Consider the following 72,089-nt stretch of genomic DNA (forward strand, 5'->3'; position numbering starts at 1 on the left):
TCCTTTACTTTGCTCACTCAGGTTTTATTTGAACAAATGGGAGATCGTCTATTGGTTACGAATCACAACAATTTCGGCGTACTGTGTGCTTCTACTGAAGCTACTATGGCACATGTTTTCCAGGACTCACAGTACTGGCACAAGTTTATCCTTCCACAGCACTGTTTCTGTAAATACGCCTTTAAGTAATGTTCTTCCTTGCTCAAGAGTGGCACATGGAACACTAACTTAACTTCTGCTATAGTACCCTTACAAACATCTAGCTTAACAAATCACCATCTTGTCTCACAAACCCAGTAATGCTAATCTCATATAACTCTGCCATTCGACTCTTTGCGTTCACTTCAAGCCACATTTCACACAACAACAACTCATGTGTTACTTTATTACAATACTTGTTTGAGCCACTCTATGTAATCGAACCACTAATAAGCTGAACAAACCCATTTACACTTTCATGCACACACCACTTCAGTCATTGGCCCCTCTCTTTTCATTTTATAAGTACCTGAATGTCTCTTGTCATGGTACTTGAATTACAAATCATGTAAAAGTACATCTTTCACACACATATGGAAAATTTCTTTGTTTCAGACATAATATGATATATACTAATATCATACATTAATAAAATCGACAAACTGCAAAGGCAGATCCTCGACGGAAAACGGAGAAAAGACGTCATAGGAACATGTGTCCAGAAATGCACCATCGCCACGGTAGATGACACTGACGAACGGGAATTCCTCTGATAACGTGCTGCGTTTTCCTTGTATATAACAGGCCGTGTGATTGACGCAGCCTATTGTATACACAAAGCATTTCCTAACAATTTTAGTAAGTAGTCTCAGTGCATTAGAATAGGTAGACAGAGGCTACCACTCACAAATAAGCACACAGTTATAAATGAAGGAGACGTTAGGAAGGAGAAGTACTGGCTGTACGATATGAGATTTAATGACATTTAATATTGTCATACCAGGTAGAGTCCATTTTTATTGCTGGGCTTAATGCAGTGTAGTGTGGAGACAGTTACTTGCGAAAAATACTGAAGGAGGCTACAGCGAGGATTCTGAAAAGGGAGACTGTTCATTGTTTCTCCTGACCAGATTCCTCTCGGCTGCTGAACACAGCTCTACACCTGCAGGGATGTTGGTTGGGTTCCACCAAAGAAGTATCCTGTTCTTCAGTATGGGGAGCGTCGTTCCATTGCAAACAAAACAGACGAAGAGCACTGGTCCTTGCACCATCGTAGCTAGATGTATATAATACACAAACTGCGCTATTCCCTGAGCCTGGTGGAACCCAATTCTAATTAGAATACCTATTCCGCTTAAAATAACAGCCTTGACTGACATAAAAAGACATTGCTTCTTTGTGGCAAATTTCTTGTTATCAACAATTTTGAGTTGCCGCATGGAGCACCGATTACATAGGTACATGTATCCAAGCAGTCCGAGACAAACCAAGTTGAATGCCACAGACACTGAAATCCCTGCAAGGACTACTATACGACTGTGCATCAGGTGATATTTACTCGTCTTTTCCAAAGCAACAGCTGCCACACATACTATACTCCACGGTATAAACACACACAGCACCTCACGACGGAATAACTGGCTTACTTCAGCAGGTAGTAGCTGGTCAGGAAGCCTGAGATGGCGAACACAAGCATACATCTGGTAGCAGAATGAGTTCAGCCAGATACAGGTGAGAAGTGTGAGGGCGCTGTCTATCAGCACTGCTGTTGGTAAGTCAGGGACGCCTGCCATTCGATACACGACCTCAGAACACAGGATCTGGGTTATGCACGTGATCTGAAAGGACAAGAGTATCCTTCCAGGCAAGTTACGTAACTGGGGAAGGTACATGTATACTCCGGCAGTCGAAAAACGGAAAATGATATTTATCAGTATAAATGAGATTTCTAAAGGCTTCAAGCTGTCAATTTTGAAATCCTTGTATCTCAAGGTGGCGTTGGTTAAACTGTTTTTGTAGTTCAGTGTTTCTTCTGTTAGCTTTTGATCCAGTACACTGATCCTACTAGGGTAAAATCGAAATTCGAGACTAGCGAACGTACAATTATGGAAAGTCCTGATGGAGGAAAAGTCGCGACACTTTAGCAACAGAATAGCTCTGGAAACAGAGCAGATGGCGTCTGTAGCGTTCGACTGCAGACATGATTGATCGTCGGGACTATCGAAATAGCAGCGAGCATCGTGCACCGACTGTATCATACTAAACGGGACGTCCTGACAAATGCCGTACGAGTTGACCGCCATCCAGGCCAGCAGACAGAGGTTGACGTTCGCCCTCTGCGTGTAGGCCAGGTAGCTGGTGACGGGTATGTGGGGCGACCTCTGCACCACGTCGTCCCACAGCTGCTCGCGGCACTGCTCGCGCTGCTTCACGGCTTCCAGTGGCAGGTCTTCCAGCGGACACGTGGGGTGGTCCAGGGCGTTCACCAACAGCTGCACGCAGTCAGTGTCCACGGAGAGCGTATCGTGGCTTCTGTCCTCCAGCTGCCACTCCTCGTCTGCAAGAAAACGACAGCAAGTAGGTGGTGGCCGTACACTGCAGGCAGCTGAATCCAAAGTCTTCTCTGGAGGACGAGCCTGGGCGTTGTTTACCCACATTATCCAGGTTCAGTTACCCAGAAGTATGTAAGGCGGCATGTCACCACAAAGTAAGAGTATTAACAAAGACAGATATCATGTTACTATGCACGTCTATTTCATCTTCAGGGTGTCCAAGAAGTCCCTGTATCGCTCTTGACATAGTAAAAATGAGGAAGTAAATAGGTTTTATTGATAGTGCTGCAGTGAAGATGGCAATAAAACAATGTTATCAGAATTATATTTTTGTTTCAGCACTGCAGTCTTTGAGTTCCGAATCCATCTTGTAAAGTACAGTTTAGTGGCAGATTTGTGGGTGCATGAACATCCGCAGAGAGGAAAAACTATGTAACGCATGATGAGACCATTTGCCTCAGACCCCCTCGTAAAGAAGCCATGCCTGATTGAGATAAATGTCCTGTATTTTCAGTTTGTCTCAAAGACAGACCACATATTGGAAGCAATAAAAAGTGGCAGGAACGTGTGTCACCCACTCTTAATCAGATAAGCAGTCTCCAATGAAAATTATTTGCAAAAGAACAGTTGGACTTCAAGCATCTTGTTCAACAATGCACGACCATATTGAAAAAATATGAATACGAAAGGATTTAGGCCCATGTTTGTTACTGAATTATCTGACAGTAGTGTGGAGCAACGATTTGTAACCTACCATACTTTGTTGTGGCGACTTCTGCCATGTCTCGCTCAAGAGTGTTGTTTACGTATAAGTGTGCCATATACCACTATTTGCTGAGGAAAAATATTGTTTTCTTGTCTAAGGAAAGTACCCATTATCAGCAAGAGTTGGAAAGGAACCTACCTCACATTATGTGGGCTACTGTGTGAGCAGAATACCTGTTAGGACCACATTCTTTTGAAGCTTACATGAATGGGAACTTCGATTTCTCAGTACAACAGAAGTTTTCAGTATCTCAGCTCCATGACAAGGCAGTCACGGATCTAGTGTGGTTGTAGAAGGAAGGAGCTTGAGTCTCGTTTTGTTGTTCAGATGTGTGGGTTTCTTAATTGAACAACTTATTCTCGGATTGTATTTGGTTCTGCAGCATTTAAAGCCACATTAAAATGGTTACCACGAAATCCCAACATTACCACCTCAACAACCTTTTGAAATCGTCATTACAAACTTTCGATCTTACCACGCATACAACTGAATATGAAGAATAATAAAGCCTCATGTGGCTCAACGTTGAAAGATTAATGGAAAATTGACAGAAGTGTTGAGGAAGTCTTTCTAAGCAGAATTACTAGAACGATCCGCAATAAAGCAAGGGGGAAAGCGAGACACATAGATATCTGAGGAAGGTGTGATCGTCCACACACTGATCCGTTGGATACGTATTTTTTTTATATCTAACTACGTCCACATTGAATATACTCTTTTGACATAACTCCATAGGCGTGATGTACAAAGAAATAGGGTGGAGGCTGAATTCTCGTCTTTCTGATATTTCACTTTCCTCCGTGTAGTGACACCATCACACAGCGTAAAAAAAAGTAATGGAGCAGATTTGTCACCAGTTTGTTTCGTTAGCACGAGAATGTCGAGAAAAGGCACAAAAAATACAGTAGCTGTCGATTTTGGAAGTACCTTTATCAAAATGCACGATTTACAGTTAATATTGTGTAATGATAACAATGCAGCAATAAATGCAGTTGGCACATATATGCCTCTGCTGCTGAGTGGGTGAATTTGGGATTACAAAAAAAAAAAAATATGGTTCAAACGGCTCTGAGCACTATGGGACTTAACTTCTGAGGTCATCAGTACCCTAGAACTTAGAACTACATAAACCTAACTAACCTAAGGATATCACACACATCCATGCCCGAGGCACGTTTCGAACCTGCGACCATAGCAGTCGCGCGGTTCCGGACTGAAGCGCCTAGAACCGCTCGACCACCGCGGCCGGCTGTGGGATTACAACTCCAGAGATTTGGGACTCAGGCATTGTTCCAGAGATTCCTTCTGACACTTATGTCTTCTTTCACCTCTGACACTGATTTATGGAAATCGAAAATGATGGAACTGTAGAACTGTTCGGAGACCCAATAATTAACAGTGTCCCAAAATTATTAACTGGGTAAGTTAGGTCAAAAGTAGGAAGACGGCGAGTGACCACAACCTGCAGTAGGACAGCACTGTGATGACCAAACCAGGCCTCAGCTTGATGATGGCTTTACCTACTGCATTGTGAGAAGTCCTGATAGTCGTTTTCCTCGAGCACTATTTCTGTTCAGAGTACAAATCAAAGGAGAATGATACTGATATGCTATACATCATCCAATGTATATAGTTCATTGGCGTGTTGAGCGCAAATGTATACCTAGTAAGACGAATAAGTTCCGAAAGATTCTTATACACAGACAGATTCTGTGAAAGGCCGAATACACGACTTTGTCGTAAACACTCCATCTTCTTTGTTATTCATTCCACTCCCACCACATGTGTGGTGCGCAAGCTTCGGACACTTTGCTGCTCTTCAGCCTATCGAAGTTAGGCCAGTATAGCTTTCACGGGAGAATGAATAAGATGGAAGGTTTCAAAAAAATAAAAGCCATAGCGTCTCTACATAAACACACGTACATTGAAGTTGATGATGGTGCTATGGTGAAGATAAGTCTCGTGCTTCTGGCAAGTCACTGGCAGTCAGTTCCCAATAACTGCTACGAGGGTAATACAGTATGATGCAGGTGCCGGCCAGAAAGGGTGTATGTATTCAAGGTGTTGGAGTTGGTTGGGAAGTATGATTGACAAGTTGATGTGGGTAGAGGGAGATGTGAGGAAGGGATGACAGTGGTCAGGAGGCTGGAAGCGGGGTCATCTACATATTGAAGAGGCGTACACGCTAGGATTATAGCTGGCTGGAGTAGTAAGCGTCTACATACTATTCTGGAACAGGAAGAACCAGCCAGCTGAAGTTCCGCTCGAATAGGATACAGAAGGGGTGGGCAAGTGGAGGATGGGTATGACATGTTGGTATAGGCGCACCAGAAGCCTAGGTATCCAGAGGATGCGTTTATGGAACGTTTGCAATTTGTGACAAAGTTTGAGGAACCTCAGAAGAGAGGGCAATGAAATCAGCTGGTAGAGGTTGCGTCTGAGACGGGAAAGATGATACTGAGTGCAAGGTGTTCTAAGAATGTAAGGAATGGTAAATTTTTGAGACTGCTGAGATCCAAGCTATATTGGCGGAAGTAACACTGGGGCCACTAAGGCTTTTGGAAAGACGAAGGAAGAAACAAGATCAGGGGTTAACGTCCTGTTGGTGAAACTGCTATTAGAGCATAACCCAGAATAGGGAAGAACGGGGAAGCAGGACAGCTGCGTCCATCCATAGGAACCGTCGTGTCATTCACCTTACACTGTGTAGGGACATCACAGAGAAACTAAATTTGGTTGAAAATCAAGTTTGTAGCCACTAGCTTACTACAGCATCGCCTCGTTCAGTGGGTTTTTTCCAAGTACGGAGGATGGCTGGATGATGGAATCCCCACATTGTCGAGTTTGCTGTTTTCTTAACTTGAGTTTGTTGTAGGCTGGGGTTCCGTGATTATTCCAAGATATAAGAAAGTGAGAGTTCTTTTCCCATGTCAGCAGAGAGAAATGGTGCAAGAGATCCGCGGCCTTACTGTGAGCGCTTAGCTTACTGCACGTAATTGGGCACTGTCCTTGCATTGTGAGAGAACTGTGACTCGAAGTTGTCTGTTGAATGTACGTGACTGTAATGGATGCGTTAGGAACTTAACGTCCACATCCGACACACATGTTGTTGTCATGCTTTTAATAAATTTACAAGTACATAAATGAAACAGTCAATGAAAAGAACGCCTTGTTGTTTGGAAAGCGATAAACTTATTTTTAGCTCCTCGCGGCTGTGGCTGCGTGAGCACGTGTGGTATTAATTGGGGTCCAAATACACAGGATCTGCTGAAATCACAGTGCAAGTCTGCAGATGATGAGCACTGAACGTTTACTACAAATGTGCCAAATATGTGTCTGTTTTTGGCCCTCGACTCTCTGTACGTGCATGCTTGGCCTAGGCTTGACTGAGTGACGTTACGCCGACACTGCACTCTGAAGTCGCCTCTCTGCAGTCGTCATGGAACTGTTCATACCCTCGTGGACAGAACAGAACTCAGGCTGGACTCTGGCAGAACTCGTACCAGGCACTGACAGAGCTGGAAATACTTGTCGTGTGTGGCGCCTCGAAGCTACAGGAGGAGTGGCTTACTACTTCTTTCTCTTAGCCGGTGGCGATGCTACTTAGGTGTACAGCATCTCTGCGGTGGTCGATTGACGATTTGCTGCAGGCGATTATCGTCGACACCACATGTGTCACCTTCAACAGTGTCACAGGCGTCATGATACACTGAGGAGAGGTAATGTAATGTAGAACACTGACACCAGGTCTGGTGATGAGAAACTTTATGCTTCAATTCCCCCTCCCATTACTGGGGAAATACCAGCAATGCAAATTTCTTCCATCACCTGGATTCGAACCAGCTTACCTTTAAAGAGAGTACCACCACACAGTCATGTTTATGTGTGCCATGGTGGAAGTTAGGGAGAGAGAAATGATTGGTGGTATTTATTGTAATAATTCCTTGGGTTTTTAACAAAAGTGTTTTTGATGTAGCAGAGGCTACACCAGGAGGTTAAGTTATCGAGGCAGATGGAGATATGCTGTTGAGTAAGATTTACAGTAACAAAAGAAGAATGGTGTGCCAGACAAGGAGCTATACAGGAAACATAATTCATTGGGACACCTGGCACTTGCCAGTTTCCTCCCAGAGATCCAAATGTGCGACTAGTGCGGAATATTTCGCTAATGGAGGAGTCATCGTACCACTTTTCAGTTATAGGCCACATGTCCTGTGGACAGACACCAGTGGTTCCCATTACCTTCTGCATTCTCATGCCTTTGAGCCCTGCTGACTCTTCAGGGTTTTAGGAGCAGGGGAAAAAAGTGCCTTGAAGCTCTATTCGCCCATCCATCATTACTGACGATTTTTATTCTAAATTTAAGCAGTAGCGAGGTTCAAACCTGGGTTCCATGGCTTTTTGATTAGTATACAAAGACACTACCCTTAAATCATAGGTGAGCTGTGGGATATAAACTTGCATAGAATATGATATCACACAAATTGACTATAGGTAGTAGGAAATAAGAGCTTGCTTTCTTTTTTTTTTTTTTTGCTTTTTCTTTTTTTTTTTTAAGAAGGTCTAAAGTATTGGAGTCATGAGCAGCCTCTCATAAGAATATCCTGAAATTGTAAGACGTCGTGGTCTCCTTCATCGCTTACATATTCCACCCTCACAATCATATTCTGCACACCAAGACGCTTCATTCGAGCCCAAATTCGATAAGATAAAGTCAGTATTGTATGAATTCATGTAAACAATATGCAAATAACTAATAAATCGCAAGTGCGCACTGTGGTTGAAATACTCGAGGCTGGCGTACACACATACATTCCAGACACGACGGTCACAGGAGCTTTTAGCTCGAGAGAGGTAACTGCACCCCAGGAGGCCGGTCCCAAGCTATCTACGTCGGCCAGTGACCACCTGCAGAGCAGACAGCGTTAGCCCGAGTGAAAGGACGACCCCGTGTTCGGCTTAAAAGCAAATTCCGCTACATTGTGTGGGAGCGGCCAGCCTACGCATTCTTTACACATAGCACGCAGTTTCACAGGGAGACAGCAAACGCCAAACACCGATACTACAGATTTCCGGATTGGTCGCCTTAAACAAAACGTCATTCTTCCGTTTTAGAAGAGCAGTGCTGATTGGCAGACGATATTTCTGACGCCTTGAGCTGAAGGAGTAATGGAAGATATCGAAAGATATACCCCTTCACGTCAGGCATGCAGAGGGACCATTCCGTTGTCGCTCTTGGAGCAAGAACACGTAATGAGAGCGTGCGCGCTCGTACATGTACTCAAAGAGCGAGGAACAAGTCTCTCCTCAGTACTTCACCGGGAGAGCACCTCTGTCGCACGCCAATAGACTAGGGGCGAATAGGAGTCCTTGACTTCATCAAGGCGTAGGGAGACTTTGATTGGCGAAGGTCAATCCAGATAGAACGAGAGTTATCTTATTTGTTGGCAGCGAGCGGCGCAGACAGCAGTCATCACAGCTACAGCTCTTGCGACCCCCACATTTCCTCCACAACAGTACCCTTCACTGCATATCACACGTGACAGCCTCGACTGTACCTAGCAACATTCTAACCGATAATTATTCAAGTTGAGTAGGTGCGGCTCTCAGCCATTCTGCCAAGTCAATAACAATCTTAAACTTTGTATAAAAATTTCATTAGCGAATCCTATCCTTAAGATGTAACTTCGCATTCTGAAAAGAACCCGCAAATAACGTGTTCAATTCATAACTAAAAGTGCTATTGTGATTTCTCAGAATTTTTGCAAAATAAATAATAATTTTCGTTACTTTTATGTTTTTCTTACACTAACTAGCACTACTCCAGTACCCAAGTATCCCACTAGTTACGTAAGAAATTTTGTGAATTTTTGTGTCATTTCCTTACAGTGGACGACTCCAGAAGGTATTTATTGCTGAAAGTTTTTCAGGAATTTCTCTTTAGAACGTTAGGGTAGTAGTAGTAGAAGGGTTTGGTGGGGGCACGACAGTAAGGTCTTCAGCGCCCTAGAACGTTAGGAGTGTCTGTCTGACTTCTGTAGTAGTGTGGGGGTGGAAATTGCATCTCGCAGGGGCCAAAGGGTAAAGGGTACATCTCAGATTAATCTGTTGCTCAGAATGACAGAATAGCACCAACCCATACGCTCACAAAATGTGTGGCTGTATAGTCTTATGTTGTAAATGCTATATTTAATTCATTTTGTGGCGTTATAGACAGGTATTTTAAACCGGGCCCAAGAGATATGGTGGTCGTATTTGTGTGACATTGTATGTACCGAATTGGCGAGCAGTCATTAGATACAGTGAGTATATCTTTAAGATATGAAGCACTGAGTCTGCCTTGTTGAGGTTGTTTGGTAACGTGTGGTTGTTATGGATGAGAGGAGAATGAATCCTTTTTCAATAGATTGTTCGGTTTATGGAAAATGTGGCAGTGTTTTTGTTCATGTGTATCACCAATCCCAGGGTTCCTGATCTGCTGAATGAGGTGCTGGTATCAGGATATCTCACAAGCACCCATTGGCAATACCATCTGATTGTATGTCGTAGCAATTACCTGTGCTTTGTAGAGTGTAGAAAGACTGGGACTGTGTTACGTGACTGTAACAATTTTCATTAAAGCATAATTGTAGCATTGAGATAACATGTGAGTGATGAAGATCTCGTTGGAGCTGACGGAACAGACATGTGGATTGAATGCTATCCTGCTGCTTTGTCTTGATGTTTTATGTGGCGAAACAAGGTTAGGTATAGGTTTTAAGCTGATGTTTTGGTGTGGCTGAAGATAAAGTTGGATTGCTTTTTAGAATAGGTGACTTGGATGTTAAAATGGTAGGTGACTGTGGCTGTTATCGTCATCTGTTGGACGATATGTGGACGCTGAAAGAGAGTGAATGTTGTGGAAAACAGTGGTTCTGAACTGGATGTCTTTCATGTTAGGGATGCGACACAAGAAACTGTTGAGATGATGACGGTGAGCTCGACTGACGGTGTAGAAAACTGTGGATCTGAACTCAGTATCTTTGATGGTGAGGATGCAATGCATGTAGTTGTTGGGATGCGGAATGTAAGTTTAGTGTCGTGAATAATGCGTGTACCTTATACTTATGAGATAATTCGAGTTGAGGCTGTGTAGATGATGCAGTTGTGCAAGGATTGCACATTTGGGCACAGTTAACATGGGTGGTTTTACGAACTTCCAGTATGATGCAGTAGTTTGGGTCAGCAACTCCTGGTAATCAGTGAACGAAAAAATGTTGCAAGTTTTTGTTCATTCGATGAGTTATCTGTATGCGCTGTAAATATTCATTGCACGTTACTGACATCTTCGGAAATGCCATTTTCGACAATGTAATGGTGATTTGAAAATGGGTCTCGGTCCGATACAAGTCATCGAACGAATAAAAAATAAAAATTTGCAATTTCGACTGGTTTTCTGTCCTACTGATGGATGGTCTTGTTTGTAACTGGCATAGGTCAGGTGGTTCTGCGATACTGGGTCAGATAGTCGTCACACAGGAAGTATTTGTGACATCTGTAGGCTTGGATTTGGGATTTAGGTGATTTTACACAATGGCAGCGACAACAGATCAGGGCTCAGTTCTTGATACGTTGGTCTGTTGTGGGCAAGCATCTAGTTCTGCTGGACAGTGATGCGTAAAGAAGCCGGCGGAGAAGCGCCACGGTTTTAATAGTGGCGATGGCAACTCTTTCAGACAGGGGCTGGATGGTGCAAACCATTTCGAACATCGCCACGTGCTCAGAAGAGATTCGCACCAGTTTCTTCTTTCCCTCCCCCTCCCCCCCCCCCCTATCTCAACCGAACTGCCACGACCTCTCCGATCTCTCTGGATTATCACGACAACTTTCCCCTGAAGATATCTTCAATGTCGGGCGTAAAATTAGCTTCCAGACAAACGGCTAGTGGTCCACAACTCTGTAAGATCTTGTCGCTGCTCATTCTTTAATATGTTGTCGCGACTCGTGAGGAATTGAAATATCAACTACAGCTCACACGTTTGTTCTCGGTGTCCATTACAGTTTCAGTCATACTTATAGACATGCTGCAGAATGCAGCTCAGTGTAGCAACAGATGGGGTAAGAATCTGCTTGTTTGGTAACTTGCTAACAATGCGTATTTCCTTTTATGTGCCAGTATTATTCTTATGGTTGTCTGCAGTAAATTATCGGCGACAGCCGAAATTTTGGAAAGGCCTTTCTTCTCACTATTACAGTTCCTGGTTCTAATATACGGATATTCTTATGATAACTTACTTCCTTATCTGTTGTAACCCTTTTCGACCACCTTAGTTTCTTAATTTGTCGGCTTACTACCAATGAAAACCCTGCAAGTTCGATTGCCTGAAGCGGTCAAGAGTCACAACGGCAGGCATAAATAATTTTTTCGCTGGGAGAGCACAAGCCCACTGTCCTCCTTTCCTCTCATCTAAATGGAGTTACTCCCTGCCGAACAAGAAGCTATCAGGCAGTTACAAAGAGAGACATTAACGATTACAACTCGTTTCATGTCTGGTGCACGATAGATAGATGGTCGAGTAAGAGATAAAGTCCAGCAACGAGAATAAAATAATAAATTAAAAAAATATAGTGATTCGGACAAATAGAGTTGTTCAGCAGACAGGTGCGATAGCTGTGTTTCCTCAGTCCTACTACAGTTCATAGTATTAATACTTCTAAGGATAATATTAAAAGTGTATCTGATACAATTAACTGTTCACTTACAAATCGAAATATTATTCGTCAAAGAAAATTAGTAAATACGAACAGTATCGTGCTAGGATCACACATGAGAAATTTAGATCACTACACCAGTTACAGTATTGACAGAAAATTAGCTTCTCTGTAGCCGTTATGTTGCAGAGACCATTCGCCATTTTTAAAACAAGCCCTTGACTAGCTCTGAAAAAATCCTACATGTACGGAATTTTAGAGTGTTTATAGAAGATAAGAAGGAACACTTTTTTTATATGAGGCACGTGTCGCACACGTATGAAGGTCTTATCTGCACTGGCGTTCAGAGACGGTGTTCAAAGTGCTGTGGGATGGGCCCTGTTTTAGAGGTGCTGCGGGCCTCCTACGGGAGGGAGAGGAGTTGCTCAGTGTACCAGACACTGGCGGACACCCCAGGTGAGGTGGTTGCCTCTTAGGCTGAGGCTGCAAACATTATTTGTGAGACACCCACTTGTTCCGAGTGTGTTGCACAATCGTTAGCACCCAGCTGGCACTTGAGTAACGTCTCCAAAACATCACACAGCCTCTGTACATCGCTGGCGTCGAAACCTTCACGGGCCACGAGCAGGTGGGGGTACACCTTTGACCTTTGTGTCACATAAACTTTCTTATTTTTAATCTTCTCTAAACACTCCAAAATTTTGTGTACGTAGTCTTTTTTTAGTCCCTGCATAATGAAGAAGTCAATAATACATCGAAATGTAGTTAGCTTGTCATAGATCCAGACGGAGAGTTGCCGAGGAATCGAAAAACTGACTTTGGAAAGAGCACCAGAGATCATACGTGGCGTGCAAAATCACGCAAGATCTGAAACTACATATTCAGAAGGATATTTGAATCTCATTCCTCGAACAACTGAACAGTTGTCAGCGCATAACCATGAAGTGGCCGGGTCCCAGTATTAAACTTACCTACAATCTTGACGTCATCTTCGTAGAATGCATCGGTGTACTCAGCTGTAGTGTAGAAGTAGACACGATAGAAGGCGTACAGATCGTCAGCCAGACTGAACATTTGCGACGCCTCTGGCTGCCGCTCCTTGCACAGCGCACTGAAGTCGTCGTCAGAGGAGAGGCTCCACGGCTGATAGCGCAGCAGGCGTTCACTCAACAGCGGCCGCCTGTAGCACACAAGGTGCCAGGTTAAAAGTTAAAAACCTAGCATGTATAGTTTATGCAAGAACGTACAAATATCCATAAATGTGTGCGAAATTTTATGGGACTTAACTGCTAAGGTCATCAGTCCCTAAGCTTACACACTACTTCACCTACATTATCCTAAGGACACACACACACAAGCCCATGCCCGAGGGAGGGCTCGAACCTCCGCCGGGACCAGCCACACACCGCATGACTGCAGCACCCCAGACCGCTCGGCTAATACCGCGCGGCTAAAAGTATCCAGAACGGATTTCCACTCACCAGTGTATTAGAAACTTCCTGGCAGATGAGTACTGTGTGCCAGACTGGGACACAAACCTGGAACTTTTTCATTCTTTAAAGGATGCATAGTAACACAGCAAACAATCGCAAATCCATTGGTCTTTTTAGCATTTTAGCGCATCGAGATTTCATCTTTAGATTTCGGAGCACTTCAGTGAGACACCGATTATAACTATTTCTTGCAGGTCATCCACTCCGTTCTGTGCTGCTATATCGTTTTAAGTGGTTCCAGACACATCAAACAGCAGGACTGCAGCGCTTGCCGCAGAATACCTCTTTTCTTTATAGAAGAATTTCGTATGCATTGCAAGAGAGTGAACATGTGATATTTATGTTAAAGTAATGAATGACTTGTTCAGATTTGTTATAGATGATTTTAGACGCTGACATGTAGACATGTCTGTCATGAGCTGAAGCAAAATCTTCCACATTACCACTTGAAAATGGCTCAAAAGGCCGAAACTGCATTTGTAAAACAATTTTTAAAGTCAATGGCGAATATGACGTCCTTATAAAAATAGACATAGAGCTGGGCAGGCAGGAACCGAGAGCCGCCGTCGCAGCCTTACTTCCGCCAGTACCTCAGCCGCTGCCTTCCAGCCGTCACAGAAGCTCCCCTGCACGGCTGGCGGGACCAGCGCTCCCGGAAGGATGGGCACTGCAGTGACCAGAGGCCTCGGGAGTTGCTTCCTGGGCGAATCCTCACTCTGCAGTGGAAAGTGCAGTCACTTGAAACGTCGGGGATCCGACACACGGCTCTGACCTGCCAGGGAGTTTCCTATCTGCATTTGGTGATGTGACATCTGCGATAATTTTCCGTAAAGACTGTATGACACAGGAAGATGATTTCAATGGACAAACGTGAATGTACCGTCAAGCAGGTCCACTTATTCAGTCCCTTTCACCTAATCCAACTTCTAAGGACAGCGCGATACGATGACTAAAGCTATTTCAAATCCGTCTTTGCAAATACCGAACATCTGTTTTTATTTCACAATAGGTCTTTCGTTTTACTCATTATACCCTTATCAGTTGTGGCATTTTTATAATGTTTCTGCTTACATCCGGCAGTGTGCATCCCACCATCTCTCACTTGTATGCTTGACGTGCAGAAGTACATGTCTGCTGACGTAAAACTTGACAAAATGACACTTCACTATTGCATAAAAATGTTTGTTTACTTGGCTCTGAAGCTTTCTCTCGGTCTCGCTTCGTGAGTGGTTGGTGCGGGTCTCTAGTTTGGCAGTGAAAATTATCATACAGAAATTGTTGGCCGTAAAACTTTCTCCTAAGGTCAGTGTTCGTACATCGATTCGATACATATGTGTCAGGTACACGTTGTGATGAGAATGGAGCCCTCAGAATCGGGTATGTGACAATTTTTTCCTGATTAATCTACGACTACATTGCCTATAGCCCATCAACGATGGAAAGTTTCCATACTGCCAGATATAATGCAGAACAATCAGTACTCCCTGCACTCCTTGTAGTATGGTCCTTGGTTATCACTGTTACTTTACAACGACGTTGTCAATTAAAGCATGAAGCTGCATCATAACGAGTTCCGTGTGATGTCTGGGTCCCCAGTTTGACCGGAAAGCAGTCCCTCCCATAAGACATGTGGTGCCATGGTGCTAAGGCTCGCAAATCATTTCCACGCCACGTACACCAGCACGCTGTTCTGCTTGGAGGTACAGTACCACAACTACTCCACTGACAAGCTGGGACTCAGAATCCGCGCCGTGATAAAATTTATCGTTTGCATGCCACAGATCCAGGAAGTAGATGCATACTGACAATGATCTGAATAAACATTATGCGGAGATTTGGTTGGTTAAGAATTTCGGGAAAGGGCTCTTTTTAACATAATGGAGCCGTTCATTCCAAAAGGCAACGAAAGAACGGATTTAAATGCAGCAAGGAAGTGAACAAACAATATCCACTGAAACAAGCTCTAAAGAAAATCTCGAAACTTCTGGACAGTTGGGAATGTACTACACAGCTATAATGATACAACACTGACTGCCATATTCAGTTTAGGAGCAAGTGCGTTGTCACACAAAGTGGCAAATCAACAGAGGACGCAATAAATACTCGCCACATGGAGCTGGAGTGTCGACAAGCGGGGCAGACCGCTGCCACGGAAGTCAATCGTCGACAATTTGCGTGCAGAGGTAGGGGTCAGTGTGCGACCGATGGCTTTGGCCTGTAGTGCTGGAGCCATTACTGAAGGTACCATGCGAGTCCAGTAACGAAGTGATACGTGAACTGTAGAATAGACACGAAATGCCGCGCTGCCTAGACTACGAGGGCGGTACCGAAGTTCCTCCAGTGCCGCTATGAATAAACAAGAGAGAGCTCTTACGAGCAAAACATTCGAAGCCATAATCTGTGACGAGAGTGTTCCTTTTTCTCACTACCTCTGCTCCCTGCTGAGTTCTCGGTGTGTGTGGTCTGCCGTGTCCGGCACAGAAAGCACGCGCAGCGTCACGTGTCATTCAGCTCGCTCAAACGGGCGACATGTCTGGAACCGGCACCAGTGTGTTCAGGCAGAGTTGCACTACGTCTCATTTTGTTTATTTTATGTGCGGCAACAAATTACTAAGACAATTACGTGCAGCTTACGAAAAAGCATTTTCTGTAGATGTTACCGAATTTACAACATGCGGAAAACTTTTCAGTTATAGAACTTAGGCGAACATTATGCGAACGAAATCGTAAGATTACATGACTTTTTATCTACTCCAAGCCGGAAGTCTGTCAGAGTTCTCTAACACGAGATAATTGTGGTTAAATACGGCGCACAGTGTTCTGCTCGCGTGGCAAGCACGTAAGCGCTCCACCATGCGTTCGTTACGAGTAACAAGTCATTAGGTTTGCAATAAACCAGTTATTAATTTTTCTGGTAACCCTACTTATTTCTAACATCACACTATATAAGACATGATGGTGAACGTCTGGAAAAGTCAGCGACACGGTTGTTTGGTGCAGGCATACAGCTAAATGTTCTCGTACGTCAGTCTGAAAACTTGGGTCTACTAAATAGCAATAAAAATGTTTCAATTTTCACTTCTTTTGAGAGGTAGTCCGCAGATAATGTTCTTATTGTCAAAGCGATATAAACTTCTACAGCTCCTCAATTCAGCACTTCGTTCGGCTATATATTTCTTTTTCTGCCTCCCAAGCAATATGAATTCTGCCATCATGTAGGTAAAACTTAACAGAACTTACTCAGCCCGAAGACTGCTACAGATCTCGCTTCAATATTTTCCGGTTGTGAGAAGCTCCTCTAGTTTTGTTCACACGAAATCGGAGAACGTTCTTTGTTTTGAGCAACATCCCTCATCCTTTTACTCGCGATGAGCACATTCTCGGCTGGAGTATATTCTCTGACTCGCTTTACCTCAAAATGTCCTCCCAAAATTTCCGGTACGAAGTATATCCTCCGTTTTACTGACACGCCCCACTATACTTCGCCAGCACCTCAGCTCTCACCTGGACTCTCCCAGTGATTCTTCGCCAATCATCTCCCACCCTTCGTCGTCGTCTTCATTGCTTCGCCACTCACAGAGAGCCGTAGTCTGGCAGCTCCGTTTTACTGACACGCCCCACTATACTTCGCCAGCACCTCAGCTCTCACCTGGACTCTCCCAGTGGTTCTTCGCCGATCATCTCCCACCCTTCGTCGTCGTCTTCATTGCTTCGCCACTCACAGAGAGCCGTAGTCTGGCAGCTCCGTTTTATTGACACGCCCCACTATACTTCGCCAGCACCTCAGCTCTCACCTGGACTCTCCCAGTGGTGCTTCGCCGATCATCTCCAACCCTTCCTCGTCGTCTTCACTGCTTCACCACTCACAGAGAGCCGTAGTCTGGCAGCTCCTTCGCCACTGCCTCCGTCAAATGCTCCACCACCGTCGCCGCCACTCGCGCCACCGTCGACTCCCTGTCCAGCAGCGTCGCTGCCTCTGTCGCCAACACCGTCGCCAGCCCCAAACCGCGGCCCGCCCCATCGCCCGCACCACTGCCGGAGCCAGAAGTTCCAACCACATCCACCACCACTGTAGTTTCGTCACCGCCGTCATAAACTCCTGTCAGTGACCTCATCTACTCCCAACTGGGGCCACCTATTACACCACAACCCTCATGCATGCAGTCATAAGACCAAACAGATGAAATATAATAGATAAAACCTCACGATTCCAAATGATACCAAGCCAAAAATGATTTCACTAAATTTACGGACATGAAACCAATAATTCCTCTCAACTATCGTCTTTTGTATCTACATCTACATACGTAATCCGCAAGCCACCGTGCGGTGCGTGATGGAGGGTACCCTGTTCCACAACTAGTCGTTTCCTTTCCTGTTCCGCTCGCTGACAGAGCGAGGGACAGACGCCTGTCTATATGCCTCCTTAGGAGCCGTAATTCCTCGTATCTTGTCTTCGTGGTCCCTACCAGAAATGCATGCTGGCGTTGTTAGGATCGTTCTGCAGCCAGGTTCTCTACACTTTCTCTGTTGTTTTCTTCGAAATGAGTGTCTTCTTCCCTGCTGAGTTCCAGAAGCATACACGTAACACTTGCATGCTGATCGAAACTCCGGTAAGAAATCTACCTGCTCCCCCTGAATTGTTTCGATGCCTTCGTTCAATCCGACCTGGTGCAGATTCCAAACACTCGAGCAATGCTGAACAAGAAGTCGCTCTGGCGTCCTATACGGGGTCTCCCTCACACACGAACCACACTTTCACAAAACTCTCCCAATAAACTGAAGCCGACCGTTGGCCTTCCCTACCAGAATCCTCACATGTTTATTCCATTTCATCTCGCTTCGCAACATTGCGCCCAGATATTTAAACGAACGACTGTGGTAAGCAGGACACTTCGAATCCCGTATCCGGATATTACGGGTTCGTTTTTGCTACTCATCCGCTTTCTTCTACAGCAAGACCCACCTGCCATTCGTCACACCAACTACAAATTTTGTCGAGGTCATCTCGTGTCAACCTGCAGTCACTCAATTTCGACGCCTTACAGTACATCATGGCATCATCAGCCAGCAACTGCAGACTGCTGCCCACCTTCTCCGCCAAATCATTTATTATATGGAGGACAACTGAAGTCCTATCAACTTCCATGGGGAACTGCTGATGATACCTTTGTCTCTGATGAACACTCGCCGACGACGAAAACATACTATTACGTAAGAAATCTTTGAGCCACACATATCTCTGAACTTATTCCATATGCTCGTTCTTCCGTTAGCACCCCGCAATGGGACACCGTGTCAAATGCTTTCGAGAAATCTAGAAATACGGAATCTGCCTGTTGCCCTTCATCCATAGCTCTCAGTGCATCATGCGAGAAAAGGAAAAGGTGAGTTTCACAGAAGCGATGCTTACCAAAACCGCGTTGATTCGTGCACATAAGCTCCTTAGTCTGAAGAAAGTTGATTATGTTCGAACTGAGAATATGTTCAAGGATTCTGCAGGAAACAGGTGTTAGGGATATTGGTCTGTAATTTTGTGGGTCCGTTCTTTTACCTTTCTTATACACTAGAGTCACTTGCACTTTTTTCCATTCGCTTGGTTCTTAGCGCTGATCGCAAGATTCGCGGTAAATGCAAGCTAAGTAAGGGGCCAATGCCGTACACTACTCTTTGTAAAACCAAACTGGCATTCCATCTAGGCATTGCCACTTATTTATTTTCAGCTGTTTCAGCTGTTTCTCTACGCCAGCGGTACTCATTACTATGATTTCCATACGGGACTCTGTGCGATGGTCAAACGACGGCACGTTTGTACCATTCTCCTGCGTCAACGATTTCTTAAACGAGGAATTTTTAACTTCGGCCTTCCTTTTGGAATATTCTACCGCCAAAAGCAGACTGGTCAACGTGTGACTGAATAGAAGCGTTAGATCCGCTTAACGATTTTGCAGAGGACCAAAACTTTTTCCGCTTCTCCGGTGGTAGCTGTTGTATGCTTCGCGCACAGATCTTTTCACAGACGTACGAATCTCTACAAATCTTTCTGTCCTCATTTGCGCGTTCTCTTTTGAACCGAGAATGTAACAGCCTTTCTTTCCTCAGCATTTTCCGAATTTTGTTATTAAAGCACGATGAGTCTTTTCCGCCCTCGATCCGCTTAGTAGGCGCATACTTTCCGGATCACGATTTACAGTCTCTTTAAACTTTAGCCATAATTCCTCTATGGCCATAATTCTGGAATTAAATGATTGTATTTTATTGTCTAAGTGAGACGCTGACAACTGCATATCAACTCTCCTAGCCTTCTTGATTGATTTACTGACTTTCGTAACCATAGTCGCTATGATGACATCACGATCACTGATCCCCATCTCTATGCTGACGCCATCGATAAGGTCGTGCCTGTTTGTGCTGGCTGACGAACTAGCTGCTCAACACAGTTGTCGGAAAACGTGTTCAAAAGTCCTTCACAAGACTGTCTTTCTGCACGACCTGCAGTGAATCCATAGACGTCCCAGTCTATACTCGGTAGGTTAAGGTCACCGCCAGCTAGTGTCGCGTGATCTGGATATTTATGCAATGCTGACTATTTGCCTTCATTGAATGACTCCACATCTGTCCCAGCGGAGTCGGGTGGGTGGTAAAAACAGCCAACAACTAATATGGTTTCACCTAGTCCAGTTATGTGCGACCACGTAACCTCACTATTACACTCAAATTCAACCTCAGTAAAGAGAATATTTTTTGTCAACTGCAATGAACACTTCCCGTCCTACGGCGGCGAATATGTCTTTCCGATAAACATTCCAAGACTCGCTAAATGTCTCAGAGTTTTTTTACTTTGGGTCTTAGCCAGATCTCAATTCAAGAATAATTTGAGGCTGAGAACGTTCATGGAGGAGAGTAAATTTGGGAACTATGTTACAAATACTTCGACAGCTGACTGATAAAAGTTTCAGAGTCGAACTGACTTTACTCTGAAAGGTATCTGATTTCCCTAAATGTGTACCAACTGGCGAGTGTTCATGAGAGTACTTCAAACTACTGGCTAGTCTGAAACCCCCCATGTGCACTCCACAAGTACTCTGCTATCCGATTAGCTGCTTCCTTTGTGTAGTGCATCCCTGTCTGGAAATCTACCCATCTCCGATTTTCAGTTCACCTTCCCAACCACTGTTACCTTCATTCCCACTGCCTGACACAATATCGATAGTTTTATCCCGTCACACTATCTGCATGTGTCCGTACACAGTGAACCAGTAACAATCTCACAGTTCTGATGACAAATGTGGAGTAGCAAACCAAAAATCCCCACACAATAAACATTGTGGAGTAACAATACCGTTCCTCAAAAACAGCTCCAGTTGGCTACAAATCATGTTCAATCATCCTGCATAATACTTTATCCTGAGTGTGTATTTTACCACCCTGACCGTGGTCTGTGCTACTGCCTGTCTCTGTCATCATCCTATAGCACATAATTTCGTTCCTCACACTGACCACTGCCACTCCACAGCTGTTTACCCACATCAATTCTCATGATGAACTTAACTGTGGATGTCGGTTGATCACCTTCGTTTCAGAAGACCTAGTCCATTTCCCAGACACACTCATCCCAAAGTGACTCCCCTAGCGACCTCTTTAGATATAACTGCATAAGTCTTTCATCCTATTGATAGTAATCACGACTGAGTCTAATTGTCCATCCTAATCCACGTCTTCCACCTCCATATCTACCCCACAATAAGCCACATAAAAGAATCCAACAACACCGCCACAAAACCTGGGGTGTCTGCTGGGAGCTTGCCCATTCCCACACAGGAAGCCACCTGGTCACCCTCCATAGTGCCAACATATCTCCTACAATACTCCATTCCACGGCCCCATATGTCAACCACTCGAGAGACTATTCCGCTTTCCTCCCGCTCACAACCTCCAGTATTTACGCTCTATGCTACGGACTGATTTAAACACACAAACCACAGGACAAAATATAAGAACGATGGCTATCCGCTTCCTGCCCTCATCGCTGCTTAGATTTTTCCTCCATCTATTGAGATGAACATGACTTGTGGCCTCTTTTCCTCACCGACTGGATGCCAGTATCTGGACTAGAGTCGCAACTACACGGTATTACCGTAATTACTCCCGAAGTGGTTTTTTCCCCCGAATAAGACGAGGACACGCTAACTTATCGTGTCAGGTTCCACATCATTGTTTCCACAAATTATGAAAACTTCAGAAGTGTCTGTAACCATCAATACTTTCTCTAGTAAATGCAGTAACATCGTTTATTGTGTCAGTTTTCTCCGCTGGTCTGTTATGTAATACGTGGCACATTTTAAGACACAATACGAATCAAAAAATCGAAGGCTAAACGGAGTCAAAAACCTTTGTAAATCACGAGTTTCTTTAACCATGTCCTTCACTACTGTCTATTAGTGCTAGTTCTTTACTCCATTGTGAATTAAATGATCCCTGTGTTTTCTATAACTTTAATGAATACTTCCATGGATAAAAGTGAGATAAACTCCAATAAACCATAGTGAGTGCGACAGACATTTGAGTGTACACTGGTTTATACCTGATTGTCAAGTGCCCTGGCCCGTCCTTGTCTTCTTCCACCTCGTAGTGCTCCACCTGTTTGCTGACTAATTGCAAGTCCTGTACCCATCCGGTTAATTTCGTGCGCAGCATGTCTTTCACACGTTCCATGTCCTTAATCCAACCGTGGAGTTGCTGATCACTTGCGTGGTTACCCTGAGACACACAGAAAATAGTTCAAATTACTTTCGTAACATCCACAAGCAGCAGCCTGTCTTAATATACAGTTACATGTAGCACTATTACATGACACTGAAATTACTGCCAGCGCATGAGAATAGTACATTCAGTTTTGTACAGGCATAAAAACATTAACGCACAGCAGATGCCTAGTGGGGTTTTATTAAATAAATACATTTCTCAAACTGTGACATCAGATAAGAGAGGTGCAGATATTTCTTGGTAGTTGACATTACAGACGTCTGAATTTATGAATGTATACTCCCCTGCGGATGTATCCAACTGAAATGTTCTGGAGTTGCCAGCAGCGTCGACTTCCTACGTGTAAAGCCACATGGCGTGACTGGAACTCTGACGAAAATCTATTCAAACTTTTTAACGATTTTCGGAACTAGAATGGCCAGACTGTTGACAAATCCGTCAAAATCCTACTCGTTACCAACGCTGTGAGAAACTTGAACACATGTTATGACCTTCTACAAACGCAATGATAGACATCAGCCGCTCCATATCTAAAACATTATCTGAGTTAATTGTGCACACACGAAATGTCAGTTTGACTCAAAATTTTGTAGCGTTTGTCTGTTGCCTGGTTGATCGCTTTTGCCGAAAATTTGCGTTTGTTGGTCATCTAACACGATGTCGTCTGTATCTGAACACGGTTCGAATATTGCAGATTTGGAGGAATGTATTGACTGTCCGAGTGTTAAGATCATTTTTTCTGGTACGAAGTTCACATTTATGTCACATACTAAGGTCTATGCTCCTTTGACGTTGTTCACATTGTAGGCTTCTAAGTCACTGCAATAAAGATAAGGCCATTTAAATGACATATTATCATACTTGAAAAATCACTCACAAAAATCCATAAGGTGCTCCCTGTTGATTTAGAATCATGACATTTTGAAAGAAACCAGATTTCACAGTGCAAATAAAGGAAAAAATCTTAAAATCCATAATTGGTAACTATATAACTCTAGAAAATACTTTTCGTATTATTTTTTTATCAGTCTATTTATCTGTCCATCTGTTGGGAATCTTTTTCTCTGGATCAGTTCTGGGTATCATGTTCAAATTATGCCACATACAAAGGTATATGGACCCTTGGAGGCGTAAAAACTGTAAGCTTAGAACTCACTCCAGTCAACAGATACGGACGGCCGTTTATGTCTCGTGTTTTGATAATCGAAAACTCACTCATCGAAACCTATAGGGTGCTCTCCATTGACTTGGAATCATGAGATTTGGCAACAACTAAGTTTTCCGGTACAAGTAAAGCAAAAAATCTGAAACTTGTTAACTTTTAATTATATCACATAAAAATGTCGTTTTCGATTTGGACATACTTTGTATTCATGACCTCTTGAAAGTATAACATACGAACATTACTGCATCCAAACATAAAATGTATGTTGTATTCATGATTTAGTACGTAAACGGAAATGTGTTATTAAATCTACTCTCCCTACATACATAAACTAAAGTCCTCTGCTTGCTTGTTCTTGTTTGTTTGGGCTGGGCTGAGGAAATACCGTAGAATTTCTGAATCGATCTTGGTATTTCTGGGACCAGTATCTTGCCAGTAAAGCTACAAAGTGTCGATAACAGGAAAAAATTATTGGGAATCTCGATTCCCAGAATGGGTAGTTTGTACAGAACCCTTAGTGCGTGAGTTCCGCTGGCACTTTCCCATTCTGTTTTCGTTTTTTCTATCTACTCTAGCATCACCCAGTATGTTGTTCTGGAAGGTGAGTGCTCACCACAGACATGGGTGCCGTCGGGAGAGTCTGAGAGAAGTGGGACAGAACTGCTCTTGTTCTCTGTACGTGGGGTGCCCAATCCTTTTGGGTCACACTGAAACAGGTGACAGTGGTTCCACAATAGATTATATTGAGATAGGGATCCAATACTCGAAAGAGCATATTTATTGTGTTAAGGACATACACAGCATACACCACCTAACAACAATGTAGTCATAGCAATTCTTCAAAGCAACGACTGTCAGTCTGAATGAATGCATGTATTGCAATGAGGCCTGCAGTTCTTCACACCCTTGCAAAGATCTCGGGTGTCCGTTGTGCACTGGAACAGTAGCAGCTGATAAACAGTGTAGACACCTGACCACCAAACGGACCTACTGTACACAACTAGGCTCGTAGCACTCAAGCATCGCAGTGGCGCATTAACCTGTGCCGCAAGCACACCACTGACCCTGCTGTCAGCTGTCCATTGCATCAGATAGCTTATGTCGTGTTCATGGTGAGATGTGTTGCTGTGTACAGTGCACAATGAGTAATCAAAGACGAAATGTGCAAGCACTGGGACAAACGGATTTCGAGCCCTATGTCTGCTTGTGTCAATCCAGTATCGTTCACAGCGCTGTACTGTCCAACTTCATACAGTTTGTATTGTTTGTGGATGAGGCCGCATTCATCCGTAATGTTGTTTTCAAAAGCCAAACAGGCAGATCTAGAATGAGGACAACATCCACGCCACCCATATCGGAGGCCAACAGCAAAGATTCTCAGTCAAGGTATTTTAGGACATTATCCAAGATCATTTCACTTTGATGTTAATGTTTGCAAGCACCTGAAGAATACTCACACTCATTGTAGGACTGGAATGGGGGGTCATCTCTGATGGCCATTGCGATCGCTGCATCTTACAACCCTCGACTTCATTCTCTGAGGTTATGCCAAGATGTAGGTGTACGAAACCCCTGTAGATACAGCTGAAGACCTGCTTGCCAGGGTACAAGCTGCCTGTCTCCTGGTACAACATTGTTGCTCACGGGCGAGGCCTCCACGACGAGTGCGGCCGCTTCATGTTTAAATATGATTAAAGATGTAGCTGTTGTCACACGCATCGACTCAGTCTGTGTTTCGACAAGTTTCTACACAGTTGTCACTTCCGCCCAGCTGCTCAGAACAATAAAGTGTGACATGTCTTGGATGACAGTAGCGTGATTCCACTATCGCAGTAGCCGCCACGATACAGCAATGACCTGTGAGGATATGCTGACATCACTCCGAAACTGTGATCACAGAGAGAGCGTCATGCAGTCAAAGGTCGTGAGGTGGAGGTATGAATGTGGGATATTTTCAAGAACACTGCCATCCTGAATTTGGAATCATTCAACTGTATGTCAGTCAGACACCTTAGGCAAGTGTACGGTGGTGGAGACAATAACGGATTTACTTTTGTTGCAGATATGTGCAAATATTATTTTCTTATTAAAATTTTTGTACTTATTTAGATACTCCCGAGCTCATTTTTTACAGTTCTTTTGTCAGCTATGGTTATTTACCAGGCGACATCTACACTCTTTTTGGAGAACTGTCGAGATGATTTCCCAAGTCTCTACAATGTGTCACTCAAAACGTAACCGATCAGCAGCTACTTGCAGCCAGCATATTCCGTTTCGCGCATTTCTGTCGCAGCACAATCCCACTCGTTTAATATGTGGAAGTTCTTTTCTTACGAGAAATAAACCCGTTTCTGCTGCCTTGCGTCCACGCTTGGTAAGTAATGAGAGTAGTAGCAAGTTGTGAGGGGCATGTTCAAATGTGTACCAACACGCTAGGAACTGTCGCAATGGGCTATGTGTAAGTAATATTAGTGGTGAGAGAAGAAGCTTGATGAATTGCGACTTGAATTGATGATCAGCGCACGCTGCGTGGCTGAAGGGGTTTGTAAACAGCCCTGCGGAGGGCCACCCGAGTCTTACTCTCTCTCAGACTGCCAGCCAGCCCTGATATCGGAGTCAAGCGCTCGTGCGGTATCCGTGACGACGATGGTGACTGCAGTCATGGCCACGCACGTTGGATAACAATGATGACGCCGTACTGTTGTCACTGTTTACCGACGACGGCGTGATGTCATTCATCATGGTCACCTTGGCTGAGGATGAAAGCAAGTATACATATTTTCTACAGTGTTTTTGTTTATACACTACTGGCTATTAAAATTGCTACACCACGAAGATGACGTGCTACAGACGCGAAATGTAACCGATAGGAAGAAGATGCTGTGATATGCAAATGATTAGCTTTTCAGAGCATTCACACAATGTTGGCGCCTGTGGCGACACCTACAACGTGCTGACATGAGGAAAGTCTCCAACCGATTTCTCATACACAAACAGCAGTTGACCGGCGTTGCCTGGTGAAACGTTGTTATGATGCCTCGTGTAAGGAGGAGAAATGCATACCATAACGTTTCCGACTTTGATAAAGGTCCGATTGTAGCCTATCGCGATTGCAGTTTATCGTATCGCGACATTGCTGCTCGCGTTGGTCGAGATCCAATGACTGTTAGCAGAATATGGAATCGGTGGGTTCAGGAAGGTAATACGGAACGCCGTGCTGTATCCCAACGGCCTCGTATCACTAGCAGTCGAGATGACAGGCATCTTTTCCGCATGGCTGTAATGGATCGTGCAGCCATGTCCAGATGGGGACGTTTGCAAGACAACAATCATCTGCACGAACAGTTAGATGACGTTTGCAGCAGCATGGACTATCAGCTCTGAGACCGTGGCTGCGGTTACCCTTGACGCTGCATCACAGACAGGAGCGCCTGCTATGGTGTAGTCAACGACTAACCTGGGTGCACGACTGACAAAACGTCATTTTTCGGATGAATCCAGGTTCTGTTTACAGCATCATGATGATCACATCCATGTTTGGCGACATCCCGGTGAACGCACATTGTAAGCGTATATTCGTCATCGCCATACTGGCGTATCACCCAGTGTGATGTATGGGGTGCCATTGGTTACACGTCTCGGTCACCTCTTGTTCGCAATGACGGCACTTTGAACAGTGGATGTTACATTGCAGATGACTTACGACCCGTGGCTCTACCTTCATTCGATCCCTGCGAAATCCTACATTTCAACAGGACAATTCCTGACCGCATGTTGCAGGTCCTGTACGGGCCTTTCTGGATACAGAACCAATTGATAACGTCTGGTCAATGGTGGCCGAGCAACTGGCTCGTCACAATACGCAAGTCACTACTCTTGATGAACTGTGGTATCGTGTGGAGGCTGGATGGGCAGCTGTACCTGTACATGCCATCAAAGCTCCGTTTGACTCAATGCCCAGACGTATCAAGGCCGTTATTGCGGCCAGAGGTGGTTGTTCTGGGTACTGATTTCTCAGGATCTACGCACCGAAATTCCATGAAAATGTAATCACTGTCAGTTGGAGAATGATAAATTTGCCCAATGAATACCCGTTTATCATTTGCATTTCTTCTTGGTGTAGCAATTTTAATGGCCAGTAGTGTAAGTGATTCTTATGGGTTCTACTTCTTCTTTTCTAGCTGTGAGCGGGCGTTACTCGCTGTGGGATCTGAACCCAGCAGCTGATAATGATGATGACGATGATGATGATCTCTGGGGAACGACTTCGATTGTTCAGAGGCAGATATCGCTTATTCTACAGTATTAAATGTTTTGTTTGTTATTTTTGAGATGGTCTAGTTTGTATATGTTCTCAATGCGAATATCGTTGTTTAGACACGAGCGCCAGCTACTAGTTCTTTTGCACCTGTGTTTTCGTTTGGGTTTGTCCAAATTCTTTCAGACACATTCCCCTGCCGACGTCATACACCTCCTCTAGTACCCATGCTGGATATGCCCTTAATGACAAACATGCCCACTGATGATGAGCTGCTGGAAGTGTATTCCAGTAATGAACACAACAACAGTTTTATGTGTAAGTACTCAGAATTTATTATTATTATTATTATACGAATACGGATTTTTATTTCTCCTTCCTTAGATACTTATCAACTGCGTCTCTTTCTCCTTCCTGTGTGCAGAGTTATTAGAAGTTCGACGTGTTGTTGAGTGGAAGAGCATTGTCCAAGTTAGGGGGAGAGCTGTCGTGACATCATGGGGTGAGTCGATACCAGAGTGGTCATACTGAGTCACTTTTCTGAGGTGCAGGAAAGGGAGTCCTGTAAGACACTCAGCTGTATGCTCTACCTTGATTTATGTTCATAAGATTTTGATCAACTTATTGTGGGGTCCAGTTGCATCTCTCTTCAAAAGTATATACTGCTAACAAAAAGCATGTCCTAATGCCCAGAATCATGATGAGAGGAATTTAAATTGATTTCCATGGTTGTTTCTCGCTAGCGATAGAAATTACCCTAAAAATACAGGGCATACAGATACACAACAAACACCAGATGTCCACTGACGTCCTAATTTCTCGTTTATGGCCGAATGTAGGAAAGCCATAAGAAGAAGACAAACATTAACACGCTGTGTGGTACATCGACAAAGAAGTCGAGGGTAAATTAGGTGGTCCCTTCTTCTTGTCCATATTAGCCGAGAAACATCCAAAAAGTATAGACCGGCTGCTAATCTCTGAAGACGATAAGCAACACAACGTTTGGATAAAATGCATGTCCCACCTACGTTCCTTTGAAATGAAAACAAGAAAGGTGCAAGATATTTTTGCTGTAGATGTCTCAAGTCGTTTACCAGGAGCATGTATCTTGAAAGACACCTGATTGGCTGCTAGAGCCAGGAAACAATATGTGTGGAAATGCTTATCAAGGATAAACGGTTCTCGAAGTTTAAGAATGCCTCTCACCAACACTTCTGTCCCTTCGTTGTTTACGTCGATTTAGAGCGCCTCCTAGCTCCTGCGGTACAGTGTGAACGTGGTGCCTCTGCCTCCCATATCACTGCCACAAAATGATGCATACGATATGTGGCTACCCATCAAGTTCTGTACACGTATAACTCTAAAATTAAAATCTTATGTCAAGGGAATAGTGCGAGATGGTTTCTCACTGAGCTTGAAAGTCTTGTACGGGATGTTTATAATATTTATAGTGAAAACGTCCTCATGACCAACGTGAAGGAGAATGATGCACTGTACAAGCAGGCAGCTGATCGTTATATCTGGGGACTGTCTGGACAGAGGTGAGGAAGCTCCCTGTAGAGACTGTTGCCACTAACGGGGAAGTCCCAGAGTGCAGCTGACAACCCATGAAACTTTAAGTACTAACTGCCACAGCACACAGCCATCTTTTCCACAATTTAAGTGAGCATGATGCCCACTTTCTAGTTCAGCACTTTGACGAGTCTGGGTTGTAGGATAATAAGATCAGTGTCATTGCTGACACCGTTGACAAATACATGCCGCTTCAAAGAGGATCACACCAAGAATAATGCTCTACTTCCTGGATTCACAAGGCTTCATGCTCACGTCTCTTTAGAAATTTGCTGAACCAACGCCTCCTGAAGATATTCTTGGCAAAGGGAGCCACTTATCTCGATGATGTAGAATTTCAAGAGTTTTAACTTGTGACGCAGAAGGGGTCTTTCCATACGAATATCTGGATTCTCTAGTAAACTAAGAGGCATTTCCATAATGAATGGAAAGAACGGGCACTTGGTGAATGAACAGCAGGACTTCGGCATCTCTGATTTATCAGAACATGTAAAATGATGAACACCAATGTACATCTGACCGCCAACATCTTCGCGTTCTGTAGCATATGGCTGAGATTGGATTCCATGTTTAGAAAGACACAAGCCAGCAGCGAATTCTTGACCAACGTTGAGATGCATGTCTTCCTGGAACACGCAATTCACGATTGACTTTGCCAATGTGTGCGCAGGTATGCCAAGGCAAATAACTTGCAAATAATCGAGGGGGAGTACAGGTTGTCTGACGATTTCAGTTTCATCCTTTACCTGGATGTAAACTGTCTCTAAAGGCAAACCAGGCAACAAAGTCTCCCTTTTCAAGGGCTCCCATGGATGTCCAAAGGGGAAATCACCAGACTGGGGAAAGAGATCAAATATGTGGCTGCTGATGCTGTTGAGGGATATGTCCTAGAGGTAGAGCTGGACTATCCCACAAGTCTGCATGACAGACACGGTGATTTGCACAGCCTGAAAGACTTTCACGTTCAGGGACTTCAACAGGTGCCTCCTCTAGGGCATTGGCGCTGCACCACAAATGCTTATCAGGAGACCTTTCGACCGAGGTTATATACTGAGGTATATACTGAAATTCCAGCTGGAAGCAGGGGTGTCCTATCACGATCACAAGTGGTTCATCGAAGGGGCATAGGTGTGGAAATCTGCTGCACCTACACTATTTACTGATGTGTCTGGGTGGGTTTATTTGTTAGTAGAAAGGTGTTCCACGTGACTAGGTTTGTGTGGAATAGTTTGATGAACTGTTTGTCACAGTTCTGACTGCATGTTTGAGGTTATGAATGTTTCATTGCACATTGCGTGCGTCCATGTGTGTGTGTGCGTGTGTGTGTGTGTGTGTGTGTGTGTGTGTGTGTGTGTGAGAGAGAGAGAGAGAGAGAGAGAGAGAGTATATATTTCGTGTGGAACATGTAGAATATGCATCCATGTAAAGAAAGTATTTGATATGTTTATGGTGCGTGCGTGTGTGTGTGTGTGTGTGTGTGTGTGTGTGTGTGTGTGTGTGTGTGTGTGTGTATTGTTTTTGAGCTGCCATTGCTGTTGCTGTTCTAAGTATGTACACACTGAAAACTTCTCTCTCTCTCTCTCTCTCTCTCTCTGACTTACTAATAAGTGTTTAATAGACATTGGAAATTAAAACCTTATTACAAAACAATGTGTATATTGTAATGAATCAATTACGAAATAACAAAACTGTTACGTATATCACAAATACGAGAAAAAATGGAAATTAAAAGGCTTTCAGTTATTTTCACAACACAGTTGGTCTTCTTTTTCATATTTTTTGAATGAAATACCTCCTTTATCAGTTTTATATTGATGGCAGGTGCCAGAGAACAAAGAAACCCTCTTCCAATACAATATTTTTTAAATTTACATACACACATACATGGCCGACCGGTTCTAGAGGGTATCGCGATTTATCGCCTCAAAGTCGTATTTGCGTAAGTAGAGCTTTGCGGATGTGCGCCAGGAATACTGCACACTTTTACGTGTGTGTGTGTGTGTGTGTGTGCGTGTGTGGGACGTGCGTCACGTCCTCGCTGTGACAGCGTGCGGTTAGCGGTCAGCGGGCAGCTAACATCCCGTTTGCGGTCTGAGCCGCTTCGCGCTTCCGACAGCCCGGCTGTGGGCGTCACAGCAACACACGGCGAGGGAGGCCAGCCAGCGACACGGGCCGAGTCCACACAGTAGGGGGCCCGGGGTACGGACCGACCCAAAATCACTGTAATTGTGACATGTGGCTGCAGTCGACTCTTACCCGTACTTCGATAAGCAGTATAGAAAACGAAAAATAAAATTCAGAATTTCCATCGTGTTGCAGGAGCAGTGAATTGGAAGGTGGTGCACACTTTTGAATCGTCACCTTCCAATACGTTGAATCCGTCGTCCTTGCCATGGCGTCACTGCACTCTCTGCCATCTAGACCTAATCTATGCCGGCCGATGTGGACGAGCGGTTCTAAGCGCTTCAGTCTGGAACCGCGCGACTGCTACGGTCGCAGGGTCGAATCCTGCCTCTGGCATGGATGTGTGTGATGTCCTTAGGTTAGTTAGGTTTAAGTAGTTCTAAGTTCTAGGGGACTGATGACGTGATAAGTTAAGTCCCATAGTGCTCAAAGCCATTTGAACTATTCTAAACATACATACAAACATATCTGTACACAGCATTATGTGAGAGCCCAGTTACCAGAGGCACAGGGTCAAAATCGCGAGCTGCGTTGTTACCTGGGGCACAGCACGCTTTGCCGTACTACTCTGCAGGGCTGTAGTGAAGAATCACGAGAGGAATTATCTCGAATACGAATACCTCAAGACTGCTGCAGCTGTCTGGAGACTTAAGTTTCATTCAGAAAGCAAAGTGTGTCTTTAAATCGAAACTATCTGTACAACATTGGTTCACGGAATAACCTTTCGCAATTACACTTTTACTAAGCAGGTCCAGTGTATGATCAACGAAGAGTACCTGCGCCGCAAATGTAATAAGGAAGTCGTCCTTTAAACATTCTCGCAAGCTGTGAGGTACTAACTCTACAAAATATTGGATACGTATCAGGTAAATTGCCTTTGCTGCAGTGAAATGCATGGATGATGGTAACGAAAACAAGATGCAATGACAGGACATAATACGATGTCGGCAGAAACCATTCTTAAATACGGAACCCGCTACTATCAATCTTTGAAATTACCATCCAGCAAACATGCGTAATATTTATAGGAAAAAGATTTAATCTACTCAGAACCTTTTCAATTCACTAAAACAGGTATTGCCTATTTCTCTTCTCAAAGGATCCAAAATGAGGCTCACACGATACTGTAGGGACTGGCACGTTGCTACATACCCCACAATAAGTTACACAAAGACACAGATCATACTGCATCATTTTGCTTTCCATGTATACTACTGTCAGAATCCAAACAGTCATAATGCACAGTGGCCATTCTATATGTTAAGGTTGGGTTGTTTGGGGAAGGAGACCAGACAGCGAGGTCATCGATCTCATCGGATTAGGGAAGGATGGGGAAAGAAGTCGGCCGTGTCCTAAATCAGAATGGCCGGACACGGGATTGAACCGTCGTCCTCCCGAATGCGAGTCCAGTGTATGTGTTAAGACCACATAGCTGTTATTCTCGGTAGTGGGAAAATCACTGGTGATAGTGTTCATAAATCATAGACAGAGAATTCAGACTCGATAATGATTCGAGTTAGGCCACGAGACACGTGCAAAAGGCTAACGACTAAGATGAATGCTCTCAGAAAGCAGCATCCGGTTTCACGTTAGTCTGGCACAGATTTTCATTGGCCTTGACCCATTCACCAGATATTCCGCTTGTGACTGTAGTAGCACAGTGCCTTTAACAAAGCCACTCGCAGACGCAACACGCGCTAACTGGTGGACCTCAACTGCAGGTCCTCTGTGGCTGCGGCGGCTGGGGCATTGCCGTGTCACAGGGACAGTGCTGGCTTGCAGTGGTGAGCACAGGGGGCCACCAATGGCGTCGAGCCACAAGTGTCAGCTGCGCTATCGTCTTGTCATGGAGTCGTGGGAAATGGTCACGTGAATTTTAAGGTGGGAGGGGTTTGAGCAGTTGTAACGAACTGTATAAATTATGTGGTACGTATACGGGTTCATTACGAGATTTGAAGCTGACGAACCTCCATGTTGAGAGAAGTAATTTTATAGGCCTTCCATATGGAGTAGAGATTCTTAGGAAGAAAAGATGCTGATGGAGTCTTGAAATGCTACACTGAGACTCTAGACCACTCTCCACCAAGTATGAAGCTAACATGCTTCAGCTTGTAAAACAGGATTGGATGCAAAGTTATCTGAATGTGTTAAAGAAGTAGCTAGCAAATACGAGAAAAGAAAGATACAGACGATTTTCTACGATCTCTATTCCGAGCTTAGCCTCCCTGTATCATAGCCCCACAAGGCTCACAGAAGTAGAGGTTGGTTCAGAACTCTTCCAGATGGTTAGTATTAGAAATGGAGAGCCAAAGATAGCTACAGTGTGAAGAAGGTAAACTGGGAAACAGTCTCCAAGAACTGACCAGGTGGTGTGTGTCATTTTCTCACCCCCTGTACGTATAATACAGATTATAAGAGGAGGAAAAAACTCCACTTACCATACGTTCGAATGCGAGGGGAACCAACAGCTCCGAGGCGTGCGTCGCACCATGTGAGAGCAGCTGCGCCAAGTCCCGCCAGTAGCTGGAGAGTCGTTCCCAGAAAACAGCCGCCTGGGCCTGCAGTTCTGCACAAGACGGGAGACGACAGACTGGTGAACAATCCAGTGGATCAGACTTCTGTAGGAAGCACAGCTTTCACTTTCTGCCCCCACAATGTGTATGCAGGTAGCATTTACCTATTGAAACTAGATCAATATACAATGTCATTAATCGTATGAGTTACAGCATGGACACCTTGACTGGACTTTACAAAGCTCATATTCCAGCTACAAATTTAAAGGGCACATCAAGCAAAGAGAGAGGAGTACCACCACCTAAGGTAGATCCAGTAATAAAAATTAACCTAAGGGTAGAAGTATCAAAATACCTGAAGAAGTGGAAATATACAACTATTTCAAAAATCACCCACACGGCTTGCCCAACAATAAGACAGATTTAAGAAATAAGAGATCTTGAGATGAATTCCAGTCAGTTTTATGTGCTAATAATAGAAAGTAACATTAACGAGGATGTATAGTTTGGCTATTTGACTTTGACTTACTGACAAACATAGGACGTAACTATTTGCACAGGATCGTGTCTATGCTGGTTTTATAATATGAGTTGTCTTTACGACGTTTCCCGTGAGTTTTATGATATATATGGAAATGAGGAAGAATTATGTCCACTCATACACGTTTTTGTAATTAGGTTGTATTTATTTTAACATAAGTAATATATTTTAATAATTCAGCAAAAAAATTAATAAGGTGTTTTGCAAGCGTAGCTGAAAAAGCCATTCTCGGCCTAAACGTTCTAAGGACCATGGAAATGTATGACTACATTTGTACTGGTACAGTACCTTACATGTTAACAGTACATTTTACAATCACATTGTGATACACATAATGTTCTGTAATTCGTGACAAGTATCCCATCACATGTTTTTATCTCACTTTTTGTACTCATTTTTCTTTTTATTTGTCCAGTGGATCAATTCATGTACGAAAGTTGTTGTGAATGCGATTTATGCCTTTGTGATGTTAATATGGTACAAAGAATACATATATAAAATGATATATATATATACACGATTATTATTACCATGGTTTCATGACAGCCAAGCTACTGTAAACCTTTGACGATGGATACCATATGTACTATTACGCCCTATCATAATAAAGAAATGTCTTATCTTATTTATTTACATCAAATGATTGTATCGTAAACAGAATGGCAAATTCAGTTAACGAATGTAAACACGATTTTAAGATACTCTGATGTAAAACCTTTACTGTGGGATGTATAATCACTGCTAAGAACAAAGAAGAAACGACTTGTGAATATGTTCCCCACCAACCGCCTCAGTTGTCATATGAACAACATGAACAGTGATTTGAGGGGAATCATGTTAGTGAAGTTAACATCAGTAACAATAAATTTTTCTTATACCATAACTATGATCCTTACGCTCATCTAAAGTTGATGTACACTCTGAGTTCGGAGACTCAACATACAGAGACAACAGTGAGATATACACACGTCAGAAGATTCGTAAATTTTGACACCCCCAGTGGCCCAATGTAAGTGATGTGCTGTTTTTAGCATTTTTTGTAATATAACTGCCTCATGTATGGGAGGATAGTGGCGTTCTATACATGCCATCTGCCCTTCATTTTTCGGTTATTACTGTAGACCTGTATAAAGGGCATAGGATCGAACTGTGGCCGTGGAAACAAATAATGTTACAGTTAATGGCAGATACGACGTCTTTAAGAAAAATACTGCATTATTTTTATGCCTGTGCGAAATTTTTCGCATTTCATCCTTATGCGAGCTTATTTTCAGTACAGAAAAGACAGTCCCACAGGTGGAGAATGATGTGTGTACACGATGTTTATTGTGTTCCAAATGCTATTGGGATTACTCAGCGGCAAATCGCAAAAGAGAAAGTTCAAAATGGCTCTGAGCACTATGGGACTTAACATCTATGGTCATCAGTCCCCTAGAACTTAGAACTACTTAAACCTAACTAACCTAAGGCCATCACACAGCACCCAGCCATCACGAGGCAGAGAAAATCCCTGACCCCGCCGGGAATCGAACCCGGGAACCCGGGCGTGGGAAGCGAGAACGCTACCGCACGACCACGAGATGCGGGCAAAAGAGAAAGTCCAAGGAACGTGCATCTTTATGTCTCTGTAAAAAAACGAATCATCGGCATGAGGGACTTGAGAGCATCGTACCGACACATTACACTGGCATCTGGCTGTAGGGCAACGACTGCTGAATATATAGCCACGGGTTGGGGTGGAGACAACAGAGTGCTGAGAAGTTCACCAGCCATCACAGACAGACCGATGTAACCTGGGTTGAGATCTGTGGCTACCACTGGCACCACACCACAAGCAGCATAGTGTAGGGCGCTCTGTGGTGTTCAGCGGCGGGAGTCGCTTTTGCCTGTGGCTGTCAGGTCGACGCTGCTCTGTCCTCAGGTGGCCTCGTGAGACATCACGGGAAGCAGCGGCCGTCGAGATGCCTAGCTCTGCAGCCCACAGAAACAAACAGGGGTTAGGAAGACTCGCGATCAAGTCATGTGGAAGGCATATGGAACAGTTCTTAGGAATTTCGAAAATTCTTAAGAAATTTGGAAGCCAAATTATTATTCAAATTGGTTCTCGAGATAAACAATCAGTATCTCTTGAAAATATCATTCACATAGTTTTGTATGTTGCAAGGGCACATAAGTGCGAGGACATCTGCACAATTACCTAAAGTGCTCTCACACTCAAGTTGCTGACAAGAATATGTGTATAAGAGGAAAAAGATGATTGAGGAAGTGCTAGATTACGATCCATTTGGTTTTAGGAAAGGTAAAGGCATCAGAGAAGGACTTCTGGGTCGGCGATTGATGATTAAAGCGAGACTTAAGGACAAATCAAGAAACGTCCGTAGGATTTGTAGTTAGATAAAAATCCTACAATAATTTAAAATGATGCAGGATTTCCGAAACTCTCAGGAAAATGGGTGTAACCTCTAGCAAAAGAAGGGTTACGTGCAATATGTACATCGAACTAGAGGATAAAATAGGAAGACTAATAACAGCTCAAATTAGGAAAGGTGAAAGACATACATGTAATCGCCCCTACCATTCAATCTGTACATCGAAGAAGGAATGAGAGCTTCAGAAATGGAATTAAAATTCGCATTGAAAGGCTATCAATGACAGGAATAGCTGATGTCAGTGCTGTTCTCAGTGGATGAGAAAGGTAATTGTAGGAGGTGTTGAATAGAATGAACAATCTAATGGGTACACTCTATGAATTAACTCTAAACCGAAGAAAGACTAAATTAATGAAGTCTAGCAGAAATGGGATCAGTGTTCAACTTAAGGTCAGAACTGTAGACGAGGATCTAGACCAACTGAAAGAATTCTGCTACCTTGAGAATAAAGTAACTCGTAATGGACAAGTTAAAGAGAACATAAAAAGTAGAGAAGAACATTCAAAGAGGATGTTCCTGGCCGAACGAAGTCAACTAACATCAAATGTCAGTTTTGTAACATCGAAAACAAACAATTACTGATAAAATTATTTAATAGCATAGATAAAAGAATCTACTCACGAAGCAGCGGAAGAACACACATGAAAGACTGTTGTGATTGGCAAGCTTTCAGAACCAGTGGCTCCTCGTTCAGGCAGAAGGGTTGAAGGGGAAAGAAGAAGGGTGAAGGAAAAGGACTGAAGAAGTCTAGAAAAAGGGGTAGATTTTGGGAAAGTCACCCAGAACAGCGGGTCAGGGAGTCTTACCGAACAAGATGAGAAGGAAAGACTGATTGTTGGGGACTGCATCGGACGGGATTTGGAAACCTGAAAGCTTAAAGGTGGAACACAGCGTAACATGAAACACAGAGATTACTGCTAAAACAGTGATCACAAGTTAATAAGAGTGTGTCCTCTTATCACCACCTATAATAGCCCTGTAACTGGCAAAACATATTCTATCAAAGGGAGAGCCAGCTGCGAAACGACACAAGTCATATACCAGCTATTATAACACTGTTCAGCCTTATACATAGGCATGACTACCATCAGATTATCAGTTAGGATGAATGGGTATAGGGTGAGGGTATACACTGCCAACTCACAATATCCTGTGGCAGAGCGTGCTCTACAGCATGACATTCGTGACCTCGGTGCCTGTTTCACCATCTGGATCTTCCCCCAGACACCAGTTTCCCACAACTCCGTAGGTGGGAACTAGCTCTACAACATGTCCTTGGTTCTCGCCGCTCAGCTTTTTATCAGTGTAACTGCTCTTTGCTTCACTCCATTTCAGTTTCCTGCATCTTTCATTGTCTTTCCCATCTATTTTTCACCGCCCCATCCCACCTCTGTTATGTACAATGCACTTAGCTTCTTACTCTTTATAACTTATGATAAATGTCTTAGCAGTAATCTCTGTCGTACATAACCTCGTCTTCTGCCTTTAAGCTCTTAGGTTTTCAAATCTCGTCCGATGCAGTCCCCAACAATTAGTCTTCCCTTCTCATCTCGTACGGTAAGTCTCCCCTGACCTGCGGTTCTGGGTGACTTTCCCAAAATCTACCCCTTTTCGTAGACCTCTTCAGTCCTTTTCCATCACCCTTCTTCCTTCCCTTTCAACCCTCCCACCTAAAGAAGGAGCCACTGGCCAGAAAGCTTGTCAGTCACAACAGTCTTTTATGTGTGTGCTCTGCTGCCGCTTGGTGAGTAGTTTTTTTTTATCCATCCAATTAAATGTCGGATTTAGTTGGAATTCGAGTAACTCATAGTGTAAGTCTGGAGCACAGTATTCTATGAAAGTGAATCATGGACAGTGGGAAAACCGGAACAGAAGAGAACTGAAGCGTTTGATATGTGGTGCTAGAGAAGAATGTCGAAAATTAGATTGACTGATAAGAAAAGAAATGATGAGGTTCTCAGCAGAATCGGTGAAGAATGGAACATACCAAATACTTTGGTAGGACGATGGGACAGCATTTTGTTCTTGGTTATGCAACCTTATTGTTCCCTCTTGGTTCTTGTACGTATTACCCGTCTTTCTTTGCAACTTACTCTTATTTTGCTCAATATTTCGAACATTTTGCAGAATTTTACATTTCCGGATGCTTTGTCTAGTTCTACAGGGCCTGTGAATGTGTCCATTTTATTTTCCAAGTTTTGCTTCCCTCATCAGTTACAATGTCAGACGTGCCGCTCTCTTGTGCTATTAGCCTTCTGACAGTCAAAATGATCGTGATCTATCATATCCTCTATTATCTTTTCCATTCCGCTGTATATATTATTCCTGTCGACATGAGGTGTTAAGCTCATTGTGTGATAGGTCTCGCAAGTATCTGCTTATATCTTCAGCGTTGTATCTAATGGTATAGCGCCATTCTCGTATATTCTAGACGCCAACTTAAGTAGTTCTTGGTTGACACTTTCGCCAATGATTTCGGAAACTCCGAAGGTATGTTACCTATCGCTTCTGCCTTCAAAAGCTGTGTTAAGCTCTGACTCTTATGTGTGGTTGCCGAGCGAGGTGGCGCAGTGGTTAGACACTGGACTCGCATTCGGGAGGACGACGGTTCAATCCCGCGTCCGGCCATCCTGATTTAGGTTTTCCGTGATTTCCCTAAATCGCTCCAGGCAAACGCCGGGATGGTTCCTTTCAAAGGGCACGGCAGACTTCCTTCCCCATCCTTCCCTAATCCGATGAGACCGATGACCTCGCTGTCTGGTCTCCTTCCCCAAACAACTCAACTCAACTCTTATGTGGGATCTCCAGTGTCTTCCGTTGTGATTCTCATTTCTTCTTCTGTCAAGTCATCAGACGGGTCTTTCCCCTCGTAGATGCCTTCAGTTTACTCTCTCCACCTACCTGCACTCTCCTTTGCATTTGACAGTGGAATTCCTGATGCACTCCTAAAGATTACGTCAAATGTTCTTTTGAGTAATCTGTACAATGAATAAATCTTTCAGACGCCCATGTGTTATTCTTTCTCTTCACATTTTTCCAACAGCCATTTCGCTTTGGTTTCACATCTACCCCTACTTACTTCGTCCCCAAGTGACTTATACTGCTGTATTCCTGTGTTCCTCTGAACGTTTGTGCATCTTCTACATTTACCGATCAGTTGCAGTGTTTTTTCTGTTTGCCAAGGTTTCTTTTCCGTTAGCTCCTTATATCTATCTTTGTTTGATATATAGGACATAAAATCCCGTCTGAGGCCTGCGATAATTTTTATATTAATAATTGGCCACCAATGCTGTACAATCGCAATAAAGTCATGAGATGTTCAATTGAATCTTTTATTAGAACATGTTACGCGTTTCGGGATTACACCCATCTTCAGACATATGTTATAAACAAGTACAAAACATAAGTGAACAGCACACTCAACACATCTCAACGTTACATAAAATGAGATCTGGTCATATGAGTTACATACCTCAACCTTGAACTCCTTCCTTCCCTACCAGGCGTACAGTCTTGACAACGCAACGAAAGTGTCGGGGCGCTGCATTCACAAGTTATTCAATAATAATATATTCCGAATATAAATCTAACAGGGTGTAATTACGACGGGCTAACGGGTGCTAGGAAAAATTTATGCGAGAGTCTGGAGCTAAAATTCTTAACAGGACGCGGCAGTCAGGCCGCCAAAAATTAAATAGTAAGTTTGTGTCAATGGAATATGTTGGACCATGTTGCCAAAAAATAACTAGAGCATTTAGGGAGGCTGGCGTTCGCGTAGGCTTCCATACAAAAAAGAAGTTGGGGGAATATTACTACATAAGGACGAAGGGAAAACAGATAAGTTTAAGAAATCCGGTATATACGAATTTAAGTGTGGGGGATGTGCTGGGACATACATTAGCCAGACGGGTAGGGATTTTGCCACAAGGTTTAGAGAACATAACTATAGTAATAATAGTGGGCTGGGCTGCCATATGAGGGAGACTGGCCAAAAGCGGGCCCTGATACAAGATAGCCTAAGAATTCAGCATTTATAACCTGAAGGGAAGATTTTAGATAACTCTGAAGATCTAGAGATCTACACGCGTATACAGCACGCTGCACACCCAGTATTTAAGAAACAGGCTTCCGGTGGGAACAACTGGTTTTCTGGCTTGTTTGAACGGATACTATTTTGAACTTGGTATCTATTATCCCCTCATTAGAAGTATGATTGTGTATTTTATAGGAGCTGGTGGTGTTCTGTCCACGTACCGTTATGATAAGCTATGTTTTTTGCGTAGTGATTGGCTAGTTTAACGTCATACAGGGAAAGTTAGATGGGCATATAGATTGGCATTTACAGATTTGTTCACCACCTTGGCCTTTGGGTGTTCTTTGGTGACACCATGGTTTATTTTATTGATTTTAGACTAAAGTTTTAACACTTTTAATGTTTTGTGTTTTTTAAAAATCTATATCTCTCCGGTATCCGGATAGCATATGTAGGACTCGAGCAGTTGTCGTGCCACTAGTTTATATAAGGAATGTATGAGGTATAGCCCACGTATCTTTTGCGATTTTATGAAAATGCTCTTCCCCTCACCATTAAACTTTTTCCATGTGGTAGAGGGGTGTAAGTTGCTGTCTGAAGGCTTCTGTTTGGGGAATCATGGCCCATGAGTATCACTTGGCTGTAACTCGATAGGCGGATGGCTTCCGCCGATGTGGTTGCCGTTGGCTATAACAGATGCCGCCTAAGACGTTTGTGTACGCGAGCTGATCACAAGGTTTTAGTTTATGATGGATAATGTTGGTTATATTTAATTTGGTGGTATTCTTTTAGAGATTTGAGAGGTTGAAAGGTTTATTCACCAAGGAACTCCCCCCCCCCCTCTCCCTATTATTTATTTTATATTGACATATGGTTTGAGCTGTGTTTAGTGCCACTACTGGTTATAGGCATAGTATGGCAATGTAAAAAAAATTTGGATTTAAAAAAAAAATTAAGAAACTTTTAGTGTTAACGTGTACAGAAGTACCATTCCGACTGCTAGTCGTAATTACACCCTGTTAGATTTATATGATGAGTCTATTAATCTTAAATTACATGTAAACCATACAGCACCCCCTACCGAGGGCACTTCGCTGCTGGTTGACTTGTTTAGCGTCAGTATAGGCTCTGCTTCAAGACTGCTCGAGCCGCAGTCATATATTATTCGACACTTTCTTTGAATTGTCAAGGCTGTACGCCTGGTTGGGTAGGAAGGAGTTGAAGTTTGCGGTATGTAACTCACATGATCACATCTCATTTTATGTAACGTTGAGACGTGTTGAGTATGCTGTTCGCTTATGTTTTGTACTTGTTTGTAACATATGTCTGAAAATGGGTGTAATCCCGAAACGCGTAACATGCTCTAATAAAATATTCAATTGAACCTCTCATGACTTTATTGCGATTGTCCAGCATTGGTTGCCAGTTATTTGTTTGTCCAACTTCGGTGATGCCCTTTTCATAGATGTCCATTCCTGTTCAAATGAACTGCCTGTGTGGTATTCATCAACGTAGTATCTACAGCCCAAGAGGAATTCAGAGGCATTTCATGAATGCCCTCCACTTCAGTGTCCCACTCCTTCCCGCATTTATTCTTCCAGACAATTCTCTTAAACTCCTATCCACTCTTCATCGCAATTCAATTGAGATCTGAGCTTATATCTGGCCCTACACGTGCCAGACAAACTACGAGCAGGATTTACAAAACGATAGATTTCGACTTATAGACGTAGATAATCGGAAAATTCTTCCCATAAATACAGAAGTACGAGTATTAACAAGAGCCTCACCAGGACGTAACCTCAGATGGAACTTTCCTGTGCCTCGATCCTTTTCGAAGCATACCTCCTGTGGGGAAGCGAGAGTTTTCTATAGCTATCGACGGTTGCGAGTTAAAACAAAGAGCGACAGAGGGAGAGAGAAACGGACTCCCCTCTCTTCCACTCCGTTCCAAGGTCAAACGTCGTGTGCAGTCATGACTGTTTGTACTGAAGCAATAATGTTATGTAATAGCAATACGTAAAGTTTTGATATTTTTATCATGTAATTTGTTAAAAGAAAGGCGAACAAACATGTAAAAGTAATGCATCCACAGTTTGAAACAGTTTCACTGTTTTACATCTAAGTCAACTTAAAGAGGCAGAGCTACAATTTTTGTAGTATGTGTATTCTGATATAAAGCATAACATGTGGAGTTTATGAAACCCCACACATTAATTTCTGTCATGAGTGATAATACCTGCTACAGTTGCAAAATTGTACATCAGCAGTTGTTTTTATGACTGGGATGTGTATCAACAGTTGTGCATGTACCATCAAGAGAAACGCGTGTCCTTATGTGTCTCCATTGTTGTTGTTGTTGTTATTAGCAGAAGTAGTATAATTATCACTACCGTGTGCTGCTCGTGTACTTCGCATGTCGTAATGTTGACTTACTGAGATGTCAGGTTATATGTAAGAGAGTGCACAAATGCCTTAATTTTATCAGGTGGAATAAACGCATAAGGAAGTAAATAAATGTACACAATGTGCCAAATTCCACTACTTTTTATAACGCACTTTACACTATTTCTAAGGACACGGGCTCTGTCGTTTCTTGCGACTCTTAGTGTCTGTTCTGCTGGGGTTGGCATCGTGCAGTGGATCCCCGTACGCTCTGTAGCGTATGGCATTAAAGGTCTAAAAATTTCGTGAAAGTTACAGTACCCTCCTGCATTGTCACCTTTATCGCAACGACAATGAACGGGAGTCTTAAAACGTCACGTGTCAGAGATCTGTGCTGAAGTTTAGTGAGCGAGCAGTCTAGATCGCATCACATCGCATAGTGATTTTTTAATCCGGACCTGCGCTCCACCTTCATTCTGAGTGCCCTGGGGACGCTCCCAAGACAGCAGCCGTGTTCACAGACCGCGTGGACACGCTCCTGGCTGGACGACCACAGCCGTCCTGCCGCATCCCAACATGCCCGCTAAGCCATCCGGTCTCAGCCTCACAGGAAATTTCTGGCTCCAGCGTGTGGACAGCGGCGGTCTCAACGTCGCTGCGATCTGGCGGCTCTACGGGACCTGTTGAGTGACGTCAGCTGAACACGACACAACTGGAGAGACTCGTGGACTCTCCTTGTCGGCCAACTCAGGCCCTTGTCGAGGCTAGAGGCGGTGTGCTCTACTCCTGTGTCAGCATGATCTCTCCTTATCTGACATCGAATGAAATCTGTCCTCAACCTTCACGTTTATTACTTGTAACCTTCCACATAAACATAACTAACTCGACCTTGTTTTGTAAGGAGAAAAACGTACACTTGCGAGATCTCAATCCTACACAGCAAACACCCGCCCCCTCTTAAAATAAATGGCCATACTTATGATAATACTCATTTTAGACTTCTTGAATGCAGAGTTTTTAAAGTTCTGTAGGTGCAGGTTGCCTGCCACTGGCTCCGCTGCACTGCAGCTGCCTGATGCACGAGTGCAGAGTACTGTGCAGCGGGGTGACGTCCAGAGCCCTCGTACCCGCTTCATGTCGCAAGTGTGGGAAGACGTGTGTGGAGCCGGTCACGACTGGCCCATGTGTTTCGAAACTTTGTTCTTCAACTAGAACACATGTGATTTAACATGAAAAACGGGTAAGCAATATGAGCAGATAGGACTTCAATGCCAAGCGCATATATGGTCAACACTATTAAGCAATATCTTAGGACAAATTTTGCAGCAGTTTTATATAAAACACACGCGCACACACACACACACACACATACACACACACACACACACACACACACACACACACACACACACACACACAGATCTCTGTTACGGACAGAGGCAAGGTAAAATCTGACAATATTACCTCTTCAAAGCAAGCTTCCTAAGCAGTCAGTTCGTGATTTTACGTCTCCGTCGCATTGTGCCAATGAAGTTGTTCGACGAAAATGATCGTGGTGAAAGGGTATCGTCATCATTGTGACCACCATCCTCTCATAAAGAATAGTCTAACGTCAATCAACTATTCTTCTCTCCATGTAACGGGTCTTCTGTATGACTGCCGCAACTAAATCGCAAGGTACAAATAGTAGCACAAAGAAACGTCCATAGAGTTTCTTTTGCCTCGTGTAAGTCGAATAGCCACATATAACGACGCTTACCGGTCACAACTGTCGCGAGCTTTGACGTTTAAACGTGGCAATTTGACCGTCACTGTATACTGCTCCTGGAGGTGCCACACTATAGCTTGCCGGTTCACCGGCACTATAAACGCGAACCTCTTACTCATCGTACCGCACAGTAGTTCGAGCTCTGACAATGGGCGAACGCAGCGGAGCGTACCAGAAACAGGTGGTACACGAGCGATGAAAAGCTATGTGTTCAGAAGGTCTTAACTGCATACAGTCATAATCGTGGCCCATATCTCCGCGCGACATAGACAGCTGGGGCTCACACCTTGCAACTGTGCGTTTTGTATATGAGACCAGGTTGGTGATCTTCTCTTGTTAGATGAAATCGGTTGTGATTAGATAACTGTTTCTTTTCTTCAGTGTGATTATTATTTAGTTCTTATGCTTTTATTTCTGTGCACTTTAATTAGGACAGAATTTTCAAATGTGGTGCAACTCCATCACCATGTGTTGATTAACTTCGACGAGAGTTTTTATAGAATACCTAAATGAGCACATTGCGCTTTATTTAACAATAACGAACTTCCAAATAATATACTCACCACGTTTATTCCTCCATTCAAACTCAACTTGACGCCACCACTCACAATTCACCCTGCCGACCATGGCTTTTGTGATGCGTCGAACAGCATACGCTGACTGGGACAGGATATGATGCCTCAGATCATCCGTTTGCAGCGTTGTCATGTTCCATTCCATGTTGTTCAACCTTTCAAAATAAAATGGAGTCAGCTTATGTGACAGATGATATTCTGAAACTTGACTGTATTTTGTAGAATAGAATAGTGAAAACTAAACTCAACTTGCCCTTCTCCAGCTTTCACGTTTCCCATTGATAGAGGTCGCCAGCCCATTAGAGACGAATCGAGGTGTCAGGAATTATGGCTTACATTACGGCTGGTATGCGAGTCTGCTTACATATTCTGGTGAACTGATCGTTTCTGATGAAGTACAAGAATTCACATACAAACATGCAGCCAGAACTATGATTGGACAAGCACAGCAGACCGCCTTCAAAGGCATGGAGTGGGCGCTCCCCCACAACATGGCTCACCGTCTGCTCCATGGCGCCATAATCACGAGCAGCACTTCCACTATAATACCACGTTTTCAAGACGCTGCCATGTCTCTCCTGTGCCATTTGGTGACTGCTCGGTGGAAAGTGTCAACAGAAGAGGCGGCGGCAGAAGGTATTAGCGCGCTTCCTCTTTGGGTCTCACAAATGTGCCCTTATTGACAGATAGTATCGCAAAATAGGAAAAGTAGGTGACAGCATTGAGAATAAATTTAAGGAAATAATTTGTTGTACGGTTAGTAGTAATGGCGTCGAGTGGTCTACATACCTCGGTACACAGCGGGAGTCGATACAGTCGTCAGCGATCCGGCAGTCGAGCTCCTCGAGGAATTCCCGGTATTCAGAATACGGGACGCGGCGGAGCTGCGCCAGGGCGGCGGCGCACCCCCCTCCCTCCAACGCTCCACCTGCTGGCGGCGGCAGCAGTCCGGAGTGCAAGAGGCGGTCTTCCAGGCGCCGCGCACCTGAGACCGCGGGGGACGGCTGCTCCCGGCTGTAGCACGTTACGAAGTCCGGTGACCAAACTGCAAACCGTTCTTCAGTCACCTCGAGGTCTGGACTGACTCACGAGCTTCCATGGGCTACTCATATGCTCATCAGTACTAGCAGCTACTGAAAGTGAAACACTAAGAGAGTTGCAGCCAACGATAATCGACACGGCGTGAGGCGTGCTGCACACTTTTACAAGCAAAAGGCCAACAAGTCAGCTGACTGTCAGCACGGCGGCCACTGGTGCGGCTCCCCTTGACGAGGAAGCGGGAAGAGCTGCGCCGACAGTACAACACTGGACACTGTGCCGTCATTCCGTATGAGCCGAAGTTCTGACTGCCGCATCGGTGTGGACGATCCGTGCATCGAGGCCCTGAGCAGAGCGGAGAATGCCACGTTGCATTCTCGCCCATCTCACGGGGAGCCACTCGGTATACAATACGTAACTGGTTACACTGATAGCAGCTGTTGCATTTCTGAGTCCTTGAGGCAGCTCGCTTGCGATATTTTCGACATCCTTTCAACAAAATAATTTAATGTCGCATGTCAGCCATGCTGTTCTGCCCCAGCTTGACAGAGGTAGCACCGCTACCACAGGAACGTGCGATGTACCTGGCTAGGCGCAGACAGTAATATTTAAGTGAAAATCACACTTATCGTTAACTGGTTTGATTGGCGAGATTGGGAATAAAACATATGGACCCGTGCTCATAGATCTTTGCAGAACGCCAGAGCAGATACAGTCTCACGTTGGTGTCAGAGCTGGCAGTGCGGGGCTGGAGAGGAGACTCCAAGCTAGCCGAGAGGCAGCTGAGATGCAGGCGGCAGGGCGCTCCGGACTGGAGCGGCAGCCGGTGGGAGCCTTTCCTGGTGACTTCAGATCTCCAGTCCAGGCTGGGCCGTGAATGACGACCCCGGGCATTCTGTACTCTCATCTCCTGGAGCGCCGCACACTTAGCCTGTCTCATCATAGTCTACCTGCCAAGTACTGCGTCACAGTCAAGTAACTGCAGCCAGAAAAGCTGGAATTCCCAATGATGTAATCGGCATACCACTCTCCTCTCGCTTTAGTCTCCGGGATCCGCCTCTGAGCTGTATTTTCCTCTTAGCTGTAGCCGTGTTTACCCAGGGTATCTCGTTAGGTAAGCAGCAGAGGCGCTGCCGTTCATTTGTTCTGTACACTTCCGAGGCAGTAGTTGCACTTCTGTCCCTTTGTACTTGTGTGGGAACGTTCAGCGCTTACGGAGCAGGGAGAAAACAAATCTAATAGCTAAGTACTCATCAAATGTTGAGATCATTTTTGAAATAATCGAACTGAAATTGTCGACCGATATGCAAGTGCGGTTGACATACGGTTCCTCGCCGCAAATAAAGTAGCAATGAAGGCACTGGGTGGCAGAGAGTGGCTTTGCACTAAAAAGCGCTGATCTGTTCTCACCTGCCAGAAAGTATACGGCAGAATCTCTGGACACACAAAAGATATTCTGCATGCTCATTCCCTCACGAGGGACTCACGTCTTTTTGAGCAAATGCGTGATAAAACCCTCAGTGAGTTAGACTGCAAAATGAAGCAAAAGGAAAGAACAAAGCGTAATGTCTCTGTGAAGGAACAGACGGTTAGCCCGCGCAGCTACACTCGTCAGATCCGCTTCGCTAAGGCAGCCCAGCTGAGGCTACCTCGGCGGTGAGCTGACCTCGCCGGTAAACATTCTGAAAGTTCCGTACCCGCCCAGTGAGACTGCTAATTCTGATGGCGTCACTCGCCGTCGGTGTGGCTACCGGGCTGTAAACATAGAAACAGTGGCTTCTGATAGGACTGTGGGCAGCTGCTACTGTTAACCAAAAGATCGGGATGCCATTGCGGTATGTCTATTGTAATTAACCACTGCGAACGTTCGAGTAATGCACACCCGATATCAATGAACGTAACTGACTCGTACAGAGGGAAGTCCACGCTCCTGACCCAACACGGAGACCTCCGCCTCGTCGTGTCTGAGGGCCGACTGACTCACTTGGCGCTCTCCGTAACGTGGGATCTATTCTCGCGAGAGCCTGTCCCCGTCAACTGTGTAACGATATTTGAAGCTTCCCGTACTGGAATAATCCCTCAGTTACTGCCAATGCCTCAGGGACTTTCCCTGACTATCACTGTAAGGAAAGGAAACTACTACTATTGTGATTAAGCGAAAGTGTGTTTACGGCCGACTGGCGCGCCTCCTCCACGTACTCCCGACCTGCGTGTCTGGCTGCAGGCAGGCTGGCCTCCCACGCAGCGGGCCACGGCCCCCACCCCCGCACTGGACGACTCGCGCCGCGGGCCGCTCGCGTTCTCCGGCCGTGGGAACACACTTCGCCACAGCCTGGAACCTCTATAAGTCTGGAAACTCTACAAGCCCCAGAAAAGAGCTGGTTGTGCAGATTATAAATATATGTAATGAAACAATCGTACTTCGATTCTGCCTCGTATGAGATCATTTTTTTTGCATCTTTAGTTTTTATCGTGTGATATTTTATCTTGTTCAAATAACAAGTGTATGACTGAAAGCATTACCTGGGATTGCCAAAGTTCACTTTCTGAGGAAGTTTGTGGGCATTCCTACTTCAGCCAGGAGTGATGGGAAAAGATCGCCAGTAATATACTGGCGGAAAAAATAGCAGCGCAAAAAATATAATTAGTGTGAAATAATGAAATTGCGGGAGTACACCTCTCTAGATGAAACACCTTAAAGTTTCGAAGGGAACTATGAAAATCAGATGCCGCCGCCTCAGCTCGAGTTAAGGCAAGCGTAAACAAGCCGAGGTAAGGCATCCTCCAGGTGTGTTAATGTAAATGGACGTAAAAGCAACATTTGCATTTCCTGCTTCACTCCTACCAATAACCCATTTTGTTTTCCGTGTTTGCTGTTAGCTAAGGGTAAAGGCACAAGCTGTACATGCGTTGGCATGTCAGATCTAACGTCATTCCACGCCCCACATTTTGCCTACCGTGCTAACACAACACTGGCTGCAGATGCCAACAGGGGGAGGGACTGAAGGTATCAAATGCTGTCGACAGCACGAGGCTACGGAGCGTAGCTGAACTGCTTAGTCGACGAGTAAGTCACGGTAGTGCTACAGTGCTAATGGTGTTGATACAAAGCAGAGCAATGGAAACGATAAACAAAGCAAGCATTGCGTTATATCTTCAGTAACAGTAGCCGAAGTTGAGATTCCGTCAGAAAGAAACCCAAGAAATTTCGCAGAGTGAGAAAGAAGTGGCGAATGAAGGATTAGCCTTTCTGCAAATGAGTCAGTGGAATGGGTGGTGTCGTGCGAACAATGTACAAAAGGCGTATAGTGGTGATGATACGTGCACGGCAATAGAAAGAACGTGGTACTGAAACAGGTGTGGGGCACTTCATCGACGTTGTCGGACAGGGAGCCCCAGTTCCCGTTTCCAGTGAAACGTATTGAAGGAGTTGGTACTAAACGTAATTTTGTATTTGGAAAATCATTCGTGGCATAGGAAAACAACAATTACGAATATACACTACTGGCCATTAAAATTGCTACACCAAGAAGAAATGCAGATGATAAACGGGTATTCATTGGACAAATAGATTATACTAGAACTGACAGTGATTACATTTTCACGGAATTTCTGTGCATAGATCCTGAGAAATCAGTACCCAGAAAAACCACCTCTGGCCGTAATAACGGCGTGTACAGGTACAGCTGCCCATGCAGCTTCAACACGATACCACAGTTCATCAAGAGTAGTGACTGGCGTATTGTGACGAGCCAGTTGCTCGGCCACCATTGACCAGACGTTTTCAGTTGGTGAGAGATCTGGAGAATGTGCTGGCCAGGGCAGCAGTCGAACATTTTCTGTATCCAGAAAGGCCCATATGGGACCAGCAACATACGGTCGTGCATTATCCTGCAGAAATGTAGAGTTTCGCAGGGACCGAATGAAAGGTAGAGCCACGGGTCGTAAGACATCTGAAATGTAATGTCCACTGTTCAAAGTTCCGTCAATGCGAACAAGAGGTGACCGAGACGTGTAACCAATGGCACCCCATACCATCACGCCAGGTGATACGCCAGTATGGCGATGACGAATACACACTTCCAATGTGCGTTCAGCGCGATGTCGGCAAACACGTATGCGACCATCATGATGATGTAAACAGAACCTGGATTCATCCGAAAAAATGACGTTTTGCTATTCGTGCTCCCAGGTTCGTCGTCGAGTACACCATCGCAGGCGCTCCTGTCTGTGATGCAGCGTCATGGGTAACCGCAGCCACGGTCTCCGAGCTGATAGTCCATGCTGCTGCAAACGTCGTCGAACTGTTCGTGCAGATGGTTATTGTATTGCAAACGTCCCCACCTGTTGACTCAGGGATCGAGACGTGGCTGCACGATCCGTTACAGCCATGCCTGTCATCTCGACTTCTAGTGATACGAGGCCGTTGGGATCCAGCACGGCGTTCCGTATAACCCTCCGGAACCCATCGATTCCATATTCTGTCAACAGTCATTGGTCCTCTACCAACGCGAGCAACAGTGTCGCGATACGATAAATCGCAATTGCGATAGGCTACAATCCGACCTTTATCAAAGTTGGAAACGTAATGCTACGCATTTCTCCTCGCTACACGAGGCATCACAACAACGTTTCACCAGGCAACGCCGGTCAACTGCTGTTCGTGTATGAAAATCGGTTGGAATCTTTCCTCATGTCAGCACGTTGTAGGTGTCGCCACCGGCGCCAACCTTGTGTGAATGCTCTGAAAAGCTAATCATTTGCATATCACAGTATCTTCTTCCTGTCGGTTAAATTTCGCGTCTGTAACACGTCATCTTCGCGGTGTAGCAATTTTAATGGCCAGTAGTGTATTTTGAAGATGTTGGCAGAAATATGACCGTTAGTGCATAAGAAGAACTACGGTTATTGAACGGATAAGACGCACTTGTCACAAAAACTGATGTTTTCGCGTTTCAAGGATGCTCGATACAATTTACGGAATGTAGATGCTGGTGACCTACTACGTTATCCACATCAAACTGCGCGCGACATACATATAGTGATTTCAAGAGAAGCAGTGGATGCTTGCTTAACGTCAAACTGTGCTACAGAATTGTAGGACAATGAAATTTCAAACGAAGCTTGACGATGCACAGCATACTACGGAATCGGCCCAGAAATTTGTGGGGGATGTGTTCAAACTTATCCTATCGTTGAGTAAGGAATTTGTTTTCAACTGCAACCAATCAGCATTTGAAGAGGAAACACATATGAAAGGGACCCTGGAAATTAAAGGTACCCAGAGAATTCTATCAAGATCATGGAATATCAATTCGTATACAATTAACTGACTCTTTAACCGGATGGTAAATATGCTGGAACGCTATTCATTGCTCTGCAAGAACTAAGAGTTGCTTTGCGCCCCTTGATTCTTTCTCATGTGAGTGATTTTGGCAAGGGCAGTAGGGGATATTTACATCATAGCAAGCAAGAGTCTGAGAACGTGCGTTAGATAACTGCAACTGTGGTATGAACACTGCATTTGGCTAATAGCTCGTCAAAGTAAGTTGCTATTGTTTGATTCGTAGTCTGCGTATAAAAGTCATACTCCTAAAGAACAAACCATCGCTCCTGGAAGTGTGTGACATTGCAGTTCATACCACCTGGAACCACCAGATGAATTCAACCTCCACATGTTTGTGTTTTCTGTACGTATAAAACATGTTATTGCACTATCTGCATCAACGCCTTAAAGGACAGCCAGTTTCACGGTAAGCTGTTTCGCATTCGGTTGCACGCCATCACTTCCATCAATTCTCGTCACCCTGTTACTCCAATGTGATTTCTGTATGCATTCTTCAAGAGTGGATGCCTTGCACGCTTCGTAGCTGCCAAGGAGCTCGTCTTTGATCTCGATGGTGCGAATCTTTGTGATCATTGAGACGCGCCATTTTTATTCGGTTTCCATGGTCCAAGTTAATGGTTTGTTTCTAACATTTCTTGGATGTCGACGATGTCCATTTTGTGAGGTGTTATACATGCACCCCATAGAAGGTTGATCTCTGCGCATCCCAGACTCTCGTTTTCTGTGGACATGGTGCGTCATCACCAGTTAATGTTTTTCTGGTCATAATTTTCACTTTCGAATAAGCCTTACTAAAGACTGTTCCTGCGACGTCGCACTTAACAATTTCCTTGTAAGTCATCTAACAGAGAAGGTTAAGAAGCGTGGGGAATCTATTGGGCATAAGAATGCATTTTTAGCTTTATCAGTCGTTGGAAAAACAGAAATTATGCAACATCTTAGCTTTCAGGCAAAATACAGGAAGACAGAACGACGATATAAGACAAACTCGCTATGTTCTTTCCAAGATAAAGTTCTGCAGTGAGTCTGAACATGCGCTACGTGTACATGATGAAACAGTAGAATCTAACAGTCCTAGAATACTTAGGGAACGGGTAAATTTCACTTCCGCGTCAGCTGCGGATGTGAAAGAGCACGTGAACAATTCTGCTGTCTTTCAGGTGCACCCAGTGGTATACAGAAGAATTTATTGGACTGTACGTTACATGTGTGTCAGGACGAAGATAATGCAGAACTAGCGGAGACTGTTTTTGTGTCTCTGTTAGCAGATGAAACATCTGATGTAGCTTCTAAATTTCTGTTACTGGTAGTATTTCGTTTTCTGTTATCTGCTGAAGAGCCGGTTGAAAGATTTTGCATGTTTTCAAATCAATCGCTTATCAGTGCTACTTCCTTGGCTGATTCAATTAAAGATGTACTCGCCGATGTTGTCCAAGAAACGAAAGAAAACGTAATATCTCAAATTTATGATGGCGCCAGCGTCATGCGTGACCATCATACAGAAACCCAATCAACTGTAATATAAGGGCATAATTTCGTGTATTACGTACATTGTTATGAACATTCACTGAACTTAATTTTTGCCTAAGCGACAAGTCGAAACAAACAAATGAAACCGTTTTTCGGAACTACTGCAGAGGTAGCAATACTTTTGTCATTCACCTCGAAAAGTGGCTGTTCCAGATGCAGTTGTGAAACAAAGAATCCCACACGGATCGGCCATTACATGGAGCTTAAAATCGTGAAAAGTGCTCACAGTTAATGAGAACGGAGAGGACACTCCAGAATGTCTTAAACACATTGAAGATACCAGCAGACAGACAAAAAATGTAAATCAAACATGTGGTCTAAGGATAAAACTCTATCACACAAAATTTTCCTTTCGGTTAGGGATATAAAAATAACTAGCTGACAAACCCAGCAATGTACAGGTGTTCATTTGGCAATTTTCTATGAGAAATGAAAACAAAAATTGAACTGTGTTTTTCTGTAATATCGAAAAAATTTCATTTATATGTATTCGTGCAAACACTTTTAAAATTACGAAACAGTCGCACAAAGAAATATGCATAATTTCCAGAAGTGTAAGCACAGCTTATTCTCATGTCTAGACCGCGATTCAGTAAACGTCTGCATAGACTCTTCGCAGCCCTACAGGTGGCTAATGTTTTCGCCTACAGCCGTTTGCGTTTCGCATCTGAAAGATGATGAAAGCTCTGCCAGGTATCGGGGATTTCTCTTGAGTGGACTCGACTCTGTGTGTGTCTCAGCTCTAACGAATAAATGTATTAAAAATTCATACATGACGTGGCATTTCTTCACGCAGCTCATCCCTCATGACGCCACATCTCCTGGTCCTTGCGTCATGCAATGACACGACTTTGCAGGTACATTCGCTGGTGTACGACGGTACTGTGTGCAGAATGTGCTGCGAACAGAGGTGGTAGGGAAGAAGCAGTAAATTTAGACGTCATGCACTGTGAGGCAATTTGTCGTGCATCTCACTGTTTATGACGTTATGTGTCCTGAACTATGATAGATGAGTAGTTATTACTCCCACAGCAATTCATTGCTGGCAGTAAGAGATGTGTGTAGCAAGTTTGGTTGAAATCGGTTCACGAGGGGATGTGGAACATGTGCAAACCACACACACACACATACACAAACACACACACACACACACACACACACACACACGCACACACACACACACACATACATACTTTTATACATACATATATCCATTTATATAATATGTATGTATGCCCTACGTGAACATCTAGTACAGCCAATTTCAAAAATATACCACTGGTCGCGTCTGAATAAAGCAAGCAGCAGCATCATTCCGAAACGAAATTTTTAAAATTAGAGACAATGTTAATGATATCACAGAAGAAACAGAGGTTTGAATTCTGCAGCCACTTGTTGCCCTCTAATTTAGTCAAACACCGCTTCTTTCTTTCATTGAAAAATTAGTGTCCTGAAAATGTTCTATCTGCTCTTACGCAGTCCTATCAATTTTTTAAGTAAAGCTGAGTTAAAAACAGAGCTACAGACCATTTATTCTCGAAATAGGTTTCAAGAAAAAAAACCGCAGGAGCCCTTATAAAGTTTGTAATTGAAAATAATCTGGAAGAACCTTTTGGCGACGTCAGGAATCTGCTGAAATTAGCGGCTGCTGTCCCATGGGAAGCTGTGAAGCAGAGACGTGTTTCCGCACGTAGTCACGGATCAAACAGTTTCTTAGAAGTACCAGAGATGAAGATAGGCTGTCTCATCTTGCCATGCTATCTATTGCAAAGAAAACGATTCACAGGTTTCCAAATTTCAACGACAGAGTCATAGATCCATCACGAAAAAGGAAAGGAGGATGGTCTTTTTCTATACGTCTACAGCCGATTCAACCCTACGAACGTTTTCAGGCTCATTGTAAGGTAATTTTAGAACTACAAAAATACTTTCCTTAATTTAGGAAATTAAACAGTTTGGAAAGGTAAGTTGTACAGTGCAGTAAAGGAAATGAACTCCGTGCCAGCCACTTGAGGCATCAGCCACCGATGTCTGTGCTGTACCGCTAAGGATACGTCCTCTGCACTGCGATGACACAACGGCGAATGTTAATTTCTGAAGCGCAGAATGCAGCCCACCATTTTCTTTTATCACTCGGAACTTTCCACTCCTCATTGTGCTTAGCAACGATCGAAATTTTGTTCTTAGTTTTTATTTCATTTTCTTTCTTATCGATGTATCGCTGTGCGTTAAGTAGTTCAGATCCGTTTGACATCACTATATTCATTGTGAATTATTTTTTAATGTAATATCAATGTCCACGATTATGTAGAATACAGAACTATGGAAAATACGTAAAGGGTGCTATTATGACGAGATACGGCAGAAATTATGCAAGAAGGTGCTTTGGTTTTAAAGAATCTACTCGTTGTATTTCGCAACATCTTACTTCTATCTATTCTCACACACATGAAAAACGTTTTGCGCTCAATTCGCAAATATAGATGCTTAATTTACCGTCTTCCCAAATCGTACTTTATGATATTTTTCACATGCAAAAGGTTATTACAAATTACATTGACCGAAAAGGGTGAGAATGAAGTGCAGTTTGTCCCCAAGGCGGTCCTTCACTGTCAGGGAGAAAACGTATCACCTTTGATAAGAGCATATGAAAGCCAAGGCGCCTGTGTGTGAGTGAAAACTGCACTGTGCATAAGGTCTTGTCAGTCTGTGCTGCACGAAAAAGCACTTACCTTCATAATTACAGTAGAACCATTTTATCGTTTTTTTAACGTTGTCTTCAAAGATTCCGCCAGAGTCAGTAACATTGTTGAGGTGCCAGCAGACGCAATCCAGCACCGATGTCCCGTTTGCTGCAAGCAGAGCTACCACTGTGGCAATTACGCCCGCCGGCTGCATTGTCCGCTGTCGGCACTGGGGAGCAAACAGAAGCAGTGCGCGTCGCAGGGAGTGCGCGCTCAATATGACGGCGGGCGCAGCGGAAGTCTGCCGCAGGACGGCCAAACCACGGGAAGCGTGGCGTGACGCCTCTCATCCGGGTCACACCCGTATTCCTGTTTGCCTGGTAGCAGTTCACAAAAGTCATCGAGTAAAACGAAAGTGGTATCTGCCCTTCCCCAAGGAAGTGTTGTAGGCATTCTGCTGTTCCTAATCTATAAAAACGATTTAGGAGGCAATCTGAGCAGCCATTGTTTGCAGATGATGCTCTCTTTTACCATCTAGTAAAGCCATCAGAAGATCAAAGCAATAGCAAAATGATTTAGAGAATTTATCGGTGCGGTACGCAAAGAGGCAGTTGAACATTAATTTTTTTAAAATTAAATTTGTGGTAAGAGCTTATGCGATCAAACTGCTGATGTCATCGGTCCCTAAGTTTACAAACTACTTAACTCAACTTAAACTAACTTATGATAAGGACAACACACCAATGCCCGAGGGAGGACTCGAACCTCCGACAGGGGGAGCCGCGCGAACCGTGACAAGATGCCACAGATCTTGCAGCAACACCGCGCGGCAGTGGCAGCTGATTCTAAACAATGAAAAGTCTTGTGTCACCCACATACGAACAAGAAGGACTCCGTTATATTTCTTTTGCTCGATGAGTCACACAAATTCAAAGGGAGCCATTTCAGCTAACGCCAAGGGATTAGAATTAGGGCCAACTTAAATAGGAACGATCAAGCAGAAAATCTTGAGTGGAAGACGAGCCAAAGTCTGTGTTTTGTTTGCAGGACACCTAGAAGATGCAACAAGTCCACTAAAGAGACTGTCAGCTAGGGGTACTAGAAGCACGCTCCGTCACACACCGCTTGCTGGCATGCTGAGCATTGTTGTAGATATACATGAACATCTCCCTATACTCGCAATAAGTCACAATATGGTGCATGGCGGAAGCTGCCTTCCACCACTACCAGCCATTTCCTCTCCTGTTACGCTCTTAAATACGGCAAGGGAAAAACGACTGTATATTTGCCCCCACGGACACCCTAATTTCTCCGTATTAGTGCTTCTTGCGCCAAATGGACGTTGATGCCCGTGAAATCATTCGGCAGTCAGCTACGAATATCGGTTCTCTAAAATTTTTCTGCAGTGTTCCTCGAAAATAACATTGTCTTCCTTACAGGGGTCCCTATTTGGGTTCACAAACCATCTCTACAACACGTGAGTGTTGTTCGAATCTAAAGGTAACAAATCTAGCTGCACACCTCTCAATTGCTTCGATGTCTTTCTTTAATAGGACCTGGTGCGGATCCAAAACACTCAAACAGCACTCAAGAATGGGTTGTACTATTGTCCTATATTCTGTCTTCTACAGATTAACCCTACGTTCCTAAAATTCTCCCACTCGAAGTCGTGCATTCACCTTCTCTGCTCCATTCTTAAATGCACATTCCATTTCATATCGCTTTGCAACCTTACACAGAGATATTTCATTGATGTGACCGCTAATGCTGTATTCCAGTATTTCTACGTTTAGATTCAACTACCATTCATCTCACCATCTAGAAATTTTGTGTAAGTCAACTTGTACCGTCCCACAGTCACTCAAGAATTACATCTCCCCGTACACCACAGCATCATCAGTTCATCCTGTCTGTCAGATTATGTTCTGCAGCACGCCAAGCTCTCTCGAGTGCAATGTAAGAGGTTCTGTTATTAAGAAATTTTTCTAGCACTCACATATCTACAAACCTATTGTATACGCTCGTCCGTTCGTTAACAGACTGTACTGAGCCACCTTAGCACTTAATCACTGTGGACTGCGAGCCAAATCGCTGCCTCAGGAACTGTCAGTAGTTTTCTTCCGGTGTCGTATTACAGCAGACGTGCGCTCACCCTTCCCTCCCCACCCCAATCCCCCTCCATTCTCCTCCGCCACACTGCTCCCGCCCTATTAAGGATCGTTTCAGGTCTGTATAAAGTAGTGAAAAGAACGTTGCCAAGTGCTATCATCAGGGATGGGCCAAAAACCAAATATATTCGATTATACCTACGTCTTTTTTCAGCAGGGTAACAAACTCCAGCTGAAATGTATCAGCAGGCCACAGACTACCTTCCAGATTTATCAGACCTGCAGTCTTTCTATTCGAAATCGTTCAAATGGCTCTGAGCACTATGGGACTTAACATCTGAGGTCATCAATCCCCTAGAACTTAAAATTACTGAAACCTAACTAACCTAAGGAGATCACACACATCCATGCCCGAGACAGGATTCGAACCTGCGACCGTAGCGGTCGCGCGATTCCAGACTGAGGCAATTATTGAAAAACAGTCTTAATCGCATTTATTATTATTATATCGCCAACCGGTTTCAAGCCGACGTATGGGTCATCTTCTGGGCATCTACACCGTGAAATTATAGATGTCCGTCAGAAAGACTCCATTATACAACAGCTGAAATTACGTAAATTTTAAACATGTTACCCTTTGGTCGACTGCTGGTGGTGTCACTCCTGTCTACATAACTGAGGAAACTATGCGAGACTAACCCTTCTTATGGGCTTAAATAGCGTGTTGAGATGACGTGAATAGATGGTAACACCAACTGCATTTAATACAGTTTATTATATGTAAATACTAGTCCTTTGGTTTAACATAAATTTAAGTGACAGTAAATAACAGAAAACGGATCCATTCCATTTAAAAAGAGTTACATTTACACTGTTAATCATAAAATAATAACATATGTTCAGTAGTCAACTCGTAAAATTCGTAAAAGTATATTACATTATGTGCCATAATATAAAGTAAAACAATTTGTGACACACAGAAACTGGTGTCGTCTTGTATTATAATGTATCTATTCGTAGATGTGCGTAGAAAACATTTGAGTCAATTACTAAAACGGCCAATACGGATGGACTACAGAGCCCTCTACTCCTTGTGGTGAGGACGCCGTTGCCATGGATTACAAAGCGTATATAAGGCGCCCTCTGGTCTATGCAGCGAGGACGCCGTCGTCATGGTAGCAGCGGGTGTGCATATACAATAGTGTTATCTTCGGCCTGGTCGCGGCGTCCGTTGCCGTGGTAGAGGTATGTCATGGCTCTTCATTCACAGAGAAGTTGTCACCTATTTGAGATTATGGAAATATCGACAAACAAGGTTAACCTAAAAAATCTAAAGATAGGATAAAAGTTTATGACACGTTTGTAGTACCCATCAAAGGAATTAAATTATTGAAATAATAAAAGGAAAAGTAGCATCATTGTGTACAAATACTATTCTCGAATAGCTCGAAAATTTTTTTATCGTGACTCTATTTTTTCATTCAGCATCGCTGCCGGATTCCGTTTATTATGTATAAAAATTTCCAGGCTCTCTAGAATATCCTTCATAGGTCCTTTTTGAGTTACATGCAGTATCTTCAGATTATCCCTTATATTGATTTCTGCATGTTTTTCCATATCTAAATGCTGTCCAAAGAGTGATTTATTACGTGCTGTTCCAGTAGTATGTTCTTTAAATCTGGTATTAAAACTTCTCCCTGTTTGCCCGATGTAAATTTTGCTACAGTCTTTACAAGTCAATTTATAAATTCCTGATTTAGGATGCCTCTTGTTTTTAACATCTCCTATACTATGCCTAAGACTATTAGCTAGAACCGCTCGGCCACAGCCGCCGGCAGTCTTTCTATTATTATACTCAGACATCAGAGCTTCCTCAACTCACCAAGTCTCAGTTAAGTGCTAGAAGTGTATCGCTTTTCACCAACACATATAATTTGACTGTTAGTCTATCTAAACCCGTGAATGTAGATCCAGAACCCGGCAGTGACTTTGGGATGGCTGTAGAAGTAGAAAACTTTCGAAGTGTTTTTGGCACGAAAGGATTATCTGCGTAGCATGAGGGAGTATTCAAAGAAGTAGATGACAACAGAGTGTGGTGCATTTAAATCACCAACCGACATTGAAATGTATGGGAGGAGAGTTTCAATAGTGGATATATAATAGGAAGCTATGATTGAATTAACTTCAGGGGGTATGCGAATTTAAATAAAACATTTGGGTGTGGGGAATTTGGGTGCTTTATAATACGTGTTGGCGACTGCTACAGACGGGCTAACATGCTGGTATCTGAATGTAGGAGGAGCAGGTTATAACTTCAAGTACTCTCCCTGTGCCAGGAGAGGCCATTGATATCAAGTCCATTAAAGCAGAATTTAGGGATGGTATATCTACTCATATATGTGCTACTTTCTGGACTGAACACTGTACAAACTGAATTTAACGCTAATATAAAGCAATTTCCCTGAAAACAATGCTCAACACAACGAGTATAGAATGTATAAACAGAAAAAATACAAAATAAATTGTTCTTCCTGCCTTACTGCGTACCCATCCGCACCATTGTACTGCACATAAACGTGCCATGAGCCAGTGCTTACTCGGAAGTCTCCAGCACTGTGCGCGAGACGCCTCTGTGGCGCACGTGTCGGCCGGGCAGTGCTGTGGCGAGCTGCCGCCGCGGGCCCCACGTGGCCACTGGCTGGGTGGGGAGCCGCCAGCCCGCCTCCAGAGGAGACCTGCAGAGGCGGGGCCGCAGCCAGCAGCCAGCTCCCCACCCAGCCAGCCAGCCACGGCCTCCACAGCAGTGCTGGCGCCGCAGCTGGTGGTGCACGCAGGAGGGCGGCCAGAGGGGTGGCAGGCCACAGCGTGTGGCCCGCAGCAGTCAGCACTTTGATGTTAATGCTGAATTATATATAGTTACTGTAACTCAGGGGTAATGTTTTGCGAAGCTGCTGTGACTGTACATAATTTTTTTAGTTCCTATTGTTTTACCTTGAAGTTTACTTTGTGCTGATATGTAAGGTGTCTATTTCTGAAGAAAAGACATGTGTAATGCAGCACACTGTAAATAAGTAGCGACATCTTACAATATTGATTTAAGGAAATCCTTCTTTTTATCCTTTACATCTGGCTAGTCATTTGTAGTGATTAGGTTCTTTTTTATGAAATAACAATGATATTATTAAGAATCTTTTTTTGTAAAGAAAAAAGATCGATGTGTATTTTTTAATATATTCATTTTCTATACCATTTAAGCCAGCCGGTGTGGCCGAGCGGTTCTGGCGCTTCAGTCTGAAACCACGCGACCGCTATGGTCGCAGGTTCGAATCCTGCCTCGGGCATGGATGTGTGTGATGTCGTTAGGTTAGTTAGGTTTAGGTAGTTCTAAGTTCTAGGGGACTGACGTCCTCAGATGTTAAGTCCCATAGTGCTCAGAGCGATTTGAACCATTTATACCATTTAATCACATATATAATTTCACGTTTAATTCCATATACATTTTTAAATTAATAAACTATCTGCTTTTTCCGTTTAATTATGTGCCATATTTGCACTTAATTCCATCTACAAATTGAAAACTAATAATAAGCACTCTGTTTTCCTAGTCAACCACTTTTTCTTTTCTAATTTGTTTTTGCCTGTACATAATATGCGTAGGTGAAAAAAGAACCACACATATACACGTGCACACATCTCGGCACTGAAGAGTAAAAGAAATTGGTTCATGTGGCACAGACTTGACTAATGTCTGAAGTAGTGCTGGAGGGAGCTGACACCATCAATCCTGCAGGACTGTCCATAAATCCGTAAGAGGACGAGAGGGTGGACATCTCTACTGAACAGCACGTTGCAAGGCGTCCTAGAAATGCTCAATAATGCTCACGTCTGGGGAGTTTGGTGGCTAGCAGAAGTTTTTAAATTCAGAAGAAAGTTCCTGCAGTCACTCTGTAATAATTCTGGACATGTGGGTTGCCGCATTGCCACGCTGGAATTGCCCAAATTAGTCGGACTTTACAATGGACATGAATGGATACAGATGATGAAACAGGATGCTTATGTACGTGTCACCTATCAGAATTGTATATAGACATATCAGGAGTCCCATGTCACTGCAACTGAAAACGCTCCACACCATTCCTGAGCCTCCAGCCCCTCGAACGGTCGGTCCCCTGCTGACATGTATTCATGAGGTTGTCTCCATACTCTTAAATAGTCTTGTTTGAGGCACAGGTCAATGTCCTAATGGATTATCAGAAGAAATTACATAACTTTTGGCGCCAAAGGTAGCTCCATGTTTATGTCTCGTTTATAATCGATCTCTAGAAATTGGCCATGGAAAATCGCGGAGGTAGTTATAATCAAGAAAGTCCGATAGATCTAGTTGGTTGCTGGCTGTTCTGTAGAAAGCCTTTGAAAAGCTGGGTGGCGCCAGAAGTCGACTCACCGGCTTCTGAGCGGTACAAACTACTGGCAGCTCGCTCTCCGTGCAGGGAAGGCCACTAATAATGCCGCAAATGCAGTACAACAACTTGTCTGTGCAGCCGCGTGAAAACACGTAGTGGGCGGCCGAGAGGGTGCCTCGGAGGCTGACGGCAGCTGACGGTGGGGGCCGGCGCTGTCCTCTCAGGCAGTGGGGGCTGAGCGCTCACTGCCGAGGTAGCCGCCACGGCTGCGGCATCGTGCTAAGCGTCCTGGAAGACCGGCGCGAGTTGACCGAGCTATCAGTGACTCCAGCAAAGGCTGCACTTTCTTTCTTTTCCGAGCCTGCATTTGCACAGCCAGGGTCCGCCACCTGATAACTTTCTGCGGACCTCAGTGCTCCACTCAGTGCACTCGGCCCCCGCCTCACCGCGGTGTCTGGCTGCGCAGCTGACGTCACGGGCAGCGCTGCCCGTGCACTGCCGCGTGGAGGTCTTTTGTCATCTTTTGTATAAGATACAGCTGTAATCACTTCTCGAAATTGTAATACATCAAATTTACAGATCGAATATTATAAAATTTTTAACTTTTGAGAAGAGAAAAAAAGCGAAGTGGGAATGATTGGTAGTTGTGGCCTCAACAACGCTGCTGAGGAACGCGGTCTCAGATCGTGTCCTCCAGCCCGACTTCCCTGGGCAGCGCCTCCCATTATTAGTATATCACATGAGATATTTCACCAAATGCCACGAGACCAGTCATCTCTGGCATAGCTGTTCTAATGTCTAAGTGTAGTCCTGGGAAGATAGAAAAGACGATAGAAAGAAGCACAGAATGTGGCGAGGTATCCAGAAGTACTTACCCTCCAAGGTCGGCTTGATGGTATTACTTGCAGTAATAAACATCCACCAGTTTACCCATTGCTCAAAAACCACATTGGGGAACGTAGTTCATGTTTTCCATTTGAATTGATCACACAGCACTAAGCAAACTTTCCACAGCCAACAACTCCCACTTGTTCCACAGAGTGTAAACAAACCAAAGAGTGTGGTTAAGGCTAATGTTCAAAGATTTACCGTTTGGACAGAGCTTATCTTTGGTCAACAGTAGCATTCTAGAAAATTGCTAAAAAGGAAGAGTGTGTCAAAAAGGACTTTGTAGCTTTGGAATGATACAGAAATATATTGAAATGTCTTACAGAGTCGGTTGATGTGTTATTTTGTAGCAAAGAAGCTCAAGTTTCGCATAAAAGTGTCATTTCGTTTCGATGTTACTACCATCTATGATGTGGCGCACATCCCACTGGTACTCAATTTCCCCTTCCCACAATCATTGCGAAAAATCGGGAGAAACTTCAGCAACGGCAGTGTGGATTAAATTTTTCAGGTCGGCCGAATTGTTTGCTACCGGAGGAACATACGCAAGGTCTTCAATGAAACCACAGAACAGTTATTGCAGAGTTCGTTTCATGGTACCAGGACACACAGCGGGCACTTTCCACACCAATGAAAGCAGCCATCTTAACTGCGCACAACGCTGGCGTTCCTGGTGGTGGAATGGGGCACTGATGGACTGAAGTACATGGAGGTTGTTTGCTGCATAATCATACACCTACCGATTCTATAAGTTATCTCAATACATTTCTGTATTATTCTAAAGTTGCAAATTCCTTTTTGATTCGCCCTGTACATGTCTATTTGGATTACATTCATTATAATTAAAGTCACATCTATTGGATTACATGGCACAGAGAGTGTCTTGTAGCTTTAAATGATGAAGTGTTGTGATTCGAAAACTATATTTGCCGAAATCGCAATTGATCGTACAGTGATGACTAGTTTCGGCAAATTTGAACTGCCACATGCTAAATATTCTTCCTTAATACATAATAATTATAACCTAGACGTCTGAGCTTGTAACCCCACACCCTGTTTGAGTTGCAAACCATTGTCGCCACATCAGTAGTAGAGCTAGAACAAGCCTACAGGGCTTCCACGGACATTTCTGTGTGAAGTTATCTATTTTAAATACAAGTTACTCGTGATTTAATGTCTATGACGAGCGTGGACTAGAGGTGGAAGATGGACGCTGATGATCTCATAGTATAGGATAATTGTCTGCAAACGTTGCGACTCATGTTTGCTAATACACTGCCAGAAAAAAAAAAATTACTGCTTTTGGAGGTTAATAGGTGACTCAAGATTTATTGTTGCAACACTGCATATGGAGTACATGATGTGGTAACACATACAGACGATTAGCACACACGGTTGGACGAACCAGGCATCGACCCAACCTGAGACATCCATATTAGCAAGTGGCGTAGCCACCACGGGCGGCAACACAGGCGCTGACTCTATCATCGAGTCAATAGTATGGGGGGCGAATACAGCCCTGGGATACGTGATGTCACGTCGTTGTGTAAGAGTCCTCGCTTGACACGTCGCACCTGTCACTTGTCGTCCCATCATACGCCAAACCTGCTGGACTGGAGAGGAGTCCAGAGACCGTGCCAGCCAGGGAAGTTGCCACACGTCATACAGGGCACATTGAGCTCGATGAGCAGTATGTGGGCGAGCATTATCCTCTTGGAACAACACACCATCTTCCTGTTACAAGAAAAGCAAAAGAGCGGGTTTAACAACATTCTGCATGTCCTCTCCAGGAACGGCACAGGTGAACAGTAAGGCCAGTGTGTTTCGGAAGAGTACACTCTTTGAGGTAGCACTCACCAGTTCTTCGTCGTATGCACAAACGACCGTCACTTGGATGCAGGCAGTATCTGCTGCCGTCCCTGAAGACCAGGGCGCGCCATTCCTTCTTCCAGGTGAAGGAAGCCCTGGCGGCACCAGTCGAGCTCTCCACGTCGATGCTGTGGTGTGTGTGTGTGTGTGAGTGTGTGTGTGTGTGTGTGTGTGTGTGTGTGTGTGTGTGTGGGAGGGGGGGAGGGGAGAGGAGCTAGAAATGTGGGTGCCCACAGTCTCACTGCTAATAGGTCGTTCGCGACTGTTTGTGTTGAGGTGTCTAGTCTCACGAGCTCTGTTACGTGTGCTGCGGTAGCTGTACGCCCTGTCGCCGCTGCCCCTGGAATAAAGGCCGGTTCCCACTACAGCGCGGCAGCGCGCCGTGTGGCAACGGCAGCGGCAAGCGTTTTCCGCTTTGACGCGGCGGCTCGCGGAATTGGCGTTCCCATCTGGAAGCGGCAGACGCTAGCGGTAGCCAATGACGGACGGACAGCCATTGAGGTACGGGGCGGGACCCACTGAAACGCCCGGTGCGTTTGATTAACTATATCTTACACCTACACGAAGGAATGACGAAGTTGGGTGAAGACATACTAATTTTTCATTTTCTGTACAATGTACTCTTTCACATATTTCATTATTCATGTTTTCTCATTTCACCATAAACAGATTTCGTGACTACCGTTCATGATTGTTCACTATCTCTTAACACATTGAAACAGTGTAGACAAAAGAGATTATTCAGATAGTTAAGCGAGACAAAAATTTAAAATGTGATATGGTAGCAGGTACAGGAAAACAGTAGGAACACAAAGGCTTGGGGGAAGGGATGAAAGTGGAAGCCACCTGATAGAATTTCGCACAGAGCATAATGTAATCATCGCCAGCACCTTGCTTAAGAATCATGAATGAATAATACATATTTGGAACAAAGTTTTCGAAACCAGATCTTAAATTTTAAGACATTTCCCGGTGCAGACGCAAACCTACAATAGTTTACTGGTTATCAGCTGTAGTTTACAACTAAAGATACAGTAAACAGTAGCAAATTAAGGAAATGGAACTTGAATAGGTCAAGACCCACAGTTTTTCGATAATCTTAAAGTTACCGCAATGCAACGACTGACTGAAACAGTGGAAGGAATCCGCTAGAATACGAATGGATGTCTTTGAGAGAAGAAGTGGTGAATGCAGCAGAGTATGTGAATGGGAAGAGGGTACAGTAGAAATCGTTAGATAAAACGTGATATATTAAATTTGACAAGAGGGAAAATATAAAAATGCAGCAAATAAAGCAGGCCATGGGAAATAAATATGTCTAAACATGACGTTGACAGAAAGTCCAAAATTCCAACTTGGAAAACATAGGGGAATGAAAATGAGAAAGAACAAAGAAAACTTTGCTCAAAGGAGAAGCAACTGTCAAGAACTCATTTGGCAAGCCAAAACTAAGCAAGTAAGAGAAGACTAGAAAGCGGAAGGAATACTGATCCTACCGCTTAGCTAAGTAGACAGACTGAAGAGCTGCGAAACTTTGTTTATAGCATTTCCATGTTTAGAGAAAGGTTTTGACAATCTTAATGAAAACATTCTTAGAAGCTTTCGAGATGTCATCGATAAAACACAGGGACACAAGATTATGTACAACTTGTACAGAGACCAAACTGCACTTCTAAGACTTCAATGACTTGAAAGGGAAGCAGTAATTGAGAAGGCAGAAGTAGAGAAGACTGTGAATAGCAAGAAAAGTGTTCTGAAAAAGAAAATTTGTTCACATCGAATATAAATTCTAATGACTGGGTAATATTTTGTGTGGAGTGCGGTATTTGTGTCGAGTGCAGCCTTGTATGTAAGTGAAACGTGGGTGATGAACAGCTCTGTGAAGAAGACAATGGATGCTTCAAAACGTGGTGATCAATAAGAATGCTGAAGATTAGATATGAGGATCGTGTAACTAAAGAAGAGGTATGGAATTAAATAGAGGAGGAAGAGGAAATTATGGCACAACTTTGACTACAAGAGTGGTAAGTTGACAGGACATGTTATGAGGTGTCAAAGAGTGAGGACAAAGGGTCCAGCATGTGACCAGGTGATGGGAAACGCAGATGTCCGCCAAAAACTCGATTCACTGTAAGTAATCAGTTATTCACGTAAAAAAAGATGTGAACTGTTTTATAATCTGCAAGTATCACATATCAATACAAAATTGAATCGTTCTAGATTCCACCGAAGATGCCTTAAAGTAAAAGGCGAAACACGTCTTGAACCAATAAAGTACACTGCATAAAGAAAACAACGTTTGTTACTCACCAAAGGAAATAATCAATAGCTTTAGATACTTAGCAAATTGCATCTTATGACATACCAGCAAATTAGTCTCGGTTTAACTTCTCATTCCACGTGCTATTAAATGCCGTTTAAAACAATTCCTCTATCCCTTGTGAGAAACTGTAGTTACTTTCATATCTCAGTAGATAAACAGATTTTGGATATTTATCATGTGACGAAATACATGACTTTTTACAAGTTATTGTTTGCAAAAAAAAAACCACGTTCGACTTCTTGTCCCGTTTACGAAATTTACAGTTGATAAAACCACATGGTTTACGACGAGCAGGACGAAGTATCGGTCGCATCGCGAGCAACCCGCGTGCGGTCACTGCACAGCTCGTCCGCCGACATATCATTCAATATCTCGAGAACGGTGATAGCTATCGTTCTGTTCTCAGCTTTAAAAACAATTTCGATATGTTGACTAAATTTCATACGCAATAAGGTATTACCTAAAATGAACTGTACGCAAAGTCCATGCAAAGCGTATTTACCTCTGTACACTCATTAAAATTTCGTGTAAAGCTTTACGTAAATGCCATACAGCAAGTAACCACAACGAATAACGAAACGAAATTCGGTCCTTTATCAAGAGAAGATATCAGGCTGTAACATGCCAAAGAATCAAATTTTTCTACCGAATAGTTTCCTTGGAATCGGATGATAAGTATTTCATGGCTGCCGCCGCGTCCGCGCCCGCGGTTCAGCGAAAGTTCGTGTGGCCCGGGGTTCCGAACGTGACGTCACGCTCAACGCGTTCTGTGATTGGCGGCGCGCACCTTGAACGCGGCACGCGGCAGCGGAAGCGGTTCGACATTGTCAAACCGCGACGCAGAGCACGCCGCGCCGTGCCACTGACGCCGTTTCCATGGCAACCACGCCGCTGACGCGCGGTTTTGACGCGCGGCAGCCCTAGTGGGAACCGGCCTTAAGGCCGGTTCCCACTAGAGCGCGGCGTGCGGCAACGGCAGCGGCAAGCGTTTTCCTCGTTGACGTGGCGGCTCGCGGAATTGGCATTCCCATCTGGAAGCGGCAGACGTTAGCGGTAGCCAATGATGGACGGCCACTGAGGTACGGGGCAGGACCCACTGAAACGCGCGGTGCGTTTGATTAACTATATCTTACACCTACATGAAGGAAAGATGAAGTTTGGTGAAGGCATACCAATTTTTCATTTTCTGTACAATGTACTCTTTCACATATTTCATTAGTCATGTTTTCTCATTTCACCATAAACTGATTTCATGACTACCGTTCACAATTCTCCACTATCTCCTAACACATTGAAACAATGTACGACAAAAGAGATTATTCAGATAGTTAAGCGAGACAAAAATTTAAAATGTGATACGGTAGCAGGTACACGAAAACAGTAAGAACACAAAGGCTAGGTGGAAGGGATGAAAGTGGAAGCCACCTGATAGAATTTCGCACAGAGCATTATGTAATCATCGCCAGCACCTTGCTTAAGAATCACGAAAGAGTAATATATATTTGGAACAGTTTTCGAAACCAGATTTTAAATTGTAAGGCATTTCCTGGTGCAGACACAAACCTGACTGAAGACTGTCAATAGCAAGCAAGGCGTTCTGAGAAAGAAAATTTGTTCACACTGAATATAAATTCTAATGGTTGGATACTATTTTACAAAAGTATTTGTGTGGAGTGCAGCCTTGTATGTGAGTGAAACGTGGACGATGAACAGTTCTGTCAAGAAGACAATGGACACTTTCAAAACGTGGTGATTCATAAGAATGCTGAACATCAGATACGAGGATCGTGTGACTAAAGAAGAGGTACGGAATTAAATAGAGGAGGAAGAGGAAATTACGGCACAACTTTGACAGCAATAGGGGTTAGTTGACTGGACGTATTATGGGGCGTCAAAGAGTGAGGACTAAGGGGTTGGGTGATACTATTCTGATAATAATTATCTGTTGAAATACTATTCTACTATTTCATCTATTAATGTAAGCAGTGAATTTACTCTTCCATGCACTCCCCCACAAAACATTTAAACCAAAACTGAAATCAGATGAACCCCAAATCTTTCAACCACTGTCTGACAACTACTGGATTCACTTTCAACTTTCTGTAACTATCACTGGCTAGCCACAGACACATACAGATATAAGGAAAACAAGAATAAACAAACATTAGTTTTCAGCATATAATTCTGCAGTTTGGCAACATGTATATAAACAAACCAGACAGGAAGGAACATGAGGTGAACACACTGTAGTTACGACTTCAAATCAGAGTTTTCGGTAAAACGTCTACTGCTAGTGACAGAAGAAAAAAGAGCGAACATGAAAATCTGCTTATGTTCCATAATCTAAGTTTTAGTTCATTATCCAGCATGTGACCAGGTGAGGGGAAACGTATATGTCCGCCAAAATTCGATTTACTGTAAGTAATCAGTGATTCACGTAAAAAAAGATATGAACTGTTTTATAATCTGCAAGTATCACATATCAAAACAAAACTGAATCATTCTAGATTCCACCAAAGATGCCTTAAAGTAAAAGGCGAAATGCGTCTTGAATCAGTAAAGTACACTGGATAAAGAAAAAAGAAAAGAAATAATCAATAGCTCTACATATTTAGTAAATTACATCTTATGACATACCAGCAAATTAGTTTCGGTTTAACTTCTCATCCGACATGCTATTAAATGCCGTTTAAAAAAATTCATCTATCCCTTCTGAAAAACTATAGTTACTTTCATATATCGGTAGATAAACAGATTTAGGATATTTATCATGCGACGAAATACATGACTTTTCACAAGTTATCGTTTCCAAAAAAACACGTTTCGATTTCTTGAAACGTTTACGAAATTTGTGGTTGATACAACCACATGGTTTACGACGAGCAGGACGAAGTACCTGTCGCGTCGCGAGCAACCTGCGCGCGGTCACGGCACAGCACGTCCGCCGACATATCAGTCAATATCTCGAGAACGGTGATAGCTATCGATCTGCTATCAGCTTTAAAAACAATTTCGATATGTTGACTAAATTTCATACGCAATAATGTATTACCTAAAATGAACTGTACGCAAAGTCCACACAATGCGTTTTTACCTCTGCACACTCATTAAAATTTCGTGTAAAGGTTTACGTAAATGCGATACAGCAAGTAACCACCACCAATAACGAAAAGAAATTCGGTTCTGTATCGAGAGAAGATATCAGGCTGTAACATGCCCAGAAAACAAATTTTTCTACCGAATAGTTTCCTTGGAATCGGATGATTAGTATTTCATAGCTGCCGCCGCGTCCGCGCCAGCGGTTCGGCGAAAGTTCGCGTGGCCCGGGGTTCCGTACCTGACGTCACGCTCAGCGCGTTCTGTGATTGGCGGAGCGCACCTGGAGCGTGGCACGCGGCAGCGGAAGCGGTTCGACATGGTCAAACCGCGACGCAGATCCCGCCGCGCCGTGCCGCTGACGCCGTTTCCATGGCAACCACGCCGCTGACACGCAGTTTTGACGCTCGGCAGCCCTGGTGGGAACCGGCCTTTAAGAGATTCTGGCGGGCGTCAGGGCTGTGTGGACGTGCAGGAGCTCGTCTGTGAGTGCTAAAGTGATCACGTGACCACTGACAGCATCACAGAGTGCCGCAGCACGTGCAGCTTATGCAGCAGTTCTGTAAAAGGACGACAATTTGACCCCTTCCAGATGTACGAATATATGAAATACACTCCTGGAAATTGAAATAAGAACACCGTGAATTCATTGTCCCAGGAAGGGGAAACTTTATTGACACATTGCTGGGGTCAGGTACATCACATGATCACACTGGCAGAACCACAGGCACATAGACACAGGCAACAGAGCATGCACAATGTCGGCACTAGTACAGTGTATATCCACCTTTCGCAGCAATGCAGGCTGCTGTTCTCCCATGGAGACGATTGTAGAGATGCTGGATGTAGTCCTGTGGAACGGCTTGCCATGCCATTTGCACCTGGCGCCTCAGTTGGACCAGCGTTCGTGCTGGACGTGCAGACCGCGTGAGACGACGCTTCATCCAGTCCCAAACATGCTCAATGGGGGACAGATCCAGAGATCTTGCTGGCCAGGGTAGTTGACTTACACCTTCTAGAGCACGTTGGGTGGCACGGGATACATGCGGACGTGCATTGTCCTGTTGGAACAGCAAGTTCCCTTGCCAGTCTAGAAATGGTAGAACGATGGGTTCGATGACGGTTTGGATGTA

General features: G+C 44.0%; 1 protein-coding gene and 1 long non-coding RNA gene across 2 annotated transcripts; both read right to left on the bottom strand.

The window, feature by feature from the left end:
• Positions 1–1,621: 1,621 nt before the first annotated feature.
• Positions 1,622–22,178, bottom strand: LOC124553276. Its single transcript, XM_047127160.1, has 4 exons — positions 22,066–22,178; positions 12,960–13,168; positions 2,230–2,536; positions 1,622–1,679 (listed from the first exon to the last, which is right to left on the bottom strand). Exons 1-4 carry the CDS (start codon positions 22,176–22,178, stop codon positions 1,622–1,624), a joined length of 687 nt encoding a protein of 228 aa, XP_046983116.1.
• A 6-nt stretch (positions 22,179–22,184) lies between these two features.
• Positions 22,185–56,519, bottom strand: LOC124554039. Its single transcript, XR_006968214.1, has 5 exons — positions 56,318–56,519; positions 46,460–46,715; positions 45,659–46,345; positions 33,865–33,992; positions 22,185–22,241 (listed from the first exon to the last, which is right to left on the bottom strand). It is a non-coding gene; the product is annotated as an uncharacterized LOC124554039 (long non-coding RNA).
• Positions 56,520–72,089: the final 15,570 nt, after the last annotated feature.

The sequence above is a fragment of the Schistocerca americana genome, chromosome 11, assembly GCF_021461395.2.
Source record: "Schistocerca americana isolate TAMUIC-IGC-003095 chromosome 11, iqSchAmer2.1, whole genome shotgun sequence".
NCBI lineage: Eukaryota > Metazoa > Arthropoda > Insecta > Orthoptera > Acrididae > Schistocerca > Schistocerca americana.

Coding starts and splice junctions, on each gene's coding strand:
- LOC124553276 (XM_047127160.1), bottom strand. CDS start 22,178: ATGCTGCGCACGAAATTAACCGGATGGGTACAGGACTTGCAATTAGTC. Junction 2,537..12,959: donor AGATGACGTCAAGATTGTAG/GTAAGTTTAATA, acceptor GTTTTCTTGCAG/ACGAGGAGTGGCAGCTGGAG. Junction 1,680..2,229: donor GTCCCGTTTAGTATGATACA/GTCGGTGCACGA, acceptor TTCTGCTACCAG/ATGTATGCTTGTGTTCGCCA.